Source organism: Anomaloglossus baeobatrachus, chromosome 3 (assembly GCF_048569485.1).
Source record: "Anomaloglossus baeobatrachus isolate aAnoBae1 chromosome 3, aAnoBae1.hap1, whole genome shotgun sequence".
Classification (NCBI taxonomy): Eukaryota; Metazoa; Chordata; class Amphibia; order Anura; family Aromobatidae; genus Anomaloglossus; species Anomaloglossus baeobatrachus.
The window spans coordinates 529,274,330-529,346,418 of NC_134355.1; the positions used below are offsets into that span (position 1 = coordinate 529,274,330).

Sequence of the window (72,089 nt, forward strand, 5' to 3'; positions counted from 1 at the left end):
CCCCCTACCGGCAGTTCCGGCGTCTCTGATTAGTTGTAGTCAGACTGCGCCCCCACCTGTGTGACTGCGTGTGTGACTGCATGGAATCACACACGCTTACTGCATCTCTATGGTTGTGTAAAACTAAATAAATAAATAAATAAAAAAATTGGCGTAGGGTCCCCCATATTGTGATACACAGCACAGATAAAGCATATGGCTACAGGATGCAGCCCCCACTTAGTCACAGCGCGTGCACAGAACATGTTTGCAAGCTGTGGTTTCAGGCAGACTGATTGAGCCTGCCTATGACCGGTGACATCACTCAGTTTATCTGCGGTCACATTTGGAGGTTCCCACAGTACTTCACCTCAGGTGACCTCATTGAACCCAGTGATCTCACCTCAGGTGAACGGTTTTCACAGACCTGTATGTCCTGTCAGAAAACTATGTTTTTTACCAAAAGATGCAGATTTGGTGCTGAAATTTGTACACCATATTCCTGCACCAAATCTGCATCTCCTGGCAGAAAAACACACCAAAACGGCGTCAAAACCATTTTTATGTGTTTTTTTTGCTAAGAGATGCATATCTGTTGCTGTCATTATTATACAATATTCCTGCACCAAATCTGCATCTCGTAGCAAAAATGCGCATAAAAACAGCATCGTATTTTGATGCGTCTTTTTGCCAGAAGATGATGCAGATTTGGTGCAGGAATATGGTGTATAAATTTCAGAACCAAATCTGCATCTCTTGGCAATAAAAATGTGCAATGAGATGCAAGCCTGTGAATTTAGTTCACCTGAGGTGAGGTCACTGAGTTCAATGAGGTCACCTGAGGTCAGTTTACCTCCAGTAACAGGTGACGTACTGTAGGAACCTCCAGCTGTGACCGCAGATAAACTGAGTCATGTCAAAACTCATAGCTGTGGCTCAGTCAGTCTCTGTCTGAAGCCACAGTGTGTGGACATGTTCTGTGGCCATGCACTGACTTAAGTATGTAGCAGAGCCAGAATTGTCTTGGGACCTTGTGTGGGTTACATCAGAACTGGGTGTTTGGTGTTAATAAATTGGAGAAGGGGGTGGTTGTATTTTACTTCAAATAAAGGATTTTTTTGGTGTTTGCGTGCATTTCTTTTCACTTACAGATAAGTAAAGGAGGGTATCATAGACACCTTTCATTGATAATTTAGGGCTTAGTGGCAGTTGTGAGCTGTCATTAACCCCTTATATTACCCCGACTGCCATCACACCAGAGAAATCGGGATGAGCCGGGTAAAGTACTGGGATTGTCGCATCTAATTGATGTGACAATTCTGGACAGCTTCAGGCTGCTATTTTTAGGCTGGGGGCCCCAATAACCATTGGTCTCCCAAGCCTGAAAATACCAGCCCCCAGCTGTCGGCTTTATCATAGCTGGATATCAAAATTGGGGGAACCACACAGTGTTTTTTAAAATGATTTATTTTAAAAAAAGTTGCATGTGGTTCCTCTTATTTTGATACACAACCAAGATAGGCACATGGCTGTGGGCTGCAACCTGTAGCTGTATGCTTTATCTGTGCTGGGTATCACAATATGGGGGACCCAAAGCCAATGTTTTAATTTATTTATTTTTACACCACTATAAAGTCGCAGACAGTGTGTGTGATTCCAAATAGTCACACTCGCTGTCACACAAGTTGGGGGCACGGTCTGACTGCAACCAATCAGAGACGCCGGGAATACCGGGGGTGGAGGAAGCAAAGGATATGTATGAGGGTAATGAGCAGCCCCAGAATGAGTGTTACCGCCATGTGGGAGACTCGGTAAGTATAACATGCTTGCTCTAATCCCCCTAGTCCTTTCTACCATCATTTTAAAGTACAATATTCTTGCCCCCATAGACCTATAAGGGGATCAGCGTCCAGGCAGATATCCGGGATGAATTCTGGTCCCAAACCGTTGTTTGTTTTTGTTTTTTTTATTTAAAAAAAAAATCTGGTTGTCCTCTTGGACCCACAGATCCCAAATATCTGCGGGTTCGTCCATCACTAGTTAGCCTCTTGCAAGCGCTATATTTACTACTGCTTTGGTATAGGCTGCTTAGACTCACATTTTCCATGATGTTCTGCATCAATCTGTGCTTGAAAAATCAACAGTAAGTGAATTTACACATGACAGTGATGAATATAAACTTTCACTAAGATAAAAGAAGTAATAGTACAATATAAAGCTAGATAAACCGTGTGCTCTTTTTCTGCTCTAATTCTTTGTTTATCTATGGGAGATACAGCTCAAAACCAAGTATGTACAACAAAGAGGAAAGAGGAAAAAAAAACACAATTCTTACAAGGTATTTGATAAAGAAGAGCACAATTTATAGCAATGCGTTTTTGTTTTTTTCAGTACTGGAGTGGTGCTTTAAATGTAATCACACTTACACTGGTATTATACTCACCTGCCACCGTCTTTATCCTTTTTCGGCGTCACTCCGGTCCTGCGGTGCCATCTTGTGTCTGTAACTTCTGACTGACCAGAAGTCAGAAGTTACGGCACAAGCGCTCGACGTAACTCTTCAAGTGCCAGAACGAGGCAAGAACAAGTCTCTGACCTCCGGCGCGTTCCATGAAACACTAGAACTGCTGGAAGGTCACAAATCACCAGAGACCAACGAAAGTGATGCTGGTAAAAGATGAAGATGACGGCAGGTGAGTATAAGACAGGGGTCATGGCAGAGGGGTCAGCACTGGCGTGGTGAATTAAACAAATTATGTTGTCTTTGAGGGAATATTGCTTAACCAAGACCATATAATAAGTCCACTGGGGCTACTTCAACCGGAAATGAGAATGGAGCAATTTCACAAGGGACATGTTGCTGGTTTTAGTCAATGCGATTTCCTAGATGAAACATGTTCTATATCCTGGGAATGAGAAAACAATCTACCTTTTATTGGACACCTGTGGCTCTGTTTCCAATTCCCTACAAGCCAAGGCAATAAATTAAAGTGTGTGCGTGTCACTTTGGCAATCTTCAGTTGATGTTTGTAACCATTTACTTAAGAAATAAAGGTAGGAATAAAGATTATTATTGTGATGGTTCCTCATAAGGTTGACCATGCACATTAGATACTGTTCCTGTTGGTTGAATACTCTTTTGGCTATACACTATCTCTACCAACACCCCATACACATGCATGCACAGCTGAATGTGTTATGTGATCTGTATAGGGTTATATGGGTAGAAAGAAACAAACAATTGCCAGGCATCTCTGGTACTAACAACCTATCTCCCATTAAAAAAAGTACATGTTAAATCTAACTGTCACTAGATGAAAGTCAGGAGATCCCATACATATTATAGGGTTGGCTGGTCCTTCTAAAATCAGTAGGTGCCGTTAAAGTTACCCTACAATTAATAGTTTTCACAAAAGTACAAATTTCCACATGTACAAAGAATCTTACTATGAGTGTCCCGTCTATGCATTTTGATCCCTCTTCTTTAGAGATGAGCAGCTGTCTATAAATTTGAAGTAGCCATCTTTGCTGAATTTTCCCCCAAAAATTTGCTGAATAAAAACAAGTGGATTCCAGTACTGGACAGGAAGAGGGAGGAATAGAAAGAGGAACGAGACATTTTGTATCAATATGATCTTTCTACTCTGTTGTATATAGTACCAATCCTGCACCTGACTGTACTCCACTGCATAAACCTGATTAATAAACTTGGATGTGATGTCATATCTGCTGGGCATTATGCTGAAGCCCACTAAACCGCACAATCCTACATTAGCCAGCTCACTGATGTGTGCGTTATCAATGTGTGAAATGGTGATGGGCATCTCAAAGTGTTTAGAATTCAAATGAAACCACAAGTTTCAAGAAATTGGAATCAGAGACATCTTTTGTGAATATGTATGCTAATCTATATCCTTCTATAAGGGTGAGCAGACCCATGGAAGTTCAAGTTAGCCGAGTTCGGCCGGACTTAACCTGAACTTGTCCCTGGCCCTAATATAAGTCAATGGAAACCCGAACTTCTGTGCTGTAAAATTGCTGTAAAATGGTTGTAGTAAGGAGTAAAATGAGGGCAATTGCCATGCAAACATACGGATATGGAATAAATGTAACAAAAATTACTTGGGTTTCTAATTTTGATAACCAATGCAGGTAAAACAGACAGCTGCGGGCTGCAACCCTCAACTATCAGCTTTACCTTGGCTTTTTATCGAATACAGAGGGGATTACACTTCGATTTTTAAATTATTTAAAGAAATAATTTAAAAAAAAAAAAGTGGGTTCTGCCTTATTTTTGATAACTAGATAAAGTATACAGCTGGGGGCTGATATTATCAGGGTGGGAAGGGCCATAGTTATTTGGCCCCTTCCAGCCTAAAAAGATGAAGCCACAGCCACCCCAGAAGTGGTGCATCCATTACAGTGCCTTGCGAAAGTATTCGGCCCCTTTGAATTTTTCAACCTTTTCCCACATTTCAGGCTTCAAACATAAAGATATAAAACTTAAATTTTATGGTGTAGAATCAACAACAAGTGGGACACAATTGTGAAGTTGAACGAAATGTATTGCTTATTTTAAACTTTTATAAAAAAATAATAAACTGAAAAGTGGGGCGTGCAATATTATTCGGCCCCTTTAAGTTAATACTTTGTAGTGCCACCTTTTGCTGTGATTACAGCTGCAAGTCACTTAGGGTATGTCTCTATCAGTTTTGCACATCGAGAGACTGAAATTCTTGCCCATTCTTCCTTTGCAAATAGCTCGAGCTGAGTGAGTTTGGATGTAGAGCGTTTGTGAACAGCAGTTTTCAGCTCTTTCCACAGATTCTAGATTGGATTCAGGTCTGGACTTTGACTTGGCCATTCTAACACCTGGATACGTTTGTTTGTGAACCATTCCATTGTAGATTTTGCTTTATGTTTTGGATCACGGTCTTGTTGAAAGACAAATCTCCGTCCCAGTCTCAGGTCTTTTGCAGAATCCAACAGATTTTCTTCAAGAATGGTCCTGTATTTGGCTCCATCCATCTTCCCATCAATTTTAACCATCTTCCTTGTCCCTGCTGAAGAAAAGCAGGCCCAGACCATGATGCTGCCACCACCATGTTTGACAGTGGGGATAGTGTGTTCAGGGTGATGAAATGTGTTGATTTTACGCCAAATATATCATTTGGAATTGTGCCCAAAAGTTCGATTTTGGTTTCATCTGACCAGAGCACCTTCTTCCACATGTTTGGTGTGTCTCCCAGGTGGCTTGTGGCAAAGTTTAAACGACACTTTTTATGGATATCTTTGAGAAATGGCTTTTTTGTTGCCACTCTTCCATAAAGACCAGATTTGTGCAGTGTACCACTGATTGTTGTCCTATGGACAGACTCTCCCACCTCAGCTGTAGATCACTGCAGTTCATCCAGAGTGATCATGGGCCTCTTGGCTTCATCTCTGATCAGTCTTCTCCTTGTTTGAGATAAAAGTTTGGATGGACGGCCGGGTCTTGGTTGATTTGCAGTGGTATGATACTCCTTCCATTTCAATATGATCGCTTGCACAGTGCTTCTTGAGATGTTTAAAGTTGTGGAAATCTTTTTGTAACCAAATCCGGTTTTAAACTTCTCCACAACAGTATCACAGACCTGCCTGTTGTGTTCCTTGGTCTTCATGATGCTCTCTGTGCTTTAAAAAGAACACTGAGACTATCACAGAGCAGGTGCATTTATACGGATACTTGATTACACACAGGTGGCTTATATTTATCATCATCAGTCATTGAGGACAACATCGAATCATTCAGAGATCCTCAATGAACTTTTGGAGTGAGTTTGCTGCACTGAAAGTAAAGAGGCCGAATAATATTGCACGCCCCAATCTTCAGTTTATTCTTTTTTTACAAAAGTTTAAAATAAGCAATAAATATCGTTCACCTTCACAATTGTGTCCCACTTGTTGTTGATTCTTCACCATAACATTAAAATTTGTATCTTTATGTTTGAAGCCTGAAATGTGGGAAAAGGTTGAAAAATTCAAGGGGGCTGAATACTTTTGCAATGCACTGTAGTTGCGCCAATTTTGGCACTTTGCCAAGCTCTTTCCTATTGCCTCGGTTTGGTAGAATTTGGGTTAATACTTTTGGGGTTGATGTCAGCTGTGAATTGACAGCTGACATCAAATCCAGTGGGTAGTAATGGATAGGCATCTATCAGACACCATCATTACCAACCCGGCAATAGAGTTAGAAAAGACACAGACACAGTGAAAAAAAAGTTTATTTGAATAAACACTCCCCCACATGCTTGTTCACCAATTTATTACTTTAAAATAAATCCTCAAAGTTCCCATGTAATCCAATTGTGAATAATGACTCCCCCACACTCTCTTGTACACCAATTTATTAATTCAAAATAAATTCTAGAAGTTCTCATGCAATCCAAAGCGTAATGTTCCACGACGCCCATCCATTCCTATGGAACATCGTTCTGAGAATTTTCTCAGAACGACACTTTATAGCTCACTGCCGGTCAGAGGCATGCTCAAAACTTCTCACGAGCTTGAGAAATTCCGTACAAACCACTGATTGGGAGTGATCTATGGAGCCTCGTTCTGAAAACATTCTCAGAATGGGGCTCCTTTAGTCACTGCCGATAAGCCTCAGGCTCGGAACTTCTCAATATTACTCTGAAGCGGGCTTTACACGCTGCGATATTGATACCGATATCACTAGCGTGCGTACCCGCCCCCATCGTTTGTGCGACACGGGCATATCGCTGCCCGTCGCGCACAAAATCGCTTACCCCCATCACACGCACTTACCTGTCCTGCGACGTCGCTCTGACCGGCGATCCGCCTCCTTTCTAAGGGGGCTAGACGTGTGGCGTCACAGCGACGTCACACGGCAGGCGTCCAATAGAAGCGAAGGGGCGGAGATGAGCGGGAAGTAACTTCCCGCCCACCTCCTTCCTTACGCATTGGCGGTGGAGGCAGGTAAGGAGATGTTCGTCGCTCCTGCGGTTTCACACATAGCAATGTGTGCTGCCGCAGGAACGAAGAACAAAATCGCTAATTAGAAAGAATGATTTTTTGTTTTAAGACGACCTCTCCGCGGCAAACGATTTTGGCCGCTTTTGCAATCGTTTTAGGTCGCACATAAGTGTCACACGCTGCGATATCGTTAATGACACCGGATGTGCGTCACTAAAGACGTGACCCCGACGATAAATCATTAACGATATCGTAGCGTGTAAAGCCTGCTTTAGTCAGCTATAGAGCATCATTCTGAGAAGGTTCTCACAACGATGCTCCATAGGAATGGATGGGTATCAATACTCTTTGGAATATGTGGGAACTTCCAGGGTTTATTTTGATTTAATAACAAAAGTGTGGGGGAGTCATTATTGAAATAAACTTTTTTTTCTGTGTCTTTTTTAACTCTAAACTTGCCGGGTTAGTAATGGGGGTGTCTATTAGATGCCTATCCATTGCTAACCCGCTGGGCTTGATATCAGCCGTCAATTAACAGCTGACATCAACCCCAAGAGTATTACCCCAATGGCCACTGCACCAAAGCAATTGGGAAGAGCTTGGTAAAGTACCAGAATTGGCACATCTAATAGATGTGCCACTGCTGGGGTGGCTTTAGGCTGCAATTTTTAGGCAGGGGGGACAAAATAACCAAGGCCCTACCCACCCTGAAAATATCATCCCGCAATTGTCTGCTTTATCCTTGTTTGGTTATCAAAACTAGGGAGGAGCCCACAACGTTTTTTTAAATTATTTATTTAAATAATTAAAACAAACGGTGTGGGATCCCCTCTATTTTTGATAACCAAACAAGGTAAAGCTGACAGCTGATTGTTGCAGATTATGGCTGCCTGTTTTACTTGAGCTGGCTATCAAAAAAAGCTGCAGTTCAAGCCAAGCCATTTTTTTTTAGTCTTTATTGTTCACAACAGTGTACAATCATCTGCCGCATGCAGTAAAGGTTGTTGATTGGCTGCAGCCTTTCAACAAATACTATTAACATATGAACAGCACCCAAACACCGAACTCGGACTTTTTGGCAAAGACAGTGTTCCAAGCCTGAGCCCCACACACCTGGTGTCTTGTATAAACCCTGAACTTTACAGTTCAGGTTCGCTCATCCCTACTCTTTTATGCTCCATGCATCTCCATTCACACAGCACACTAGGCGGTTCTGTTGTTTTTATGTGACTTACAATTTTAGCAGGGTACCACAGTTAATAAAAGTTCTCATGCGCGTGCAATTAATTTCATTAGTGGATCTTTGTATTTACTATGTGCCATTTGGCAGTTCCTAATATGTTTCTATACTGTGCATGCATATCTGTAACATACACAGTCAAGCAGGCCACAGAGAGAAGGAGAATTTGTACTGCCAGTACCAGTGCCGGTGTTGTGTGTTCTGAACAAAAAGCTGAACTCTTCACTGCAGAGACTCACCATGTATGTTGAATGGCGCTACTGCACATGCTTATGATTCCTGCACCGCTGGAGGCACAGTAAAGCATAAGGTGAGGACAAACTGCGCATGCTCCACCTTTCTACATGGAACTTGTTATAACTAGAAGTGAGAAACAAGGTAATATCTCAGGTAGGGGTATTTTAATGGTTAAAGATGGTAAACAATATTTATTTTAATTCCTTACAATTGAAAGAAATATTACATAGGTGAGTTTAATATCATAAACCATGAATGTGATTTTGAAATTACCCATTTATCATTAATCTAATGTGTATGGCCAGCATATCTATTCTTCATCCCTTGCAAATGTAAGACTGTTCGCTTAGTCAATAGAAAGCAACATTATCTATATAACTGTTGCACTTGGAGGCCTCTGGGGAGGGTGTAGGGGGGGGGGGGTTGTGTACTTACATGACGTGCTTTCTTTTGTAAATCTCAGTAGAAGATACAAGCTGAATCATAGTGAAGAGTGCAGCAATAAGGTTAACATGACGTAAACCTGCAGGCAACCTTTCTTCAGTTTCCCCACTACTGACACATAAATGTTACACATGTAATCCTAGCATGTTATACACAGGTAGCATATGATATAAACAATGTAAGAATACATACAATCTACTCATAACATTAACTTAGGCCGGCGTCACACGGGACGATCTATCGTGCGATTGCACGAGCGATCTTACCCGCCCCCGTCGTCTGTGCGTCACGGGCAATTAGTTGCCCGTGGCGCACAAAGTTGTTAACCCCCTGTCACACGCACTTACCTTCCGGACGACGTCGCTGTGGGCAGCGAACAACCTCTTCCTGAAGGGGGAGGGACGTTCGGCATCACAGCGACGTCACACAGCGGCCGCCCAACAGAAGCGGAGGGGCGGAGATGAGTGGGACGTAACATCCCGCCCACCTCCTTACTTCCGCATTGCCGGGGGGACGCAGGTAATCTGTGTTCATCGTTCCCGGGGTGTCACATGGAGCGATGTGTGGTGCCTCAGGAACGACGAACAACCAGAGCACAGAAGGAGGACCGACATTTTGAAAATGAACGACGTGTCAACGAGCAACGATAAGGTGAGTATTTTTGCTCGTTCACAGCCGTTCGTAGCTGTCACACGCTACGATATGTCTAACGATGCCGGATGTGCGTCTTGGAATCCGTGACCCCGACGACATATTACCCGATATATCGTAGCGTGTGACGCCGCCCATAAGGCCACTTCACACATAATGAGATCGCGAACGAGATCGTTGCTACATCAGTTTCTGTGACGCAACAACGTCTTTACTAGCAATCTCGTCATGTTTGACACGTAGCAATGATCCGCCCCTTGCTGTGAAATCGTTGGTCGATGCTGAACAGCCTGGGCCATTTTTGGCTCGTTGGAGTCCTGCTGGGCAGGATGGATCTGTATGTTTGACACCTACCTACGATTTCATTAACGACCTAGATTAGAACTTTAGTGTGGCACGTAGGTGTGTAGTTGCGTCCCCGTTTCCGCGCCCCCTCTGCACCGATTGGTTGGCGCTGATAAACACTTGGGAATGAAGGAGAGATGAATCCGGGTGCAGATGCAGCTTCGATCCGAAAAGCAAGCAAGCAACCGGGTACAAAGTACGAATGAATCAGGGTGGAGTCGCAGGTTCTATTCTCAAAGCAAAGCTCAAAAGAAGTGACAAAGGATAACGCGATACAAAAGTTACCTTTTAGGCCCGCCCACCCGCCCAATCAGAACGCAGTATTGGCCACCAATCGGAGCTGAGAGGTGTGGAAAAGGTGACACAAATGCACGCCTACGTGGCTCACTGCGTTTCACTATGCCCCTAATCGAGATCGTAATCGTTACCACAGCTGTTGTGTGACAGGGTCCCGACGATTTACAAGATCGTTATACGGGTCGCATGCTCGTTCCTAAAGTCGGTGTGTGTGACACTTCACATACGATTTCACCAACGACTCAGCAACGATCCGGGAACTGTGACGTAGTAGCGATCTCGTTCACGATCTCGTTATGTGTGACTGGACCTTTAATCTTCGAGGATGCCACAAATTCTAGTTTTCTTTGGTATGTGGAGTGAAAAAGGGCTCCTATATACCAGCCTGCGTGCATATATACTGCAGTTCGGTGGTAAGTCTCAGGTCACATATACATTTTGCAGTGTTTTAAAACAGTGCTAAACTAATAATAACTACCTGCATAAGTTTTGAAGCGATCACCTTATTGGCCAATAGAAAGCGGCCATGATACAGCGGACTGGGAAAGATCCACTTTTGAATGAGTTTGAGCCTTATAAAAATAGATACCGTTTAACTAAATTGCATGGGAAAACTAGGTCCACTATAGACTGACCCTATCCTGCATAGAGAGGGCATGCTAAATCTGGATCTACTTGACATCAATATTCCCTAATATTGGTTGCTTGTTGAGTTAGCACCTATAGTAGTGCGTTTGATACAAGTTGTACAAAAAGTTAGAGGAAAGAAATTGTGCTCAGAATCTTTACTTATGTGCTGGAATGGTGAGAAATTTATCGCTTAATCTATTACATTCCCTACCCCTAGCGCCAACTTTTTTTTAACCTTAAGAGCTTGTAATAGAATTTTCGTTGAAGTTCCATCACTGTTGACAATAATAATAGCAGATCATGCAGAGCTATGGAAACCTGAACAGGACCTTGACAGATCAAGTGAAAAATGAATCAAAATCAGGCAAGCCCTACATGTCCTGCTACAAAAACAGAAATGCCATTGACAGAGGCAAAATGATATTTTGACACTCACATAGTTAAAAGCCCAAAGGCCACTTTACACGCTATGACATCGCTCAAGCGATCTCGTTGGGATCACGAAATTTGTGATGCACATCCGGCCACTTTAGCGATGTCGTTGCGTGTGACACCTATGAGCGATTTTGCATCTTCGCAAAAATGTGTAAAATCGCTAATCGGTGACATGCCCCCCTATTCCCAATTATCGTTGCTGCTGCGTGTACGATGTAGTTTGTCCTTCCTGCGGCAGCACACATCGCTATGTGTGACACCGCAGGAACGAGGAACATCTCCTTACTTGCGTCCACCAGCAATGAGGAAGGAAGGAGGTGGGCGGGATGTTATGTCCTGCTCATCTCTGCCCCTCCGCTTCTATTGGGCGCCTGCTTAGTGACGTCGCTGTGACGCTGAACGAACCGCCCCCTTAGAAAGGAGGCGGTACGCCGGTCACAGCGACGTCGCTAGGCAGGTAAGTAGTGTGATGGGTCTGAGCGATGTTATGCGCCACAGGCAGCGATTTTCCCGTATCGCACCAACGACGGGGGCGGGTACGCACGCTAGCGATATCGGTAACGATATCGCAGTGTGTAAAGTGGCCTTTAGAGCTGACTAAATTACAGTTGAGTCCCAGTTCGGCTATCTCAGTAAAGGAAGATGTGGCGCTGATCAGTTGATTGCGGTGACATCCCTGGTAAGCAGTTGGGGGGAGTGGAGTCTGACCACACTTTAATTTTGTACATAGTGCCCATTCAGAGATATTAAAACATCCTGTTTAAACAGAAGTCAATTATAATTCAATGGAGGTCAGTTAACCCGGTTAGACTCTGGTAACATCTGCGTTGTGGCTTCTGATAAAAAAAAAACTAAGAATACAATGCAGTGCAATGCCTACACTGTACCATTGTTATACATGGGATCCCTATTTACAGTCCTTTTACAAGGACCTTCCATAAACAATATAGCATGTGGATCATACTGTGCAAAACTATACGGGGACAAATGATCAGCACCAAAATTGTTTAGTTTCATAGTTTCCATTATTGTATCCAACATATCCCTGTTTGGGAACAAGCTGACAACAATCAATGATTTTTATTACCACAGAAAAGCTGCGATTCATTGACAAGTGCATGTTTGCTGATCACTTGGCATGTTGAGAAACAGCATTCCTATAAGCATACATTCTGCTGATCATGTTAAAGGTCTTTACAGTGGGGTCTGTTGAGTTCGGACAACACTCATTGACGTCAGCATAACCTTAATAATTTGTCTCAATTTTTGACTGTTACGTTCTTACATATTTTTGTTTTTACCAAGGTCGCATGGTACAATTTTTCATTCATACTTTATCAATTCCAGAAGAAATCTACCCCTGCCTATACGTACTAAAATTTTGAATCAAAGAAATAAACACTCTGTTATTTTATCTAAGTAGCCACTAGTTAGAGAAACTTATCACCATGGTCATAAATGCAGAAAATAGCTGGAAGACAGGAGCGCAATAATAGGGTCTTATCAAATAGTACCGAGAGGGTGATCACCTGGGAGAGCTAACCTTGTAAGGTTGTGCAAGTCACAACTAACTATACACGCTTATATGTCACGGCTGCTTCAGCTTGATGTGGAATACAGGAACCGTTAGCTAGCTAGGGATGAATGCCGCGTTGCCATGAGGAAGAGACAGTCAATAGGTCATCAAAGTGATTTATTTCAACGTATTTCATAGAGAACCCCTCTCACTTGGGATTGGGCCTCAAGAAGGAGTGGGATTCTCTCTGAAACGCGTTAAAATAAATTACTTTGATGACCTATTGTTTGTCTCCTCCTCAGCAGCACAGCATGCATATATGTGCAGGTACATGGGAAAAAGCCTCCTCAGATACTTTCGGCAGTTGTATCTGGGCACTGCAAGGATTTCACAGGTAGTGAGGAAAGGAATTTATTTAATAACAATAAATTCAAGAGTTGGATTAACTCCTTCTTTCAGAGTTGATTCAACTCCAAACCACGTTCCCTTGGTAGCACTTGGACACCACCACCAATTATTTTACAAGTTTTAATAACATTTTTTTCCTCAATACCTGTGACATCCTTGGCAGCGCTCAGACACCACCCCCAATCCATCTCTAGGGTTTTAAATACATTTTTTTCTTCAACACCTGTGACATCTTTGGCAGCGCCCAGACATCACTGGCGATCCTTCTCCAATACCTTGCATTTCACTCTCCACTTGTGCTGGTGTGAGTGCAGTAGCCGAAGCAGCAGCATTCCAGTGCCACACACAACTCATCCAGGTTTTCACACAGGTCGCATCTCCATTGTTAGGTAGTGGAGAGAATCGTTCAGGGCTATCTAACATACCTTGATCTATTAATTACTAGGTGAACGTTCTCATAATTTTTGAATTCTGTATTTTTGTGGCATCCCATGGTCTTTCAATTTTATTAGTATGTTTATTGTTTTCACAGTGTGTGAATTTTTAAAGAATATAATAAAGATGTGGTTTAAATATATGTATTAAGGTAGCTTCTGGGTACCCATTTGAATTTACTACCTTACGGTAAAAAAGTTTTTTTTCTAATGATACAAATAGACAAAGACATTCTTGGTATAAATCTGCTGCCATCTACCAAAATGATGAAGATGAAATGAGGGTAGGCATTTCAGTAAGACAATGATCCCAAACACAAAGCCAATAAGTCTCTCATTTGGTTTCATAGAAAGAAAATAAAGCTACTAGACTAGAATCTAATAGAACATTTATAGAGGGAACTAAAGCTCAGAGTTCATAGAAGAAGAGAGTGTGTGTAAGAATGGGCCAAAATCACACCTAAGCAATATAGTAATTAATAAAGTATTAAATACATTTCAGTAAGCATGTTCAATACTTCTTCTTTGTGTCATTTCTTATTTTTGCACATGTCTTAATTTCTGGTTATCTATGGTTTGATTTCTTTGTCTGTGTGGATTGGATGGTTTGTTAACAACATCTGATGAGAAATTCATGTCAATAGCACCTGTATAAATATATTCACTTAGAAAAATGTTGACATATTCAATACTTATTTCACCAACTGTAATCTCATATACTTCAAAATTTTGATGAAAGAATGGGTTTAAAAGTAAGTCTAAACTCGCCAAGTTGTCATGGCGGCATCTGATGCTGTTCACACTGCAGAGTCTGACACTCCTCACTATGCCTCCTTTGCTGCTTCTGAGTTACACAGACAGGTTCGTGCGTCGACCAGCTGTGCTCTCATTAGTGATCGGACTTGCAGGAGATCCTTTCTGGTAGTCTGCTGGTTACCTCTTGAATCACATGTTGTGGTAGACCTATCACCGTCACTCCCTGCCCTTTTAAAATGGTGGAACCTGTCTTCTCATGCTAACTATAGCTTTTTGCTAAACTGGTCCATCTGCTGTTGTTTCCCAATACTGCTGGTGATTGTATCACTTTGTGCGTGGAGTTTTTGTGGAGTTCTCCCGTTGCCTTCTTGTTTTCCTCCCTTCTGTATTAGACCTCTGTGTGTGTGTGTGTATGTGTGTGTGTGTGTGTGTGTGTGTGTGTGTGTGTGTGTGTGTGTGTGTGTGTGAAGTGATAAATAGATTTGGTTTCCTCTTTTTGTCTATTTCTGTTGGTTTTATCACTCCTGCGCCAGGCCTCTTCTGGGTTGGGAGGAGGGGGTATAAGATCATGGCTGGCCAGGAGCAAGGCAAGAATGGCGGACCAGATATCCTCACCATCAGAGGTAACTCTGAGATAAGGGATAGCTAGGGACCCCTAGCCAGAGGGTAAGTGTAGGAGCCCATGTCCCCTGCTCTCTACCTACACCGTTACATCTATATAATAAGCAGGATTAGTACATTTAGCCCAGAGTTTCATATTTTATGATAATTACAGGACAACCACTGACTGTTATTACAATTCTAGAAGACATTAGTACCTCCTCTGTACTTTAGCATATGTGTTTTTGGATACAGTTTGATAATGTGTTTGCAGTTAAATTTTAATAAACAAGTTGATGTGTCATTATGTACCAAACTGAACTAATTTTTAGACCTATTTATTATGTGCTTTTGCGCCTCAATTGACAAGAGGGCATAGCTTAGAGGAAAGGTGCATTCGAAAACACGGGCAAATTACATTATTAATTAGACATAAAAAGTGGTACAAAGTAAGCCAACCAGGAGTTGTCAAAAAATGAAATAAAAGTGTACATTGATTAAAAAAGTATATCTCCTGATAACATTTATCACTTATCCACTGACGTTTTGAGCTACCCATACATCGAACAGCTGAGCTTGTGTCTGTGTATTGGGAAGTCTTATCTGACTCCACAACACCTGCACACATTCTTTTCAGCTGAGTGTTCAATTGTTTTTTTCATTTATTTTACTCATATATTCTGTAGCGCTTTACAGATATCATCATCACTGTCCCCATTGGTTCTCACAATCTCACAGGATAATGAGTGTGAATAAACCATAGTACCAGGAGGAAATTCAAGCAAACACAGGGAGAACATAAAAACTCCTTGCATATATTGTCTTCCATGGGATCTGAACCGAAGATCACAGTGCTGCAAAGCAACAATACTTACCACTTAGCCAGCGTGATGCTCATGTATTTTCAATGGAGAGAGGTAAAAATGCGTTACTAAAGAGCACTTAATGTGACTTATCTCCAAGGACACAAAAGCATCAGGCATCAGAATTCTACTGCCCTATCCTTATCTCTCCTGTCATCATCTATTGCGGGAAAAAATTGTGAGGCACTGTACACATTACATGATTCACCGGCCTTGGCAAAATTTGTCAGTTTGGTTGACTTTAATCTAATGTGTATGGGCACCTCTAGAGAGCTCAGCTGTTTCTATACTTCACATTGTGTAGAGCGACAGCGTGTACATTCAATTATCTCTCCCTCTAAACTTGTCACGGGTGTGTCATGGTTAACAGACAACCCTGTGGTGTTCGGCTGTAGAAGGTCGCTGCTTTTAGCTGCACAAACTGATCCTTGATATTCCATTGTTTCTTCCCCGTTGTGAATGGCGTTCCATGTATTTTGCCTGTTAGGGTTAACTCTCCCTTCTGGACTCTGTGGATATCTTGGCAATTTAGCTGCAAATCCTTATCCACACTCCCTGTGTCTATATATACCTGCATTTCCCCTTGGTTTGTTGCCGGTAATAGCGTTTTACTCTATACTATCCAGATTGCAAGCAGTTGACTTGAAATCTCTTATATCATGTTGTTGTATGTTGCTGTCATTTCTCCCAAAGTCATCTTGCAGATAGGTTGTCCGTTTGCATTCCCCTATTTGTTTTCCATATGTGTTCTTTAGTTCTTAGTGCGGGTGACTAGTGCTCATCACATATAGTCACTAACTAAGGCCTTTTTCAGGGTCAGCCAAGGCCTAGGTATCCTGCTCGACATATAGATGCGGAAACAAAAAAATCTGATTTTTATCCTCCCACGGTGCCAGGGAATTTGGTTGAATTGTATCAGGACACTGTCTTAAAAGATATTGAGGCTTTGGTTTACGATACCCCCACTCAGAATCTGAGTCAGGGGGAATTGGCTGCTGTTCGTACTATGCAGGGTTGGGAGGACACGGTGTTCCGTGAGGCGGACAAGGGGGGCAACGTGGTCCTCCTGACCCGGCAGAAGTACGTGCAGGAGTGCCTTAGGCAGTTGTCTGATAGAGCTACCTATACCCCCTTACCTAGTAATCCGATCCATGATTTCAAGAAATCTTTGGTGCGGCTTTTGGGCAAGTATGTAGGCCTGGGTTTCCTCACACAGGCACAGGTGGAGAAGTTAATTCCTCCCTACCCCACGAAACCGTGCTGGTATTGTATACCCAAGATTCATAAGTGCAGGATTGACCCCCCCGGCCGCCCGATAGTGGCTGGTATTGGCTCCTTAACGGAGCCTTTATCGCACTATCTAGATTGGCTACTGAGACCTTTGCTCAGTCACATTCCCTCATATGTTCGGGATAGTGGGGATTTCCTTGCGCTATTGAAGGGTATAACGTGGCAGCAGGGCTTTCAATTGACATCAATTGATGTGGAGAGCCTGTATACCCGTATCCCTCAGGACTTGGGTGTCCAAGCCATGAGGGAGATGGTGGCACAGAGTGGGAAGGATGCCTGTTATTGCAATTTTGTGGAGGAGGCCCTAGATTTTGTTCTTTCTAAGAACGCTTTTACTTTCTTGGACCGGTGGTACTTGCAGTGCGGGGGTACCGCCATGGGTACCCCTGTCTCATGTGCCATGGCCAATATATTCTTGGGCTCCTTCGAAAGCAAGTACGTGTTTTCGGACACCAATCCCTTTTTGAGATATATTCGCCACTATTTGAGGTATGTGGACGACATATTCATTGTGTGGGATGGCACGGAGGATTTATTCTCGGATTTTGTGTCACATCTTAACAACTTCAACACAATGAATATGTCTTTCACTTCCTCTTTTGGTGCCGACAACCTCAATTTTTTGGATATTGAGGTTTCCATCAGGGATGGTACTATTCACACTCAATTGTTCAGGAAACCTACGGCATCCAACTCACTCTTGCATTTTCAGAGCGCACATCCTCTCCATAACAAAATGGCTTTACCTTATGGTCAATTTTTACGGGTACGTAGGGCTAATAGTTCTGAGGGGACTTTTCTCCGGCAGTCATGTGAGTTAAAGGAGAGGCTGCAGCAGAGGGGGTATCCGAATAAATTGATTGATTCTGCTTTTGAGAAGGTGAGATCTTGTGCTTGTTCCCCTGATCTTGAAAGTCCCTCTGTGAAGAGGGTTAGTGATTTGAACAGGTTTGTCTTCAGTTTTCGTTTTGGACCATTGGAACATGTCATACGGAGAACTTTATGTAGGCATTGGCACATCCTGGAGAGGGATCCTACCTTGTGTGAAATGACCAAAGCTAATCCTTTGGTAACTTTCAGGCGATGTAGCAACCTGCGGGATAAACTGGTAAAGAATAGACTTACTAGCCCTGGGATGTGGCTTGATAGATGTTGCCCCCCGGGCAATTACCGATGTGGTAGTTGCAGGTTTTGTAATGTACACCTCACGGGCCAATCCTTGCAAGTTGGCCCATATTTTCATTCTGTGCGCCAGTTTATCTCTTGCAAGACTAAATTCGTTGTCTATGTGATTCTCTGCCCGTGTGGCAGGTTTTACATAGGCAAGACGATTAGGTGTCTATACATCAGATTTAGGGAGCATTATAACTCTGTTACGTCAGGAAAAGGTTCTCCCAGGCTGATCACCCATATCCGCGAACACCATGATGGTAACCCTGATGTCTTGCGCTTCGCCGGCCTGAAAAGGGTTGTTCTCCCTCCTAAGGGGGGCAACCTTCAGCGACTTTTGTAACAGGTAGAGGCTAGGTTTATTATTGATTATGGAGCGCAAGGTCCCATGGGGTTAAATCATCGCGTTGATATGTCAGTGTTTTTGTAGATTTCCCTTTTATTTATACCTCTGTGTCTTTCAGTTTCATTTTTATTTGTATATGTGTATGTATTTTTTGGCTTGGATAAAAATACTTTGTACTGTTGATGTTTATCATGTTACACTGTTGCATGGTATGTTCCATGCATTTAAATTGTATTACATTCTCCATGATTGTTTTTATGTGGCTAGCGACGCACCTGTGAGCTCTCCTTTATAAGGGACGGTGGTGTAGCTCCACACATGGACCCGTGGAAGCCTGATTAGACGAAACGGCCGTCGTCCGTTGCTTGGGAGCCAGCTCACAGTGCGTCCCCGGCTTTTTACCCTGCACGTTTAAATATATCCTATTCCTGCACAGTGGATGGGGTGCGGTCCTTCATTCTTTTCTTCAGTTCATCGACATATAGATGCGGAACCTATCTAGAAACGCCAGTGGCCAGCGGTAAGTTTGACCAAGGGCCACCATCTTCCCCCTTCCCTAGAGACAGGATTTTCTTTTCCCCCTGCCGCCTTTTGCCCAAACCTAGCGTGGCAAAACTCCTTCACATAGCTGTAGTGCTGGATATGAGGACTAATGGACCCCATCATGGTAATCGGTATAGATCATAGTAGTGGAGGTAAGTGATAAATAATATCAGCTGGATTACCCCATTAAACTTTAGGTTTATGCAACTGGATAACCTCTCAACCAACCCACATTCTTACCCTTTTAACGCCAACACTATAATCTATTTCTCAGAACTGATGTTCTGTATAACAAGCACTGAATATTTGTATAACCTCTAGGCTGTGGGTCATTCTTTACTAAGGCACAGTGAAGCTTTGCACTAGCTAGTATTGATCTGTTTTCTGCAGTCTGCACACATTTGGAGGTCAGCAGAAATCTGCCTCAGTGCCGGCTGTAATATAAGCTGCCGTTCCTTCAGAATAAAAGCATGCAGCGAGCCCGTGTGCTATACTGTACAGTACAGGCACTGCAGTGCTGAGAATACTCCATCATTTTAGCTGCAGTTCTAGAATGACAAGCGTGCGCGCGGTCAGTACCAGCCCAGCTCCCACGCTGTGAGCTTAACAATTGACGTTGCAGGGTACTGCCAAAATCCCTGTTAATAACCCAGTGTCCTAAAATGCCTTTTAATCTATTGGTTGTCTATTTTTTCACCGTATGGCACTGACACTGTCAGTAAACTGCACATATCCATGGATATGTAGACTATGCATGCAATGTGGGAACTAATTCTGTTCGTTCAAGTAAAAGGGCAAACTAGATCACTGATCTGTTGTAGGCATAAGAGATATATTCACATGTAGCTTTTTTTATCTGCTGCAGTAATTTGTCACAGTGTTCGGGATTTTTAGTAATCCTGTTTACAATGCAGTTGGAAGCTGTAGAATTCTGAAGGCACACTGACGTTCTTAAAAACTGTAGCATGCCCTACTTATCACAGATTTGCCCTAACAGGAAAACAATTAGGCCATGTGCGCACTAGAAATTGACTTTTTCTTAGGGAAAATCCGGACCCTCTGAAAGAATCCCGCACCTGCGGCAAAAAAACGCACCAAAACCGCAACAAAATCTGCATGCGGTTTTGCCGCGATTTGGTGCAGATTTGCTCTAGTTTTTCCGCAGGTTGGTACCTGCGGATTTTTACCATTATCTATGACAAAAACCGCAGATACCTACGGAAAAGAAGTGACATGCTCATTAATTCCGCAGCAGAAATTCCGCGGGTAAATCCGCATTTATAAAAAAACACAGTTTGCGCACAGCATTTTTTTATACCCATAGGTTTTGCTGGGGAATGACTACAGAAATGTTAGAAACATTTTCTGCAGCAAATCCATGGTAAAATCCGCAGTACATCTGCTGCGTGTGCACATGGCCATAGGGTATGTGCACATGTTCAGTATTTGTAAAAAAAAAAAATAATAAATAAATAATGCTGCAAATACTGAAGTTTCAGCAGGAAAAACACTGTGTTAGGCCTGCAACACACATCCGTGCCGCCGGCACGTGTTTGTCATGTTTTACACATACCGACGGCACGGGGACACGTACAGCAATGCTACCCTATTGTAGCAGGCACACACACGTAAAACCACACGGAACGTGTGTCCGTGTGCGTTTGTACGTGTGTGCGTTTTTCAAAGCGCTGACATGTCCGTTTTTTCTCCCGCAGCACGGGTGTCACACGGCCCACACCTGTACTACACGGGTGTAGTGTGGATGCGGTCCCAAGTGACACGCGCCGGAGAAAACACACGTGTCAGTGAAAAAAAAAAAAAACATTTACTCACCTTCTCCAGCCCTCCTGTCTCTGTCGCTGCTGCCTCTTGCTGCCGACCGCCGCTCATTAATCTCATAGAATATTCACTTCACTGCCTGGCAGCAGCAGCAGCGGGGAGACGGGAGGGCTGGAGACCGAGGATCAGCACCACGGACAGCAGCGCGGACAGCAGGAAGGACCAGGTGAGTATGATAATTACCGGTTCTACGTGTGCTATCGCGGATAGCACACGTAGAACACACGTGTCCCGCACGTACCAGAGACACGTACTTACCTGCACGCAACACGCAGGTGAAATACGTGTCTCTCGGCACGTGCGTGAATTTCACGTGAGTGTGGCAGAGGCCTAAGGCCCCTTTCACACGTCAGTGATTCTGATACGTTTGTGCTTTTTTTTAAACGTACCAGAATCACTGACATACGCAGACCCATTATAATGAATGGGTCTGCTCACAAGTCAGTGATTTTTCACTGCACGTGTCTCCGTGCAGCGTACCCGCGTGTGCGTGATTGCTGCACGGAGACATGTCCATTTTTTTCTGGCATCACTGATGTTCCACGGACCACGCATATTCATTATGCGCGACACAGCCGACCCGGAAGCAACTGCTGCGGGGGTCAGCGCCGGCCGGATGCTGCGTCGTGGGAGCGATCAGCACCATGGACAGCGGGAGCGGGCGCAGGTGAGTGAATCTCTAAGTGCAATCACGGGCCACGGATAACGGAGCCCGGATTGCACTTAGACAACCCACGTGTGCCGTGATTCACGGCACACGCAGGGACATGTGCGTGTTTTACACGCCAGTGAAAAACGTCACTGTTTTTCACTGACGTGTGAAACGGGCCTAAGGCCCGATGAATAATGAATATGCGCGACAGTAATCAGCCGGCTTAGAAGCAGCAGGGAGAACGGGCTGCAGAGGACATCGCTGGACGCCGGGTGAGTTAAAATGTTTTTTATTTTAAAAGCACGTTTTTTTCTGGCACGTGTTTCACGGACCACACCACTGCGTGGTCCGTGGAACATCAGTGATGCCAGAAAAAAATGGACATGTCTCCGTGCAGCAATCACGCACACGCGGGTACGCTGCACGGAGACACGTGCAGTGAAAAATCACTGACGTGTGAGCAGACCCATTCATTATAATGGGTCTGCGTATGTCAGTGATTCTGCTACGTTTAAAAAAAAGCACAAACGTCCCAGAATCACTGACGTGTGAAAGGGGCCTAAAATACGTATGTTTTTCGTGCATTTTTTCCCTTTCATTTGAGTGAGTGAAAAACACTGCAAAACCACTGAAAGAATTGACATGCTTCAGATATGAAACTGCTTCAGATCTACAAGGAAAAAGTATCTGCATGAGATTTCAGGAATTTCATTGACTTTACTGGTGCAGAAAAAATGCACGTAAAAATGGAATGTGTGAACATGGGTAAATAAGACTGTACAAAGTATAGAAGACTAAAACAAAGGGCATTTAAAATATTGAAGGCTGTGAACACAGAAATAGCTACTCAGGAGTATAAAAATCTCAATAGGAAATGAAAAATGAAATCAAGCTACCAAAATTATACAAATATTCGGACTATAAGATGCACAGGACCATAAGACGCATCCAGGTTTTAGAAGTGTAAAATAGGAAAAAAACATTTTGCAGCAAAAAATGCGGTAAAATATTTAATAACCTAAATAACATACTGTAATATTTCACCAATGTAACTGTAAACAACTCAACAGCGGCAAACAAGGGAAATGAGATGAACTTGGACAACCCCTTTAAGGAGAACTATAAGGCTAGGGCCCCACTTTGCGTTTCCACCTGCGTTTCTGGTGCTTTTTTGGTCCGTTTTGAGAAGCACCTTTTTCCTGCCAAAATGCTTGCGTTTCCAATTCCCATTAAAATCTATCGCAAATGTGATTTTTCCGACCCCACTTTGCGTTTGTAAACGCATTTGCAAAAACCATGCGTTCAGAGAAGCAACATGTCAATTGTTTTTGACATTTTCGGTCAGTTTTGATAACATTGAAGTCAATGAGAAATGGCAAAAACTAAGAATCATCCAAATTCCTGCGTTTAACCTGCTTTTTTGGTGCAGAAAACATGCGTTTTGGACTTCAAAAACGCATGTTTTTTGGACATCAAAATAATGATTTCATATGTCTCTTTACATACACACATAGTCCGACCAATGAAATTAAAAAAAATTATTAATTTATTGCTAATTTTTCGTTAAATATCGAATTAACGCAAAAAATTAATGATATAAATATATTTCCATTATTTTACTTTAAATTATAGATTTGTTTAACTTTTTTCCTTTTTTTTATTCTGTTTGACTGCTTAAACTTTATTTAGCTGTCTTGATGTTCAAAACGCATCTTTCAAAATGCAAGTGGAAAAGCATGTAAAAAGCGCTGAAAACGCAGCTAAAACGCGGGAAATACGCATGCGTTTTAAGCGCTAAATTTCAGAAAAAGGCAACTTTGGATAAATCAATTAAGGCAAAAACGTGCGTTCTAAACTGCGAGTAGGAGAACGCAAAGTGGGGCCCTAGCCTAACTCCAAGCATGTCCTGTATGGCATGCTTGGAGTTCTAGTTCAACACAGTAATGTGATTTTTCCTCTAAGGTACGGTACTATATTTTATTAGGGGGGAGGGGGAGACTTATAGTTTATTGTATTGTAACTTCTTACTTCTACTTCTTACCGGAGCAGACTCTAGCTATGATAATGATGTACGGTAAGCCTGGCCCTGCCACCGTGTTAGAAACCAGGAAGTATGGTATTACAGTGATGTAATGAAGAGGCAGTGCCAGTGGGGGGTGGGAGGGCTGTGCTGTCCTGTGCCCTGGCTTTTCAATTACGGCAGCACTTCATCTGGAGGGGCAGACTGTCCACTTCATGGTCCCAAGCGCGTGGCCGGGCAAGGCTGACATGCTGCGGTAACTGTACTGAGCGCAGGTTAACATGTGGCACTGATACACTAGCCGCCGCCAGCACACTGTTCCTGCTCCCGCCGGCACTCTGCTCCTGTAATAGCAGGTAGACGATGTCCCCTGCAGCTGCAGAAAGCCGGCGGCTGCGAAGAGACCATGTGTGCCGGCTATTACAGGAACTAAGTAACGCAGTATCTGCTCCCCATGTCCTCTCTCAGCGCACACTGGCTTTAGTGCTGAGAGGTAGGTGTGGGGAAGCAGTGCATATTGATGAAGTTAATTAGCCGGCTCATGTGGTTGCTCCAGCGGGGGATTCTACAGGGGAGACCCTAACCTGTCATTGTAAAGTCCAATCCAGCACCGTCCCTTTGCCCCTCAAGCCAGCAAGCCCCATATAATCATATATTCAGACTATAAGACGCACCCCCCACTTTCCTCCAAAATTTGGGAAAAAAAAAGTGCGTCTTATAATCCAAAAAATACGGTAGCTACTGAAACACAAATCAACAACTACATTAACATAAATGAAAATAAAATTAGAAATACATCAATTTCAAACAGAGCACAATGGATAGTGTTAGCCCCATAAAAGATAATACCAGGATAATTATAGAGTACAAAGAAAAGGCTGAGATATTAAACAGGCACTTTTTAACCGAGTTCACCAAAAAGCTGACTGTTCCAAGGATCATTTAACAAGGCAAAAAACAAAATTTGCCACTTGATATAATTAATTTAAACACAATAAGGATATGCATATGAGCAAATTAAATATTGACAAGTCCACTGGGCCAGATGGCATTCATCTACAGATATTGAGGGAATTGAGCTCAGTAATTGACAGAATGCTGTATGTCATCTTTTTAGACTCTCTTGTAACAGGGTTGGTGCTACTGGTCTGGATTATGGCTGATGTGGTTCCGATATTAAAGAAAGGTAAAAAGGTGGATCCATTCAACTACCGTCTAGTAAGTCAGACATCACTGGTGTGCAAAGCTTTTCAGGGCATTTTAAGAGATGACATGCAAAAAAATATTGCAGAGAATATAATAACTGACAAGCAGCATTTGATACTATACAATATAACAGCCCCATTCACACATTCGTGTCTCTGGTATGTGTGGTGTCCGTTTTGACACACATCGGAGACACGTTCACATGAATATTAATTAAAATCAATGGGAATCTTCACACCTCCGTGTTTTCACACGGACTGTGTATCCATGTGAAACACCTGCATGTTCGTGTGATCTACACGGAGACAAGTCTATATTTTGTCTGGCAGCACAGATAAAATATGGACAGCACACGAATAGCTTCCTTGTGACATTAGTGTGACACATACCGGATAATACTGAAATGAATGTTTTTTTTATGTGTAAAAAGATGTGCAAAGATAGATAGATAGATAGATAGATAGATAGATAGATAGATAGATGTTAGGTAGATAGATACATAGCCTGTACAGCTATTTTGTTGATTAAATAGATAACTAAAGGGTGAAAATGACGTGGGCTTAAGCCAATTTTTCATAACCAGCACAGGTAAAGCAGCAGCTGTAGGTTGCAACCCTCAGCTATCTGCTGTACCTAGGCTGGTTATGAAATAAAGTTCTATTTTCAAAATTATCAATTCATGGGTAAAAGCTGTCTTCAGAGAATACAAACTTTCTTATTACTGAGAGAGGAGATGGCAGTTGGTGCTCATAAAGTTATATGGAAAACTGTATTTGTCATTTTGTCAAGAACTTGTCTCTAACGCCTCCCTCCTCCATATTGTTTTTGAAGCTCCAACTGTCATCTTACCCAGTGATCTTTTCTACACTTTTTCACATTACACTCAAACGTAAATGTATTTGATTGGGACTTCATGTGATATACCAACAATAAGTAGGAAGTATTTGTAGTGTAAAGTAAATGATACATGGTTTTCTAAATATTATAAAAAAGATAAATCTTTAACTTGTGACGTGCATTTGTATTCAGCCCCCTGTATTCTGATAAATCAAATTCTGAGTGACCAATAGCCTCCAAGAGTCATATAATTAGTCAATTGAGTCCACCTGTTTATAATTTATTCTCAGTACAACTACATCTGTTCTGTGGCGGTCTCAGAGGCTTGGTTGATAATATTAGAAATCAAACAGATCATGAAAACCAGGAAACACATCAGACAGATCATTGATAAAGTAGCTGAGAAAAGTTAAGCAGGGTTAAGTTACAGCCTAAGAAAAACCAATAGTCCAAGTTCTAAACATCACACAGAACACTGTTCAATCCATCATGCAAAAATTGAAGGAGTATAGCACGACAAACTTACCAAAACATGGTTCTCCACCTAAACTGACATCCCAAGCAAGGAGAACACTCATTAGAGAAGCAGACAATAGGCCCATGGTCACTGAGGAGGAGCTGCAGAGATCCACAGCTCAGGTGGGAAAATCTGTTCACTTTACAATTATTAATCGGATACTCCACAAATATGGCCTTTATAGAAGAACTAACTGTAGTACCCGGCGTTTCCTGGGATAGTAACTGTCTCTCTGTATCTTTCCCAGTCTCTGTCTGTGTGTGTCCCTCTCTATCTGTCTGTGTCTGTCTCTCTCTATCTCTTTGTCTGTCTGTCGCTTTCTCCGTATGTTTGTCTCTTTCCCTGTCTGTCTCTGTCTCTTTCCCTTTTGGAGTTTGAAAAAAGCTACGTAAGACACACACCTAGCATGTGGAAGAAGGTGCTTTGGTTAGATGAGACCAAAGTACAACTTTTAGGGCTAAATGCAAAACACTATTTGTGGCAGAAAACTAACACTGCACAATGCCCTAAAAACACAATCTCCACAGTCAAACATGGTGGTGACAGCACCATGTGGATGCTTTTCTTCAGCAGGGACAGGGAAGCTGGTCAGAATTGATGGGAAGATGGATGGAGCTAAATACAGGGAAATCCTGGAGAAAAACCTGGTATAGGCTGCACAAGACTCACAGGTTCCAGCAGGTCATCTTCCAGCAGGACAATGATCCTAAACATACTGTCAGAGCTACAATGGAATGGTTTAGATCATGAGCATCAAACTCATTTTTCCAAGGGCCACATTAGCATTATGGTTGCCTTCAAAGGGTCTCCTAACTTGTAATTGTAAGGGCTCATGCAGATCTCCATGCAAAATGGGCTGCAATGCACAAACTGATCAGAGGCTAAAAGGGAGATGTCCCTGAACCGCTATATGTCAGGTGTCTGAGTTGTAGAGCTGTATGAGAGCTGTCTCTCGGTTGTAGGACTAAAGGTACCGTCACACTAAACAACTTACCAGCAATCCCAACAACGATACAACCTGATAGGGATCGCTGGTAAGTTGCTAGGAGGTTGCTGGTGAGATGTCACACTGCGACGCTCCAGCGATTCCACCAGCAACCTGACCTGGCAAGGATCGCTGGAGCATCGCTACACGGGTTGCTGGTGAGCTGTCACCAGCAACCAGTGACCAGCCCCCAGCCAGCAGCGACGCACTGAAGCGATGCTGCGCTTGGTAACTAAGGTAAATATCGGGTAACCAACCCGATATTTACCTTGGTTACCAGCACACGCAACTACACGTGCAGAGAGCAGGGAGCAGCGCACACCGCTTAGCTCTCCTAGTTACAGCACACATTTGGTTAATTACCCGATGTGTGCTGCAGCTACATGTGCACAGAGCAGGGAGCCGCGCACACTGCTTAGCGCTGGCTCCCTGCACTCCTAGCTACAGTACACATCGGGTTAATTACCCGATGTGTGCTGTAGCTACACGTGCAAGGAGCAGGAGCCGGCACTGACAGTGAGAGCGGCGGAGGCTGGTAACGAAGGTAAATATCGGGTAACCAAGGACAGGGCTTCTTGGTTACCCGATGTTTACCGTGGTTACCAGTGTCCGCAGAAGCCGGCTCCTGCTGCCTGCACATTTAGTTGTTGCTGTCTCGCTGTCACACACAGCGATCTGTGCTGCACAGCGGGAGAGCAACAACTAAAAAATGGCCCAGGACATTCAGCAACAACCAACGACCTCACAGCAGGGGCCAGGTTGTTGCTGGATGTCACACACAGCGACATCACTAGCAACATCGCTGCTACGTCACAAAAGTTGTCCATCAGCAGCGATGTTGCTAGCGATGTGACGGGGCCCTAAGGGTGCTGTCCCTGGGTTGTAGGGCTAAGGGTGCTGTTCCTGGGGTGTAAATCCCACCAAAAGCTTCCTCACCCAGCATTGCACACCCCAAGCCCCCAAATCCATCCAGGCATCTGGACAGCATCGCACACCCCCAAACTCCCACCACAGGCATATCCCAGCATTATAGACTTCCAAATCCCACTACATGTATCCCACCAGCATTGTACCCCTCCCAAAACTCCCCCCCCCCATAAATCCCATCGTACTAGTCCTGCCAGCATTGTATACCACCAAATCCTATGACAGACATTCCCATAGCATTGCACACGCATGACAAATCCTAACACAGGTATCCCCACAGCAATATAGACCCTTAAAGTCCCACCAGTCATCCCCCAGTATCATATACCACCCAAAATCCACCACAGGCATACCCCACATTTTAGACCCTCAAATCACACCAAATGTATCCCCCTTTATTATAACTCCCCCAAATCCTACCATAGGCATCCCACCCGTCATTATAGACCCCCCAAATCCCACCACCCTTTGTCCTTTTTCACATGCAGCTTCTCATTGATGCAGTGAACAGGAGCTAAAAATAAGAAGCGCGTGTCAAATCAGAGTCGCAGCCACTTTGTTGAATGTCGTGTGGCGCTTCAGACCGGAGGTGACACTGACAACACATGACATAAATTACGTCACAACTATCAGGAGCCCATACATTCTAGCATCTACCGTTTGTACTGCGCATGTAGCCTCTTTAGCGCATGCACATTACAAACAGACAGTAATTTTTTAAAAAATCACGGATGGTGCTTTTCTCTGCAGCTCAGTATGGATAGCAGAGAAAAATACACAGTTTTTACCAACAACCCAACTCGCGGGCCACATTAAATGATGTGGCTGGTTGCATTTGGCCCGTGGGCCTTAAGTTTGACACCCCTGATTTAGATCAAAGAATATTCATGTGTTTGATAGCTCCAGACCTAAATCCCATTGAGAATCTGTGGCAAGAATTAAAAATTGCTGATCACAGACGCCTCCGTCCAGTCTCACTGAGCTACAGCTATTTTGCAAATAAAAATGGGCAAAAATTTGTTGAGACATACTGTACTCTAAAAAACTTGCAGCAGTAATTTCAGTGAAAAGTGGTCCTATAAAGCATTTACTCAGCGGGCTGAATACAAACGCACGTCACAATTATCAGATTTATATATTTAAAATATTTATAAAACCATATATCACTTCCTGTTTACTTCACAAATACTTGCTCCTTAGTGTTGGTATATCATATAAAATCCAATGAAATACAGTTTGTGGGTGTAATGTAATAAGACTTTGGATCGAAAACATCAAGGTCTTATCTTACTCAACTTGCTATGACACAAATACCCATATAAACAGCTTTAGAGGGTTGATCCTATTGAAAAATGCCCTTTAAATTTGTATATCCACCTAAGGCGGGCTTTGCACACTACGATATCGCAGGTGCGATGGCAGTGGGGTCAAATCGAAAGTGACGCACATCTGGCGTCGCTGTCGACATCATAGTGTATAAAGCCTTTTACATACGATTAATGAGCGCCAAAGCATCGTTATCGTATGATCGGTGTAGGGTCCGACATTTCCATAATGCCGCTGCTGCGACGGTACAAGGTGTTCCTCGTTCCAGCAGGCAGCACACATCGCTGTGTGTTAAGTCGCTGGAGCGAGGAACATCTCCTACCTGCGTCCCGGCCGGCTATGCGGAAGGAAGGAGGTGGGCGGGATGTTTACGTCCCGCTCATCTCCGCCCCTCCGCTTCTATTGGCTGCCTGCCGTGTGACGTCGCTATGACGCCGCACGACCTGCCCCCTTAGTAAGGAGGCGGTTCGCCGGCCAGAGCGACGTCGCAGGGCAGGTAAACGGGTGTGAAGCTGGCATAGCGATTATGTTCGCTACGGCAGCAATCACAAGATATCGTACCTGCGATGGGGGCGGGGACTATCGCTGCAGCGTCGGTAACACATTGTTACCGATATCGCAACGTGCAAAGCCCGCCTAAGACTACACAGCAAATCATAACTATGTCATAAATATCTCATAGCTCCCCATGTCTACTGCATCCAGGCAGGAAATGAAAGATAACTGCACATATGTGCAACTCTCTCCATTCAGTTCTCTAGGGGCCATGGAAACAGCCCTAGATGCTTTTTCAGCTGTTTTCTTAAAAGGGTTCGCTAAGAATGCCTCTCTCTCATAATTCAAACCACAGCACTTCCTAGTCAAGTGTCAGGACAGGCAACAGTCAGAAGAAACACTGCTCCCAAGATCTGTGACTCAACTGACAGAGGAGTTGTATTATAATCACACAAACCTCAATGTGCCGAGATGACATGCTGTGACAGGAAAATAAATCTTTAGCCAAGGAGAAGATTTATTTCTTCTGCTATCACACACTTTACTTTGATTTACTGAGGTATGTGTGCTTACAATACAGCTCTTCCGTCTGCTGAGACGCAGGTTTCGGGAGCTATGTTTCCTCAGATTGCAGTCTGTCCTGAGATGGGACTAGGCCATTCTGCAGTTTGAATTACGTGACAGAGGCCATTCTTGGGGAAATCATTTGACTCCCTAAGAAATGAATGATGAAAGCAACACACTTGTGTGACCATCTGCACATTCACGCCTTGGTGCACATGTGGCCACCTCGGGATGCAGGTAAGGAGACATCTTTTATCTAGGTAGTGGTACATGCCTCTATCACACATTTAATGGATACCATAATACTCAAATCTCCTGCAGGGCTTCTGAAGCTTGTTATACAGTACACAAAAAAGAACAATCAGCTCTACTTGCTGCTGCCAGCGGGATAGGCTGACTTTGGTTAAATATATATGGGGCCTCTAAACTTTAAAGGGAACCTCCCCTCTGCCTCCAGCGTTCTGCGCAAGTGCTGGCCAGATGACCCGACATTGGAACGTTCTGCGCAGAACGCTGGAGGCAGAGGGGAAAGGGCGGGCACGAGATGATGGGCGGGCACTTGCGATGCAATCACAGCGCCGCCCATAGTCTTGTGCCTGCGACACACGTGACCAGCAGTCCCCGCGTGCACGGGACCTCGGGCGCAGTGGGCGGCGTCCTGAAGTATGGAATGGAGCGATGGGGGACAGCCTAAAGCGACAGAAGGCAGACTAACGGCCACCAGAGAGCCCGCCCCCGTGTACCATTATCAAGATCTGAATACAAAAAGGTACCCCTTTACAAAGTCTTTATTTTGGTCAGCAAGGGGGCACATAAACAACAGGAACATTTCTAGAATGCAGCCCAGGAGCTGCAGAGGGGGAATCTTTTAGGTTTCAAGCTAAATTTCTGATGACAGGTTCCCTTTAACATAACTGCAGATGTCAGAGGAAATGGAGATCGGATGTGTTTAATTATCACATGCCCAAATCATTCTTCTCATTTGAAATTTCTCCTTCACCAATGTAATAAAATGACACACTTGGGGGTTCTGAGCTCGTACGCTGATAGTGGAGTCAGCACAAATAGTTGTTTTGAGATCATCATTCTACTATATAAAGACTAAGGTCACTGCGGGTTCAACAGAACTGTGAGAGGTGCAGGCAATGCAACAATAAAACAGGCAGTAACGTGTGCCGTATTATGGCCTTAGGTGTCAAACTGGTGTAGTTATTTCAGGGCCTGTGTTACAGTGAATACACTCAGCTCTGATACTGTTCTACCGAACTAAACTTAGATCACAAACTGGTTTCATGGTGATCTGCATTCAACTCATAAGAGGGGCAGGTGCTACATTGAAAAACACAAATGTAACCACCTGAAATGGCTGTTCGGCCAGCAGCTATTTCAGCTGTAAGGCCAGGGTCACACGGGGCACTAATGCGATCCTCGCATGACATTCGGCTCACGCTGGCAGTACAGCAGAGCCGAGTGTCATGCTAGTATCCCTGCGACTGTGGTCCGACTGTACGAGCAGACCTCAGCTGCGGGGGGGGGGGGCGGCACTGAGGGGGGGGAGGAGGGATTTCTCTTCCTCTCTCCTCCGTAGCCAGCTATTGCGATTCTCGCACTGCACGCGCGGTACACCGGTATACCGCGAGCGCAGTGCGATTTTTTTCTTGCCCCATTCACTTGAATGGGTGAGAGAAAAGAGTCTCGCTTTACAATAGCAGCATGCTGCGATTGTTTTCTCGGTCCGATTAGGGCTGATAAAATAATTGCTCATGTGTGCTGACACACCGGCTAATATTGGTCCGAGTGGAATGCGATGTTTTATCGCACTCCACTCGCACCGATTTTCTCGCCGTGTGGCTTAGGCCTATCTCCTATACACAGCAGTGCTCACTCGGCTAAGTGCTCCTGTGTACTCTATGAGGGAGCCGCTATCTGAATTTACCAGTATTGCTGATGAGAGCAGGCGGTCATATATGCAATTTGCAATACGTTCAGCCACATTCCACCTAGTCATGTCTGACTTATCTCAAGACAAGTGAATTTAGAGAAGCCCAGCCTGTCTAGTCAGCATGTGACCACACGTATATGTGGCGCCCCTGACCTGGTCAGGCACCACTGAGTACTGCACCCATGCTGGGGACAGTACAATACAGGTAATCCAGAAGGCTGACAGGGGTGTGGTACACAGGCGCATAGTGATCAGGTCTCACACATGTACCCATGAGAGGACCCCTGGGGATCCCAGGAGGGGGAAAAGCCTTGACCTTCACTGGAATAGTGGAGGGGGCCAAAAGCCTCCATCTCCTCTCAAGGGGTGTGGTAAGAGAGTCTGGTTGCTAGGTGGCGTAGGCAAGAACAGGAGAGGAGGGGCAGTGAGTCAGTTAGAGCAGAACTCCATAGGGCTCAGTGAGGAGCATACCTGTGGGGCTGTTGCTGTCTAACAGCGCCCGCGCAGTGGCTACCGACGGGGGAGAACGGTCAACTAGGAGTGCTACCCGAAATCCATCTTCAGCTAGAGAGAGAGCAACGGAGTGGGAAGTAAGGAGACTGCTAGAGAGTACCAGGCCCAAACGGGCGGCAGATCCCGAAGCGGAGATAGATCCAGCTTTCTTTTGCTAAACCTGCCGGTGTGGGGCTCTCAAAGCCCACGCCACAACACCACAAAAGCCGCAGCCACGTAGCCACAGTTAGGGCCCATAGCTCACAGGAGGCAAGAAGCTGGAGTGATCTGGCCCAGGCAACAAGCACACGGCAAACGAAGGGGAGTGAGGCTTCAGCAACTTCCCTGGGTGACCCCCATAGGGACTAAAAGTCGGGGTCACCCCAAACCAAAAAGGGCTAAGGAAGGCGAGTTAGTAGTCACCCTCACAAGTCAGCCTGAAGGACACCTGGTTCCCGCCTGGTTCATCCCAGCTACGCCCGGGTTACTCACCCTGCCACCTGAAGTGAGTAAAAACCCTGAAAGACATTCTGCGTGTGTGGAGTTATTCTGCGCCTTGTGGTACTACGCACCTACATCGGGCCCTGGGGCTTGCCTCACTCTCAGGAGGCTATTCCAACTAACTGCACATACCATCAGCCCCAGGCGACCCTCAACCTGCAGTGGCGGTCCCTACTGGCCGCAATACTGAGAGTGGCGTCACGACAAGAAGAAGATCTCCTACCTGTGACCAGATCCAGCCGAGTGGAGTCCCTGAAGGTAATGCACCGACACTACACCTGTGGGGCTTCACATCTGGCGTCACGAACAGGATAAGGACTAGACCTGTTCAGACAGGTGACCATGTGCCTGGGCGGTCCGCTTGAAAAATTGGAAGCGCCGCCATATTGCCACCATGAAAAGCGCGCTGAAAAACAACAGCAGCCCGCGCTGGGAGAAGTTACCGCCCACGAAGAGGTGTGGCTACCCAGAGATCCCCTGCAGAGTTCTGACCTCGCTTGTAAAGAGAGCGGAAGCGTCCAGAGACGTCGGGACAGAAAGGGAGCCAGAAGCCTGCTGCTGGGAGAGGAGCTGCTGAAAGAGGCAGAGCAGAAACTGAACAGCTTGCTATTAGAGGCAACGGCGAGTCCACAGCTGGAGAGTCGTGCAGAAGAGGGCGCAGAAGAAATGGCGTCTGACCGCAGAAATCCAGAACCGGGCTCCGCTGCCTGGTGGTATCGGGAGCTGGCCCAGTTCTGCGACCGACTGGAGACCCGGGTTGTGGAGCAGATCCGGGAAGAACGAATGGAAATGCTGGAGATGACCGCGGCGGTTCGGGCCTATGAAAGGAGAGCCGCGCGCCGAGTGCCAGACAGGACGGCGATGACGCAGACCCCGATGCTGCCACCGGTGGGTGAGTCGAGTGATGCCCCGGCCAGCGCAAGTGCCCCGACCCCTGCTGCCACGCCCGCGGTCCCCGAAGAGGCGTCCGGTGCGGCGACGCTGAAGCAGGCCGCAGCCACGCCAGGTGCGGCCTTCCAAGCCCCAGCGGCCGCAGCGATGCCCTGCTCGGCCCACCAAGACCCGGTCCCTGCAGCAACGCCCAGTCCGGCCCGCAAAGAACCGGCTGCCACCGCGACCCTCATCCGCGCCGCAGGCGTAACGCTGACCCAGGCCGCCGCCCTGCTAGGCCCGGCCCGCCGAGACCCCACCGCCGCAGCAACGCTCGTCCGCGCCGCAAGTGAGGTGCTGAACCAGGCCGCAGCCACGCCAGGCGCGGCCCGTCAAGCCCCGGCCGCCGCAGCGATGCCCTGCTCGGCCCACCAAGACCCGGTCCCTGCAGCGACGCCCAGCCCAGCCTGCACAGATCCCATCACAGCTGCGACGCCGATCCAGGCCGCCGCCATACAGGGCGCGGCCCGCCAAGACCAGGCCGCCGCCATCCAGGGCGCGGCCCGCCAAGACCAGGCCGCCGCCATGCCAGGCGCGGCCCGCCAAGAAGAGATTACCTCATCATTTACCCCGGCCTGCAAGGCCAGAGCAGACACCGCTCCCCAGTCCAAAGAGGTCCCTGCTAGGAAGACCCTGATAGGAGAGGACCCCGAATACTGGAAGCTGAAGGCTGACCTAGAGGCCCAGTTCCCACAAGAGATGGTGGATCGGTATCTGCTCCCTCCGCATACCCCCAAGGAGATTCAGGCAACCCCTGCAGCCGCGCCAGAGAGTCCACCGCCCAGACCAGCTGAGGACCACTCATCTCCAGCGCTACCACAACCAGAGTGCAGCGAAGAACTAAGGGGGAGAGGAGGCCAGGAAGCTGAGGAGCTGACTCCGGAGCCACCGGCAGTGGAGCAATACTCAGAGCCGGAGATGTTACCCTATTCACGTTGGGATGAGGAGGACTTGACACCGTCTGCTGACGAAGATCAGCCCAGAAACCTCACCTGGGGCCCTGCAGGCATTGAAGTAACAGCCCGGCAAAACCCAGCCCGCAAGACAAGGCGTCGCAACAGAACAACGCTGTCCCCTGCACCACAGTCTCCAGAGCAGAGAGAAGTCACGGCCAGAGATCTACAGGAGAAAAGGTTCCTGAGAAGAGCCAAAGCCCAGGCCAGAGGACCCCTTTGCAGAGGAGTAGTGGAGGATTTCAATTTGAGAAGTGGATATGGATTCATTGTAGCACCGGGTATGAAAGAGGGCATTTTCGTTAATAGGAGGGATGTGAGAGCCCACTTGCCCAGAGGACACCCTGGCAGAAACTTAAAAATGGGAGACACAGTGCAGTTCACCATGCACCAAGGAGAAAGAGGCTGGTATGCCTTAGATGTAGCACCATGTCCCAAAGAAGAAAGAAAAGACAGAGATAAAGAAACAGATGCAGCAAAGGAAACAGATGAAGATCAAGAAAGAAAAGACAAGGAACCTACAGATGAGACTACCTCAGACGACGACAAAGAGCAAGAAAGCAACAGGTGCCGCAGCCCTACAGGCCCAAGCCCTGGTGAAATGGAGGAGTAAAAGTAAAGTAAAGAAAGAAGTTACCAGTTAAAGTTTTGAAAAAGTTTGTTTTGCAACATTCTCAAGTTCAAGTAATGTGCCCACAAAAACTATTGTGAGAAATAAACCTTAAGGCTATGAACTGGCTATAGCCACAAACTCTCGCAGTGTAAATAGTTACACCAGAGGGCACCACCACCACCAGAGTCAGCCTGTTTAGGGGCTTGGCTCGTCTGCAACCAGGAGGAGCCCGTCCGTATATAGGGCCTTGGCTCACCTGCGACCAGAGAGCATGCCTGTTTATGGGGCCTGGCTCTCCACCACAAAGAGGGTACCTGGTCAGCACCAACTGTGGAGGCCGCCTCTGCATCCTGCCAGAAGAGGCTGAAGGCGCGGATCCACCAGGCCAGGTATACCCTGAAGACCACCAGCCCGTGAAAGCCGCCTCTACATCCTGCCAGAAGTGGCTGAAGCCGCGGCCAACGTGAAAGGGTTTTGGGTGGGTTAACGGACTTGTGGGTGGAGGGTGGTGATGTATGGTACCTGGTGCTTTTAAAAATGTTTTACATGTTTTAATGTTTTATGCATGCATTTTAAAATGTTGTCTTGCAGCCCGAGGACGTGCTGGTGATAACTAAGGGGGAATGTGGCGCCCCTGACCTGGTCAGGCACCACTGAGTACTGCACCCATGCTGGGGACAGTACAATACAGGTAATCCAGAAGGCTGACAGGGGTGTGGTACACAGGCGCATAGTGATCAGGTCTCACACATGTACCCATGAGAGGACCCCTGGGGATCCCAGGAGGGGGAAAAGCCTTGACCTTCACTGGAATAGTGGAGGGGGCCAAAAGCCTCCATCTCCTCTCAAGGGGTGTGGTAAGAGAGTCTGGTTGCTAGGTGGCGTAGGCAAGAACAGGAGAGGAGGGGCAGTGAGTCAGTTAGAGCAGAACTCCATAGGGCTCAGTGAGGAGCATACCTGTGGGGCTGTTGCTGTCTAACAGCGCCCGCGCAGTGGCTACCGACGGGGGAGAACGGTCAACTAGGAGTGCTACCCGAAATCCATCTTCAGCTAGAGAGAGAGCAACGGAGTGGGAAGTAAGGAGACTGCTAGAGAGTACCAGGCCCAAACGGGCGGCAGATCCCGAAGCGGAGATAGATCCAGCTTTCTTTTGCTAAACCTGCCGGTGTGGGGCTCTCAAAGCCCACGCCACAACACCACAAAAGCCGCAGCCACGTAGCCACAGTTAGGGCCCATAGCTCACAGGAGGCAAGAAGCTGGAGTGATCTGGCCCAGGCAACAAGCACACGGCAAACGAAGGGGAGTGAGGCTTCAGCAACTTCCCTGGGTGACCCCCATAGGGACTAAAAGTCGGGGTCACCCCAAACCAAAAAGGGCTAAGGAAGGCGAGTTAGTAGTCACCCTCACAAGTCAGCCTGAAGGACACCTGGTTCCCGCCTGGTTCATCCCAGCTACGCCCGGGTTACTCACCCTGCCACCTGAAGTGAGTAAAAACCCTGAAAGACATTCTGCGTGTGTGGAGTTATTCTGCGCCTTGTGGTACTACGCACCTACATCGGGCCCTGGGGCTTGCCTCACTCTCAGGAGGCTATTCCAACTAACTGCACATACCATCAGCCCCAGGCGACCCTCAACCTGCAGTGGCGGTCCCTACTGGCCGCAATACTGAGAGTGGCGTCACGACAAGAAGAAGATCTCCTACCTGTGACCAGATCCAGCCGAGTGGAGTCCCTGAAGGTAATGCACCGACACTACACCTGTGGGGCTTCACATCTACATCTCGCACACTTGTGGTTACGTAAATGCCCACTCTCACCAGCAATATCAGTGAATCCTGATAGCAAGAGCACTGATTCACATAGAATGACTGCAGACCTGTACCACAAGATCGGACTTCCCCTATTACTCCCCTGAAAATCATCTGCCCAAGACCCAATGCAGTTAAACCCATCAATTTCTCTGGGTTACACCATCGTTAGTCCAATGTGTTTAGGTGGCTTGAAGGTGCAGCTGGCAGCTATCTCTCCCAATTCTCTGGTGTATACAGTTTATCACAAAAGTGAGTACATCCCTCACATTTTTGTAAGTATGTTATTATATCTTTTCATGGTACAACACTGGAGATATCACACTTTTATACAATGTAAAGTAGTCAGTGTACAGCTTTGTATAACAGTGTAAATTTGGTGTGCTCTCTAAATAACTCAATACACAGCCATTCATTTCAAAACCTCTGGCAACAAAACTGAGTACACCTCTAGGTCCAAATGGCCAAATTGTGTCCAGAGTGTCAATATTTTGTGTGGCCACCATTATTTTCAAGTACTGCCTTAACTCTCTTGTGTATGGAGTTCACTAGCGCTTCACAGGAGCCACTGGATCCTCTTCAACATCTACCAGTTCAATAGTGTTTAGGTGTGGAGACATGCTTGGCCAGTCCAGCATCTTTACCCTTAGTTTCTTTAGCAAGGCAGTGGTCATCTTGGAGTTGAGTTAGGGTTCATTATTTTGGAATACTGCCTGCGGCCTAGTTTCTAAAGGGAGGGGATCATGCTCTGCTTCATTATGTCACAGTACATGTTGGCATTCATGGTTCCCTCAATGAACTGTGGCTCCCCACAGCCAGCAGCACTCATGCAGCCCCAAACCATGACAATCCGACCACCATGCTTCACTGTAGGCAAGACACACTTGTCTTTGTACTCCTCACCTAGTTGCCACCACACACGCTGGCACCATCTTAAACACAATAAGTTTATCTTTGTCTCATCAGATCACAGGGCATGGTTCTAGTAATCCATGTCCTTAGTTGTTTGTCTTCAGTAAACCAAAGGCTTTCTTGTGCATCATCTTCCATCTGAGATGACAATCATGCAGACCAATTAGATGCAGTGTGCGGCATAAGGTCTGAGCACTGACAGCATGACCCCCCCCCACCCCTGTAACCTCCGCAGCAATGTTAGCAGCACTCATATGTCTATTTTGAAAATACAACCTCTGGATATGATGCTGAGCACATGCACTCAACTTCTTCAGTCAACCATGGCGAGGCCTGTTCTGAGTGGAACCTGTTTTGTTATACCGCTGTATGGTCTTGGCCACCATGCTGCAGCTCAGTTTCTGGGTATTGGCAATCTTCTTCTAGCCTAGGCCATCTTTATATAGAGCTCCAATTATTTTCAGAACCTCAGAAAATTCTTTGCCATGAGGTGCCATGTTGAACTTCCAGTGACCAGTATGAAAGAGTGTGTGACAGATAACACCAAATTAACATACCAGGTCCCTATTCACACCTGAGAACTTTTAAAACTAATGAGTCACATGACACCGGGAAGTGAAAATGGCTAATTGGGCACATTTTCACTTGGGGTTTACTCATTTGTTGCCATAAGGTTTAAACTTTAATGGCTGGGTGTTGAGTTGTTTAGCAGGCACACCAAATTTACACAGTTATACAAGCCGGACACTGACTACTTTATATTATATCAAAGTCTCACATCTTCAGTGTTGTGCCATGAAAAGATATAATAAAATATTTATAAAACTGTGAAGGGTGTATTGTATTCACTGTATGTATGCTCAAATGAGCATGCATGTGCTTTTAATATGGAGAGCTCAATAATGCGCTGCAACACACCTCCTACATGTAGTCTTTTCCACTACATTTAAAGAGAATCTGTCAGCAGTTTTTTGCTATGTAATCTGGGGACAGAATGCTGTAAAAGTTAAAATTCACATTACAGCCCTGTGTCTCTTATCTCAAAGTGTGTTTAGTGTCCTGGCTTTATGATTAGTCTGACTGAGGAGCACATGAGCTGGAGTCCGGACTCCGTGCCCCTTCTGTTATTAGCAGCTTCTGTCTATGGCAATGTACACTGAAAGCCTAGTGTGGGCAGGGGCAGCTTGTTAAGCTCTGCTACATACAAAAAAATAAAATCTTTGATATCAGAAGGGCAGCACCCAGTAAACTAAGGGGTACTTTACACGTTGCGACATCACATCCAAGTCGGGGTCATGTCGTTAGTGACGCACATCCGGCGCCGGTAACGACATTGCAACGTGTAAATCCTAGGTGCGACGATAAACGATCGCAAATGTGTCGAAAATCGGTGATCTGTGTAGCGTCGGTCATTTTCATAATGTCGGGTCGACCGCGGGTACGATGTTGTTTGTCGTTCCTGCAGGTCCACACATCGCTGTGTGTAAACCCACAGGAGCGACAAACATCTCCTTACCTGCGTCCCAACGGCAATGCGGAAGGGAGAAAGTGGGCGGGATGTTATGTCCCCCTCATCTCCGCCCCTCCGCTTTTACTGGCCGGCCGATTAGTGACATCGCGGTGACGTCGCTGTGATGCCGAACGCACCTCCCCCTTCAAGGAGGGATAGTTCGGCAGTCACAGCGACGTCGCTGACCAGGTATGTGCGTGTGAAGCTGCCGTAGCGATAATGTTCGCTACGGCAGCAATCACCACATATCGCATGTGCGATGGGGGCGGGGGCTATCGCGCTCGGCATCACTAGCCGATGCTAGAGATGTCGCAACGTGTAAAGTACCCCTACGTGATACATCATTAGATTCAGGATATCTTTGCCTACATCATGCTGCTCTCAGATGAGGTAGCAAAAACCTGCTGACAGATTCTCTTTAAATGCACCCTATGGCAGTGACCTGAAATCTGTAGTAACACCTGCTGGTGAAATACGTTGCAGAAGATGCTGATAGGAAGATTTTGCACCAGATTTCACCATTTTCATGCTCCTGAAACAATCAGAACAGATAAATGGTGCCAATTTAAAGATTTGTGACCTACCCTCAAATCCTGATTATTTTTTTTTGGGGATGATATGGTGGCAGGATTGGATTCAAGAGCGTGTTGAATATCTTCAGCACCGTGTGTGGACATGGATATATAATTTTTCTCCCTTAGGTCTTGTGCGCACGCTGCTCTTTTTGCTGCATTTTTGTTGCTTTTTTGGTGTATTTTTGGGTGCAGTTTGTGGTCCTAAACTGTATGTATGACCTTCCCCAGCAAAGTTTATGAGAAATCCAAAAGGCTGTGCGCACGTTGCTTCTTTTTTGCCTGAAGTTTTGGTTGCAGAAAAAAGCAGCAGCATGTCACTTCTTTTCTGTGTTTTTCCCTGCATTTTGCCATTGACAATGTTAAAAAAATGCAGGGGCAAAAACCCGGCAAAAACGCATGCGTTTTTTATCCTTTTTTTCTGCCAGAGGTGTGTTTTTCTGCCAGAGGGTGCATTTTTGCTGGAGAAACAAGACTGCAGTGTGCGTACATAGCCTAAAATTGGTTATCCAGTGCTTTTCACTTCTGCATCAGGAGGTAAGAGAAGCTACTGATCAAAGGTACCGTGCATGCGCCCTACTCTAATTAATGGGACAGGTGACCCCTGTTGATACCTGCTGGCAGAGCACAAGACATGGCAAACAATCGACATGGATACTATGGCAGAAGCTCTTCTTACCTCCGGATGTGAGAGGCGCTGGATAACACCGCTAAAGGGAACCAATCACCAGGATTTTGGCATATAACCTAAAGCCAGTGCTATACTGGCACTATCAGGCTGATTCCATACATACCTGTAGTGGTCAGCTCAGATATATAGGTTTGGAATCCAAGAAAGTAAAGTTTATGAAATCATCAGCTTCTTGAGTGACAGCAGCTGAGGGTCAGATAATATCTGGGAGGTATTCAAAGTTATCCCCTCCCCCTCTTAGAATTAGCATAGGCATTATACAAACGACTCACATTGTCTAGCAGGACCTGTGTGAGGTCATACCCATGTGACCTGGTATCAGCTTTGTTGTCTGAGGCCCCTCCCCTTCTGGTCACATGGGTATGACCTCACCACAGGTCCTGCAAGTAAAAGTAAATCGATGGTATAATACTTATGCTAATTCTAACAAGGGGAGGGGATAACTATGAATTCCCCCCAGATATTATCTGCTCCTCAGCTGCTGTCAGTCAAGAAGCTGCCGATTTTATAAACTTTACTTTTTTGGATTTTAAAACCTAAATATCCGAGCTGACCACTACAGGTATGTATAGAATCTGCCTGATAGTGCCAGTATAGCACTGGCTTTAGCTTATATACGAAAATCTGGTGATTGGTTCCCTTTAACACTAGAAGTCCCAGAAATTTCGAGCTCCCCCCTGAAGTCCCGAAAGAGGGTCAAATGACACTATACAATAAACTGAATAGAACTAACTAGAAACTAAATGGCTAAACTCAATGGAAAACAACAACCTCCTGTGGTGCGACAGTAATGGCCTTAATTACAGAACAAAAGACGGTGATTATAGGATGTTAGCTAAAATCCTTCAGGTCATTCGAACCGTCTCTGGGTTCCAAAGGTAGAAATGTTATATTACCCCTCTCTGGGACTTCTAGTGTTAAGGATTTGTTAACTGCAGCAAAATAGCATTATGTAACAGGTCTTTGTCAAATACTGCATCGCTCTATTCTCTGTGTGAACAAGGCTTACGGGCAATGCCAATATTTTACCTGTCTTCTAATCGGCAAACATCTCCCATCCCAGTTGTTTAGAAGAAAGGTGACGATGTAACATAGTAGTAAAGAAAGAACAACATTAAAAATTAATCAACTTATTATTATTTCAAGTCAGGTGCTTGCAAATTAGTTACACTACATGGTCTATTTTCTCAATATGCTCATGCATTGCAAAAAGATGGCTTGTTTAACTCTTGATGTGCTGGCTGGATTTATAGTATTCTGTAAATCCACCCTTGAAAAAACCCAACTCCAATTCCTGTCTCATAGCTTGGAGGAACATAATGTACATATGAAATAAATACCAAGTTCGCACAAATACAGGCAGGCACAGCCAAGCGGGTGAGATCATGAGATAAAAAGGATGACAGCTGACCCCTGCACTGCAATGGAGGCAGCGAAAGCAATGCACTGTATTGTGGAGCCCAGCCCTTTGGTGCTGAAAGTGTTAAGTGCATGTAGACCTGTGCAGATCTGCCTGTGGTCTAGAGTGATACACAGCAATCTGTCCAGCGCTGCAGTGGTTAATCAGTAAGTTCACATTGTGCGTTAGCAGCTGGGCCTAGGAAGGATCATCCATTTATGAATGAGAACAAGAGGCCTGGCGTAATTGAAGATTCGTCTTGTTCCTGCCCATGCCGCTTCTCTGGATCTGGCATCTTGTGTGCATAGTGCACAGTACAGAGAACATTAGCAGCTGCCAAACAGTTTACACTGAAAAGCTAATCCCAGAGCAGATGACCCCAAAAAGACAAAGCTCATTACACAAGCAGCAGGAAAGAAAAGCAAATCAATAAATAAATAAGTTACTGGTTTGCGTCCCGTTATTTCATTGCAATATCCTAATAAAACTATTAATGCCCCTTAGGGATTGCACATAGGAATGGAAGATGCATTCACTCTTCTGGAAGTAAAGGCCTTCGCACAGCACTTATTAGAGTCATTCCGCTTGTGGCTGTCTGAGGAGTCTACCATGAAGGGGATTCTCATAATAGGTCTGAGAGCTGGGGGTCATGGAGCTGGGAGGTTTACATAACCACCAGTGATTTCAGTGGAGAGGAGGCCACACATAGGCTCTGTCTATCCACTGTGTGGGGATCTAGACATTAGTGAAGGTATACTCATCCATCTCCGTAAGGGGATTCTCATAACAGTTCCGAGTGCTGGAGGTCAAGGAGCTGAGAGATTTACAAAACCACCAGTGATTTCAGTGGAGAGGTGGCCACACATAGGCAGCTGTCTATCCAGTGAAAGACTAGTGTGGGGACCTATTCCCTTTAGACATTAGTGAAGGTATACTCATCCATCTCCGTAAGGGGATTCCCATAACAGTTCCGAGTGCTGGAGGTCAAGGAGCTGAGAGATTTACATAATCACCAGTGATTTCAGTGGAGAGGAGGCCACACATAGGCAGCTGTCTATCCACTGTGTGGGGATCTATTTCCTTTAGACATTAGTGAAGGTATACTCATCCCTCTCCGTAAGGGGATTCTCATAACAGTTCCGAGTGCTGGAGGTCAAGGAGCTGAGAGATTTACATAATCACCAGTGATTTCAGTGGAGAGGAGGCCACACATAGGCTCTGTCTATCCACTGTGTGGGGATCTAGACATTAGTGAAGGTATACTCATCCATCTCCGTAAGGGGATTCTCATAACAGTTCCGAGTGCTGGAGGTCAAGGAGCTGAGAGATTTACATAATCACCAGTGATTTCAGTGGAGAGGAGGCCACACATAGGCTCCGTCTATCCACTGTGTGGGGATCTAGACATTAGTGAAGGTATACTCATCCATATCCGTAAGGGGATTCTCATAACAGTTCCGAGTGCTGGAGGTCAAGGAGCTGAGAGATTTACAAAACCACCAGTGATTTCAGTGGAGAGGTGGCCACACATAGGCAGCTGTCTATCCAGTGAAAAACTAGTGTGGGGACCTAGTCTCTATAGACATTAATGAAGGTATAAGCCTCAGTAAGGTTCTTATCATAATGGGTCAGAGTGCTGGAGGTCCAGGAGCTAGGAGGTTTCCCTAACCACCTGTGATTTAAGGGGAGATGTGGCCACACACAGGCAGCTGTCTATCCACTAAAAATCTAGTGTGGAGACCTATTCCCTTTAGACATTAGTGAAGGTATAAGCCTCAGTAAGGGGATTCTCATAATAGGTCTGAGTGCTGGAGGTCCAGGAGCTGGGCAAGTTTACATAATCACCAGTGATTTCAGTGGAGAGGTGGCCACACATAGGCAGCTGTCTATCCAGTGAAAAACAAGTGTGGAGACCTATTCCCTTTAGACATTAGTGATACTCATCCACCTCAGTAAGGGGATTCTCATAATAGGTCTGAAAGCTGGGGGTCATGGAGCAGGGAGGTTTATACAACCACCAATGATTTAGTGGAGAGGTGGCCACACATAGGCAGCTGTCTATCCAGTGAAAAACTAGTGTGGGGACCTAGTCTCTATAGACATTAATGAAGGTATAAGCCCCAGTGAGGTTATTATCATAGTGGGTCAGCGTGCTGGAGGTCCAGGAGCTAGGAGGTTTCCCTAACCACCTGTGATTTCAGGGGAGATGTGGCCACACACAGGCAGCTGTCTATGCACTAAAAAACTAGTGTGGAGACCTATTCCCCTTAGACATTAGTGAAGGTACATGCTCATCCATCGCAATAAGGTCACTTCTCACTAACTCCACAGAAGATCCCATCACAGATATACCCTGAGAACCCAACTATACATCTTTTTTTTACAATTTTTCTCTATGTACCCCCTATTAACATGACATCAATGTACCCTTATTAGTATGATCATAACCTGAGCTGCCTATTAGAAGCAGATTAGAGGACAGCACAAGGAGCCCTAGGGTACCATAGGTGGAGGTCCTGAGAGATGGACATTTCAGGTAGTCTGTTGGTGTTACCTGGTTAGTGGTAGAGTTAGCAGTGTGATATATTCATATAATGGACTGGGGCACATTATAGGAACAGACAGGAATGTTAGCAGCGTTATTTGTCATGTTCCAGCACTCCGACAGTGACAATGAGACTACATGAGATGTGGAGGGGACCAGCAACACTGGCAAGGCGTCATCCACTGTGTGTGCTGTGTGCATGGCAGGGAAGAGTGAAGGCATCTTCTAGTGGTTCAATGTTATCATCTCTGCCTGGCTGCAACCATGGCTGGTGGGCACTGGAAATAAAAGGAGGGGGAGGGGAGCTGCTGTAACTGCTGCTCATATAGCTAGGCACAGACATGCAGAGAAATAAAACGGTCATGAAATGAGTGACCACTGCTATAATATGTCCATCTGCTGGAAATGTTACAAAGATTTTTTGGAATTATTCATGTGTCTCATCACAAGTTTCAACTATTGGTCAAGAATCTTCCAAACAATTGGTATATTCTCCTTTCTAATTCTATCTAGATTACTTTACTACTTTATGTTTTGCTGTAAGGTTGGCCAGGAATCCAGTGCCATCCATTAAAGCTCACAGTATGCCCGAAGGTGACACATTTAAGGCGCATTCCCTACACACGATGACGCTGCGTTGGGAGGTGACAGTATTAGGATGACCCCAGACAGCAGATCTGGGATGGGGGATGATGACCCCAGACAGCAGATCTGGGAAGGGGGGATGATGACCCCAGACAGCAGATCTGGGAAGGGGGGATGATGACCCCAGACAGCAGATCTGGGAAGGGGGGATGATGACCCCAGACAGCAGATCTGGGAAGGGGGGATGATGACGCCAGACAGCAGATCTGGGAAGGGGGGATGATGACCCCAGACAGCAGATCTGGGAAGGGGGGATGATGACGCCAGACAGCAGATCTGGGATGGGGGGGGGGGGGGGTGATGCTGCCAGCATGGTTGCACCCAGGCAGCATCTAGCTCTCATCAGTCCTGCTTGTGGCTGGATAGTCCCTTTAGATAGGTCCTTATTACCATGGCCAGGCAGAAGATGAGCAGCACCAAGTACCCTACTGTCCCCTGGAAGGTGGGGGAGGTGTGAGGAGCCTTGAGGAAATGCTCCAGCCCCTGCTCCACATAGTGCATCTGGTCATAAATGCTGAGGAAGGTGAAGATGTGGAAGAGCTGGTGGCTGTGCCCAATGATGTCAAACAGTCCGGGCTGGATCCTCTCCGGGATCTTACTGACATTGAAGAAGGCGGCCACCAGCAGCCAGAAGTACCTCCTGTAGAAATGCACGAACAGAGTGGGGTTCTTCCTGCCCAGGTCAAACAGCAGGCTCTCGATCATCACCGGGCATGCCATGCTGAGGGGCATGGCGAAGACAAAAGTGCGGATGGCAAAGGGGTAGGAGCAGTCCTCGGATCTGCTCTTGCAGCATGCCACCGTACAAGTCACTGCCAGCACGAAGGCTACCGGCAGCACCAGCTCGCTGTACAGCCCCATCAGCATGCCATAGTCCACCCAGTGCCAGCCCAGGCTCTGCAGGTACGGGGTCATCACGGCCGGGTCCAGCAGGCTCAGCCGGGGCAGCAGATAGTAGGAGTATGCCAAGGTGCTGGCAAAGCCATAGTAGCTGATGGAGGCATAGTCCAGGAAGAAGAAGGCGGCACGCAGGCGCAGGGAGCGGCAGCTGAACACATGGGCAGTGCAGCTCATGGCAAATGTCAGCAGCACCCCCGAGGCGTAGCACCACAGGGGCAGCAGCGCAGGGTGGTGCCAGGGCAGCTCTCCGGACAGGAAGATCACCTGGTAGAAGCGGCTGGCGAACAGCACCAGCGGGATGAAGTGCGTCCAGAAGTTCAGGGTCTCATTGGTGGGCTGGAAGATGGATGCCAGGCACTCCTGCGCGGTCAGGTGCAGCCGCCGGTACCCGGACAGGATGAAGCACTCCACGAAGTCATCCGGCACCTCGTCCCAGCGCAGCAGGGAGGCCGTGTCCCGGGGCATGGTGCCCGCAGGGTGGGCGCCCAGCACAGGCTGCAGTGACAGCCGCCGCTCAGCCCTCCAGCGACTGCTCCTTCAGCATGAATGCGGCAGCTCAGCTGTAGACATCACAGCAGCCTGCACCACTCAGCATCGCAGCCCCGAGCATCTGATCCTGTGCAGCCCCCATAGGTGTGAGCTAGCCCCCTGCCTGCAGAGTGGGTGTTCCTGACCTTGACAGATACACGGGTGACACTGTACTGTGTCCGCGGGTGGGCAGGGGCAGTGCACTGACTCCACTGCATAGTCATCCCCAGAGATGCCGAGCCCCCCTGCCCAGATGGGGCGGGTACACTTACCTGCGGGATGTCACCTGGGCTCCGGACTGGTGTTATATCCTGCATGCAGCCCATAGATACATTGCATGGTGTTATATTCTGCATGCAGCCCATAGATACATTGCATGGTGGTATATCCTGCATGCAGCCCATAGATACATTGCATGGTGTTATATCCTGCATGCAGCCCATAGATACATTGCATGGTGGTATATCCTGCATGCAGCCCATAGATACATTGCATGGTGTTATATTCTGCATGCAGCCCATAGATACATTGCATGGTGGTATATCCTGCATGCAGCCCATAGATACATTGCATGGTGGTATATCCTGCATGCAGCCCATAGATACATTGCATGGTGGTATATCCTGCATGCAGCCCATAGATACATTGCATGGTGGTATATCCTGCATGCAGCCCATAGATACATTGCATGGTGTTATAGCCTGCATGCAGCCCATAGATACATTGCATGGTGTTATATCCTGCATGCAGCCCATAGATACATTGCATGGTGGTATATCCTGCATGCAGCCCATAGATACATTGCATGGTGTTATATCCTGCATGCAGCCCATAGATACATTGCATGGTGTTATATCCTGCATGCAGCCCATAGATACATTGCATGGTGGTATATACTGCATGCAGCCCATAGATACATTGCATGGTGGTATATCCTGCATGCAGCCCATAGATACATTGCATGGTGTTATATCCTGCATGCAGCCCATAGATACATCGCATGGTGTTATATCCTGCATGCAGCCCATAGATACATTGCATGGTGGTATAGCCTGCATGCAGCCCATAGATACATTGCATGGTGTTATATCCTGCATGCAGCCCATAGATACATTGCATGGTGTTATATCCTGCATGCAGCCCATAGATACATTGCATGGTGTTATATCCTGCATGCAGCCCATAGATACATTGCATGGTGGTATATCCTGCATGCAGCCCATAGATACATTGCATGGTGGTATATCCTGCATGCAGCCCATAGATACATTGCCTGGTGTTATATCCTGCATGCAGCCCATAGATACATTGCATGGTGTTATATCCTGCATGCAGCCCATAGATACATTGCATGGTGGTATATCCTGCATGCAGCCCATAGATACATTGCCTGGTGTTATATCCTGCATGCAGCCCATAGATACATTGCATGGTGTTATATCCTGCATGCAGCCCATAGATACATTGCATGGTGTTATATCCTGCATGCAGCCCATAGATACATTGCATGGTGTTATATCCTGCATGCAGCCCATAGATACATTGCATGGTGGTATATCCTGCATGCAGCCCATAGATACATTGCATGGTGTTATATCCTGCATGCAGCCCATAGATACATTGCATGGTGTTATATCCTGCATGCAGCCCATAGATACATTGCATGGTGGTATATCCTGCATGCAGCCCATAGATACATTGCATGGTGGTATATCCTGCATGCAGCCCATAGATACATTGCCTGGTGTTATATCCTGCATGCAGCCCATAGATACATTGCATGGTGTTATATCCTGCATGCAGCCCATAGATACATTGCCTGGTGTTATATCCTGCATGCAGCCCATAGATACATTGCATGGTGTTATATCCTGCATGCAGCCCATAGATACATTGCATGGTGGTATATCCTGCATGCAGCCCATAGATACATTGCATGGTGGTATAGCCTGCATGCAGCCCATAGATACATTGCCTGGTGTTATATCCTGCATGCAGCCCATAGATACATTGCATGGTGTTATATCCTGCATGCAGCCCATTAATATACATTGCATGGTGGTATATCCTGCATGCAGCCCATAGATACATTGCATGGTGTTATATCCTGCATGCAGCCCATAGATACATTGCCTGGTGTTATATCCTGCATGCAGCCCATAGATACATTGCCTGGTGTTATATCCTGCATGCAGCCCATAGATACATTGCATGGTGTTATATCCTGCATGCAGCCCATTAATATACATTGCATGGTGGTATATCCTGCATGCAGCCCATAGATACATTGCATGGTGTTATATCCTGCATGCAGCCCATAGATACATTGCATGGTGGTATATCCTGCATGCAGCCCATAGATACATTGCATGGTGGTATAGCCTGCATGCAGCCCATAGATACATTGCCTGGTGTTATATCCTGCATGCAGCCCATAGATACATTGCATGGTGTTATATCCTGCATGCAGCCCATTAATATACATTGCATGGTGGTATATCCTGCATGCAGCCCATAGATACATTGCATGGTGTTATATCCTGCATGCAGCCCATAGATACATTGCATGGTGTTATATCCTGCATGCAGCCCATAGATACATTGCCTGGTGTTATATCCTGCATGCAGCCCATAGATACATTGCATAGTGGCATGGTGTTATATCCTGCATGCAGCCCATAGATACATTGCATAGTGGCATGGTGTTATATCCTGCATGCAGCCCATTATGTACCTAATGTATCTTGCTGCAGAATATGATTTTATAGAAATGTTAAAAAGGCGACAAAGCACAGATAACACTGTGCCTGACCCATTGTACACTAGACCCCAATGACAATGGATGGATGGAAGCCACTGCCTTATATTGTGCCCTTTTCGGGGGTCAGTTGTAGGGTCCATCAGTTATCATTGTGTTGCCATCAAAATTAATAAAATTGCCTACTGGTTTCTATTGATGCAAACAAATACAAAAATAAAACCCCAAGCCACCATTCTGTGTATATGGGGGGTGCACAGCGATCTTCAGATAGACCTTGCACCGTCTAAAGGGGGCCGCCATCCTTTAATAGGGCACAGGCTGTCCGACGCACATTTTCCTAAAAATGTAACAGATAAGGCTACATTCACACCTGCGTCTTTTTGTATCAGTCACAATCAGTTTTGTGACTGATGCAACGGTTGCGTTGCAGATAGTGGCACAATTGATGTGACTGATGCAAAAAAACCGGATCTGTTGTTTTTGTTTACTGTTTGAAAGGGTATCAGCTGATCATTCACAAAAGCCGGCCGATCAGCTGATCATTCACAAAAGGCGGCCGCCGGCCGATTAGCTGATCGTTTACAAAAGCCGGCCGCCGGCCTATCAGTTGATCATTCACAAAAGCCGGCCGCCGGCCTATCAGCTGATCATTCAGAAAAGCCAGCCGCTAGACTATCAGCTGATCATTCACAAAAGCCGGCCTATCAGCTGATCATTTAAAGAAGCCGGCCGCCAGCCTATCAGTTGATCATTCACAAAAGCCGGCCGCCGGCCTATCAACTGATCATTTACAGAAGCCGGCCACCAGCCTATCAGCTGATCATTCAGAAAAGAAAGCCGCTGGACTATCAGCTGATCATTCACAAAAGCCGGCCTATCAGCTGATCATTCACAGAAGCCGGCCGCCGGCCTATCAGCTGATCATTCACAAAAGCGGGCCGCCGGCCTATCAGCTGATCATTCACAAAAGCTGGCCGCCGGCCGATCAACTGATCATTCACAAAAGCTGGCCGCCGGCCTATCAGCTGATCATTCACAAAAGCTGGCCGCCGGCCGATCAACTGATCATTCCGGCCGCTGAATCTGGAACTGAATTTACAGGCGATCATGTTTTTTTACTGTGGGCATGCTCATAGTAAAAAAAAACGATCCGCCGCACACAAAAAATGTTGCATTGTGTGTTGCTCCTGCTCGACGGTCAGTAACTCCACGACGGATCCATGGCGGGACGGATGCAACGAAATGCCGTCAGTCGCAATCCGTCGGTAATAAAAGTCTATGGGGGAAAAACGGATTCCTGCAAATTATATATTGCAGGATACCGTATTTCATCAAGGCGACGGATTGCAACTGATGCAAAAAGATGGAAGTGTGAATGTAGCATAAGAAGAATAAATAAAGTGTGAATGTGCCCCTACATGACACAATGCAGAGAAGCCCCTCGCCGGGGACTGGAGACCTAGAATCTTCTCCCCAGAATATGCAGACAGCGATCCCCCTGATATTAGGGCATTGCTGGAATTGCGGTTCACTGTTCATCTATGAAGGGTGATCCTAAACACCCAGCTGCACAGAACAGCGCCAATTCCCAAATCATCACATTTTCTAATGTCTGCCTCTAGCGATGGGGGATTGGGCACCATTGTGTTTTCTCAGCCATTTCAGACTGTAATTCAGTCACTGGCAGGAGGTCCAGGAACATCTCCCTATGCTGCCATATCTCTGCTTCTCACATCTTGCACACGTTGTTGGATATCCGCAGTTTTTTATATAAACTGTATTTTTTATCATGTGTGAATTTAATCCCTGAGACTTCCACGGCCACTTTTCAATCCAATAGTGAAATCATTTCCATCATGCTGATCCACTCGATCCCTTTCTTCTGTTGGTTCTGATCCGTTCCTACCAGTGACCCCACTAGACACATTTACCATAATGACACTGTGCCAAGGTAGAGCCGACCCGTAGTAAGTTCAATGTAGCCATCATTAATGGGGGATCCAGACTTAGGCCGGGGTCACACAGGTGGAAAAAAAATGGGTCTGACTTTCATCCAGAAAAGGGGACAGTTTTTTTCTCACTTGTTAGCTCTGTGCAATCCCTTTTTTTACTCCGCAACTATTAATCTACAGTTTCCTATGCTACAATATTGTAATGTATCCATAAAAGTCGCATGCTATATATACCGTGTCCGATTTTTTTTCTCACACCCATCCGATTTCAGAGTGAAATCGCAGCATTTTCCTCACCGATTCTGTCAGTGATAATAATGGGTCATCAGCACTGCCCCATTCCTAGTGCTGTCCTCTAAATATCAGATAGCATGCGTCCGACCTATATGGGGGTGTGAGCGAGCCCTAAAAGAGGCGCACGTGGTGTGTTAATCTGATAATTCAGAGTTTGCTGTGTAAGAGAAACTATCTGTGCTCAGTGAATAGTCTATGACACAGACAGGAAGAAACAAGATGGCTCCAATCACTGTGTAAACTGGGCCGAAACCTCTGAACCATGAATATCTAGAGAACATGTGTGGCATAGGGGTGGAGGGTTGTATACTCAAAAGCTGCCTTACTAAAGTGAAAGGGTCGTTCACTGCTGGACACCCCTTATTTATGGCCTCCGTGCAGTATAAAATATTATACGTCCTCCTCTAGGAGTAAAGCTAAGGCCACACAAGTGTATGGCATCTGATAGGTAGCTCCCACTCTGCTGTGAGTGTGAGCCGAGTGTCATGTCACTGTGGTGTGAGTGTGAGCCGAGTGTCATGTCACTGTGCTGCAATCTTGTGATCAGATCACAGCTGCGGAGGAGAGGGAGGGATTAATGTCTCTATCGCCTCCATTATCAGTTGATGCAATTATCACACTGTACTCTGGTGCCATCCGATTGCAGTGCAATGTTCCACTCGCACTCATAGACATGTATGGGTGTGAGTGAATACGGATCGGATTCCACCCAAAGCATACTGCGACTGTTTTATGTTTACGATTAGGGCTGAGAAAAAAATCACTCATGATAGCGGGCCCATAGAATAATATGGGTGCGGGTGGAATGCGATTTTTACTCACCATGAGTCCTTAACCTAAAGCTGCTTCTCCAGTATCAGCACTGTGCCCACTGCCGGTCACCTGACAGACAACATCACATAAAGCCGCTGATTGGCCATAGTCTTTACTATTCCTTCAGGGCGAAAGAAACATTATTCTTACTGCTCTAACGAAATAGTGAGTGCTGCAGCAGATCAGAGACTGATGACTGGCTGCAGCAGATTAGAGGCTGATGATTGGCTGCAACAGTCACATGACATTGTAATTCTCAGGTGATTGTCGAGGGACACTACACTGATGGAGGAGCTACTGACTCGCCCGCCCCAGGTCCTTAGGTGACTCGGTGTCAGGCCGGACTAGTCCGGGGTAGTCAGCAGTGGCGGGGCCCGACTCCGTGACCCTGGCGGAGTCAATTAATGTGGCTGATGGGGGAGATGATGATGGGAGTTTGTATAATATTCGTGACGCCACCTGTGGATTTGTGTGGCTATGGGGCTGCAGCTGCTGGGAGGGACCTCCGGGGCTGATGTTGTGGCAGCTGAGGTGTTTCTTGCTCCCCACAGGTGGAGCTGGTACCCCGGGGCAACCGTTTGGAAAGTCTATGGTGTTTGTTGATGAGGTGCAGGACAAAACAGACGACACAAGGCTTGCAGTCAAGATGTTTTACTCACTGTTCATTTATGTCCGCAGAGTGCCAGTCTCCACCATGATGGGCTCCAGGCGATCCCGAACTCCTCGGTTCTCAGTGGCGGTTGTGACCCGGTGAATGCTGCTCTCGTGCACCTCTTTGTTACAAGTGGGTCCCCGTAGCCTGTAGCTTTAGAGGGCCCCTGTTTGACTTTTTGGATAGAAAGTTCCGGTCCGTTCGCAGGCAGCGCGAACCTTTCAATGGGCTGTACCTCTATACCAATACCTAGGCTCTGTGTCTGCTGCTGCGCTTCGGACACTATGGTGGGCTGAGAAACGTGCAATCTTCTCTCCCTGTAGATTTATTAGGCGAGCCTGAAGTGTCCCCTAATCCAGGGCTCTACACCCTCTCTGTGCTCGGTCCTGGTAGTAATCACGCTTTACTCCCCAGCGACCACACTCCTCCTTTCACCAAAGCCACTAGTCAGCTCTGACTGGAACAGAATGGGGGTTGTCAGCTGTCCCCCTACTTCTCCTCAGACCGACTGCTCTCCACACCTGACTGGATCTCTCTCTCCTGACTAGACTGGTCTCAACTAGTTCTTCTCAACTGTCCCTTCTCTGACAGGCTGACTCCTCCCACTCTTTCTACTGACTCCTCCCACATTCCCTCTTGCCAGGCTCCACCCCTTCAGGCCAGTGAATGGGACTTAAGGCTCCATCACCAGGTATACTGGTCCATTCTCAGCATTAATGGAGTACCTGCCTTAAACCCTGACCGATGTGTGACCTAACAATTGGTGTGTGTTGAGAATTGATGTTGTGTAGAACTGACACTGCTCACCCAGGAATTCACGATGAACACAGCACCTAAAATCAGGTTCTGTGCCCTGTGGCGTCTGAAGCCTCAGGGACGCCACACTACTTTGGGAGGTTAGTGGTTTTGCCACTTTATGCTGAACTCTGGGGCTATTACTAAGGGTTCATCCAGCAGGAGACAACCATTGTAATGCTGCACGACCGCTTATTCCTCCTGAGAGAAGAAAGTTGATGCCAGACACCTCGGGAGGCAGCTAATCTCCCATGGAAACAATTTCAGAGCATATTGAAATTGAAAATGCCCGACCCTCCTTAGAGTAGATTATTTCTCATTAGATTATTTCCCAGATCCTCGGAAATCGATGGGTTCAGGTGACATTCATAACGTCTATGGCCACCTCAGGTTTAATATAATTCCCGAGCAACTACTACATCCCAGCGATGGTTTCTTCATGTAGCCAGAAGCAGTTTCTAATGCACCAGGTCTGTCTGACCTGCACAATGGCAGATACAGTTAGGTCCAGAAATATTTGGACAGTGACACAATTTTCGCGAGTTGGGCTCTGCATGCCACCACATTGGATTTGAAATGAAACCTCTACAACAGAATTCAAGTGCAGATTGTAACGTTTAATTTGAAGGTTTGAACAAAAATATCTGATAGATATTGTAGGAATTGTACACATTTCTTTACAAACACTCCACATTTTAGGAGGTCAAAAGTAATTGGACAAATAAACCAAACCCAAAAAAAAAAATTTATTTTCAATATTTTGTTGCGAATCCTTTGGAGGCAATCACTGCCTTAAGTCTGGAAGCCATGGACATCACCAAACGCTGGGTTTCCTCCTTCTTAATGCTTTGCCAGGCCTTTACAGCCGCAGCCTTCAGGTCTTGCTTGTTTGTGGGTATTTCCGTCTTAAGTCTGGATTTCAGCAAGTGAAATGCATGCTCAATTGGGTTAAGATCTGGTGATTGACTTGGCCATTGCAGAATGTTCCACTTTTTTGCACTCATGAACTCCTGGGTAGCTTTGGCTGTATGCTTGGGGTCATTGTCCATCTGTACTATGAAGCGCCGTCCGATCAACTTTGCGGCATTTGGCTGAATCTGGGCTGAAAGTATATCCCGGTACACTTCAGAATTCATCCGGCTACTCTTGTCTGCTGTTATGTCATCAATAAACACAAGTGACCCAGTGCCATTGAAAGCCATGCATGCCCATGCCATCACGTTGCCTCCACCATGTTTTACAGAGGATGTGGTGTGCCTTGGATCATGTGCCGTTCCCTTTCTTCTCCAAACTTTTTTCTTCCCATCATTCTGGTACAGGTTGATCTTGGTCTCATCTGTCCATAGAATACTTTTCCAGAACTGAGCTGGCTTCATGAGGTGTTTTTCAGCAAATTTAACTCTGGCCTGTCTATTTTTGGAATTGATGAATGGTTTGCATCTAGATGTGAACTCTTTGTATTTACTTTCATGGAGTCTTCTCTTTACTGTTGACTTAGAGACAGATACACCTACTTCACTGAGAGTGTTCTGGACTTCAGTTGATGTTGTGAACGGGTTCTTCTTCACCAAAGAAAGTATGCGGCGGTCATCCACCACTGTTGTCATCCGTGGACGCCCAGGCCTTTTTGAGTTCCCAAGCTCACCAGTCAATTCCTTTTTTCTCAGAATGTACCCGACTGTTGATTTTGCTACTCCAAGCATGTCTGCTATCTCTCTGATGGATTTTTTCTTTTTTTTCAGCCTCAGGATGTTCTGCTTCACCTCAATTGAGAGTTCCTTAGACCGCATGTTGTCTGGTCACAGCAACAGCTTCCAAATGCAAAACCACACACCTGTAATCAACCCCAGACCTTTTAACTACTTCATTGATTACAGGTTAACGAGGGAGACGCCTTCAGAGTTAATTGCATCCTTTAGAGTCCCTTGTCCAATTACTTTTGGTCCCTTTAAAAAGAGGAGGCTATGCATTACAGAGCTATGATTCCTAAACCCTTTCTCCGATTTGGATGTGAAAACTCTCATATTGCAGCTGGGAGTGTGCACTTTCAGCCCATATTATATATATAATTGTATTTCTGAACATGTTTTTGTAAACAGCTAAAATAACAAAACTTGTGTCACTGTCCAAATATTTCTGGACCTAACTGTATCTTATCACCACCTGTGTACAAGAGCGTCCAGGTAGTGAGACTGAGCATGTATGACCACCAGCACAGGACGTGTAGAGGAAAGGAAAGAGGACCAGGGAGTACATACAAGTACAACAAGTACATAACAGAAAGATGTATCAGTTGTACCATGAATCCTGCTGCAGTCACTGATTGGCTGCAGTGGTCACATAGCATCTCTGTCAGAAGTACAGAGACCCAGAACTGAAGGCGTGGCGGCTGCAAGTTGGTGGGCATTTGTTTTTTTTAATATTCTGTGTGCATTTTTGACCCAAAAATTGGAATAGACAAACCCTTCAGTACGCAGAAGCATTAGCTTTGCTATTTTATTTGAAAAATGATGTTTTGATTGATCCAACAGGGACAATCACTTTAAAGGGAACCTGTCACCAGGTTTTGCCACCTAATCTGAGAGCAGCATAATATAGGGACAGAGGACCTGATTCCAGTGATGTGTCATTTACTGAGCTGCTTAATGTAGTTTTGATATAATCACAGTTTAATCAGCAGGAGATTATCATTAGAGGACTACCTGCTGCCATGTAGTCCAGCATATGAATGAGCTCTGTATAACTGCTAGATCTGTAGCAGAGGAAACATTGATTTTCTCAAAATGACAGTAAATGACACATCACTGGAATCAGGGTCTCTGTATCTACATTATTTTGTTCTCAGATGGGGGAGCAAAAACCTGGTGACAGATTCCCTTTAACATCTTCATCCATTTTTCAATTCTTCTTTTTCATTTATATAATTAGTTAATAGTAATTGTGACAATATAAATGATTTTTGTAAATGAGAGAATGTCCGATATTACATAGTAAACTGATTGCACTCATTTGTATAGTGATATCTCTAGGGCTGAGGCTTCAATCTCACAGACATCTGGAATATATTCTAGGGTCATTGAGGCATCAGTGTGAAGAGAAATGGTGTCAGGATAGGAAAAGTGATTTTTCCCATCATCTGCTCATAAGGAGACCCCCTGACGGACTGTTATAGAGGTCTCCAACCTGTGGCTCTCAGGTTGTAAGATAACAACTCCCATCATGCATACTACTCCCAACGTTCTACATACATGACTCAGTGGTGACTTTCTTATTCACGCTGTGTATGGATTTTCTTCCGGTACTGGTCATTGTTCAGGTATTTGGCGCACATTAGAGGACCCCTTGCACCGGGCTCGTCACTCTCGTCTTCTGAGCAATGGATTAGGTTTCATCGCTCAAGGTCATGCTTAGGACAGATTGGCAGACATTTTGGTTATGTCAGAGCCCTCTGCTAATACAATGTAACCTTGTAGCCTGGTGTGCATGCATTTATCATAGCAAATGGAAGGATTTGTAGCAGATGCATGCTGTTAACCCTTCGGCAACCAGCCTGTTACAGTTCTTGGATTACAGCTAGTGTGACCTAAATATCCAAATAATCTGGAGACTGCACAGAGGATTGGTACCGTGAGGCTCATGTGCAGCACGTGTGGCCACAGGGAACCGTCAGAGGCATCAAGCATTTTCACCATATGCAGCAAATGACAACATTTTGTGCTATTCCAGCACAGACGACAGCAAATATGTAAGTGGCCTCATATGACATAGTCTAAATTTACCAATGCACAGCTGGTATGGAGATCACATGATTAACGTCTAGGGCATGTCACTCAGACATCCCATAAAAGATAGAGGGGGAGTCTGTATGAGACTGTACAGACCACTGACATACGTCATTATATCAGGCAGCAATTACTTCCACAAAACTCTCTAATCTCCCATTTTCTAATATTCTTATTTGTGTCAAATCTAATTGAAGAGCTTTTCTCATAAAGACAGTCCCTGCAGACACTCAGCCATGGCCTCCGCAATATATAAGAAAGGGTGAGATTAAATATTCTGTTTGTATATATTCTATATGTTTTCTTTATAAATATGGTGTTTTCTCTTTTTTTTTGCTTAAAGGCAATCTGTCACCAAGTTTTTGCCATGTAATCTGAGAGTAGCAGAGATCCTGATTCCAGTGATGTGTCACTTACTGGGCTGCTCAGTATAGTTGTGATAAAATCTCTGTTTAACCAGCAGGAGATTATCATTACAGGACTACTTGGCATGCTGCATATTAATGAGCTGTGCATAACTCAGGGTCGGGAACCTATGGCTCGCCAACCAGAAGTGTCTCTTTTGATGGCTGCATCTGGCGCGCAGACAAATCTTCCGGTTTGTAAGATGCACTTTTTTGCCCCAAAACTGGGGGGAAAATGGGGTTGCATCTTACAAACCGCATATGGCTTACCGGGGTGGTTGGCAATATTGCAGGCTCGTGGGGTGTCGCGGCGTCGGGCGCCATTGATCTGTGGGCTGCTTTGAATCTTCTGCAGTTGACAAGATCGACTTCAAGAAAATGGCGGAGGAGGCGGTGCGTGCGCAGATAGAACTTTGCAGCCATTTTCTTGAAGTCCATTGCGTCGATGTGCACACGCGACACGGCCATTTTCTTGAAGTCGATCTTGTCAACTGCGGGAGAGTCAAAGCAGCCCATTGGCAGATCAATGGCGCCCGTCGCCGTGACACCCCACGAGCCTGTAGTAGCATCACCGACCCTCTGGAGCCGCGACACTCCCTCCTCCGTGCCCGCAGCATCACCTACTCTGCTTCCTGGGACCTTCTGAGCCGCTCCTCCACCGCTGCTCCCCCCTGGTGAGTATAGCTCTCACCGAATTACATTATAAAATCTGTGGAGTTCATGGCTCTCTCAGCCAAAAAGATTCCCGACCCCTGGTATAAAGCCTGCTTTACACGTTGCAATTTTGCATACGATCTCGTATGCAATTTGCAACGCCCCCATCGTATGTGCGGCACGTTCAATTTGTTCAACGTGCCACACAAACGATTAACCCCCCCGTCACACGTACTTACCCGTCCATACGACCTCGATGTGGGCGGTGAACGTCCACTTCCTGGAGTGGGAGGGACGTTCGGCGTCACATCGACGTCACGCGGCAGCCGGCCAATAGAAGCGGAAGAGCGGAGCTGAGCGGGACGTAAACATCCCACCCACCTCCTTCCTTCCACATTTCTGGCCGGGAGTCGCAGGACGCAGGTAAGATCTGTTCATCGTTCCCGGGGTGTCACACACTGCGATGTGCGCTACCCCGGGAACGATGAACAATCTGACGTGCAATTCTAGAGACAGGTACGATGTGTATGTGATGAACGTTTTACCGTTCAATCGCATGTACCTGTCACACACTGCAATGTACCTTACAATGCCGGATGTGCGTCACTTACGACGTGACCCCGCCGACACATTGTAAGATATATTGCAGCGTGTAAAGCGGGCTTAACTGCTAGATCTGCAGCAGAGAAAACATTGATTTCATCAAAATGACAATAAACAGCTCAGTAAGTGACATAACGCGGGAATCAGGGTCTCTGTCCCTACTCTCAGATGGGGAGCAAAAACCTGGTGACAGATTCCCTTTAAATCACCTTAAATACAGCCATCTGTGATCTCATATTATTTCCAAAGCATCTTAATGTACTTCTGAACATCACGGCATGTTATTATTTGCTAAATTATTGTGTACGACACATGTCATGGTTTCCAAAAAATCACATCAAACGACATAAGGAATTTCGTAATATGGGAAAATGACAGGTAATTTGCTTGGCATCCATTATTTTCTGAGTATAAATTTGAAGAATACGGTATAGATTTTGAACATGGATCTTCTTAGTTGGCTTTTACTTTATACTTTCATTTAAAGCGTAACTATCATTTTAATTTTTATCTCATAAATAAATAGTACACATGAAAATAAGTAACTTTGTAATATATCTGATCAGGGAAATCTGCTTCTTTCTCTGCCAGAACTGATCAGTCATTATCAAAATTCTCAATTCTGAGGTAAAATCTGTATTCAGTGAAGACTTTCTCATTACTGAGACAGGAGATGAGAGCTGCTACTGATAAGATTTTATGTAGATAAAAGAGGGAGGAGCTAGAGGCAGAGGGAGGAGCTAAAGGCAGAGGGAGGAGCTACAAGCAGAGGGTGGAGCTAGAGGCAAAAGAAAGAGCTAAAGGCAGAGGGAGTAGCTATAGGCAGAGGGAGGAGCTAAAGGCAGAGGGAGGAGCTAGAGGCAAAAGGAGGAGCTACAGGCAGAGGGTGGAGCTACAGGCAGAGGGAGGAGCTAAAAGCAGAGCTCCGCCCCATCCTCCCTTTGCCATTTACATACACTCTCATCAGTACAGCTCTCATCTCCTATCTCAGTAATGGGAAAGTCTTCACTGAATACAGATTTTACCTCAGAATTGAGAATTTTAATAATGACTGATCAATTCTGGCAGAGAAAAAAACTGATTTCCCTGATAAGATATATTACAAAGTTACTTATTTTTATATGTACTATTGATTTATCAAATAAAAATTAAAACGACGGTAAAGGCCGCTTTACACGCTGCGATATCGGTACCGATATCGCTAGCGTGGGTACCCGCCCCCATCGGTTGTGCGACACGGGCAAATCGCTGCCTGTGGCACAAAACATCGCCCAGACCCGTCACACACTTACCTGCCCTGCGACGTTGCTGTGACCGGCGAACCGCCTCCTTTCTAAGGGGGAGGTTCGTTCAGCATCACAGCGACGTCACTGAACCGCCGCCCTATAGAAGCGGAGGGGCGGAGATGAGCGGGACGTAACATCCCGCCCACCTCCTTCCTTCCTCATTGCAACCGGGAGGCAGGTAAGGGGAGCTTCCTCGTTCCTGCGGTGTCACACATAGCGATGTGTGCTGCCGCAGGGACGAGGAACAACTTCGTTACTGCTGCAGTAACGATATTTGAGAATGGACCCCCATGTCACCGATGAGCGATTTTGCACGTTTTTGCAACGATCCAAAATCGCTCATAGGTGTCACACGCAACGGCATCGCTAATGCGGCCGGATGTGCGTCACAAATTCCGTGACCCCAACGAGATCACTTGATCGATGTCGCAGCGTGTAAAGCTCGCTTAACCCTTTAAGCTTTAGGTTAAAGCACCACTCCAGCATTTTTCTTTATTTCACCCCTACATGCTGAAGAATACTTCCCAGCTGCCATCTCTATCGCTTTGGTTGTCTTCTGCTGATTGTGTAATAGCTGATGCCTCCAGTATTTGCTGAGCGAGCCGGCGGTCACTTCTCAACGTACAATAAATCTATGAGACTCAGAGCAAAGCTGTCATAGACTTACATTGAGAGCTTGTGACTCTAAGTTCTGACAGCCGGATGGTCAGAACCTGCGGTCACAAGATGGCAGAACGGGACCAGAGTGGCATCAGGAAGAGCAGAAGATGGCGACTGGAAAATATTTTACTAGGGGCAGGGAACAGACATTAGAGACAACACTCTGGTTTTGAAACAAACAAAAATCAACAAAACAAAATGTGTGGATAATAAAAAATGATATTGTGGTAGGGTCTTAGCCAGGAAAATGTATGAAAATACTTTCATGCTCCAAAAAGACAAAAGTATTCTAAGCGTAAGGCTATGTGCGCACACTGCCTTTTTTTGTGACCACAAAGATGCAGCGTTTTTGGCTGCAAAAAACGCACAAAAACGCACCCGCAGCAAAAACGCAGCGGTAAAAACACCTTCGTTTTAGGCTGTGTTTTACTGCGTGTTTGGTCACTGCGTTTTGCTGAGTTTTTCCAATGCATTGCATGGGTGTAAAAACGCAGAAAAACGCAGAAAAGAATTGACAAATTGCGCTTTTTTTTCCACCTCAAAAACGCAGCTAAAAAAAAAGCACTGTGCGGACAGCAAAAATGAAAACTTATAGACTTTGCTGGGGAAGGAAAGTCATGCATTTTCTGACCAAAACGCACCTGAAAAACGCCGCAAAAATGCTGCAAAAAACGCACTGTGCGCACATAGCCTTAAGGTATCCCTGTAAGAATACGTTTGTCTTTTTTGGGCATAAAAGTATTTATATTGATTTCTAAAGTGAAAGTGTTCTTTCTAGAAAAATATTAAAACTTCAGAATCCTTAAAGGGAACCTGTCACCTAGAATATGCGTTCTGACCTATCAGCAGATGCATGTGTGCCCTAATTACACCTCCCTACCCATCCCTGTGCTGTAAAATTGTATAATATGAAAGTAATAAAAAAGGTTTTATTACCTTCATAATGCGTATGTAAATAGCAGGGTATTTGGTCACAGGGGCGACGCCTTGCCCTATGAACGTCTGCATATTTCCGTGGTATCACGCCCCTGTGGGTGTGATACCATGTAGCGAAGTCACCGTCGCTCATTCTATCCTGCGCGCATTTATACTTACCATTGCGGCAGGCTTCTCTTCCGGGTTCTCCTTGTCCAGTTTCAGACGCGCACTGCGCATGCGCAGTGCGTGTCTGAAGCCGGCGATTGAACGCCCGGAAGAGAAGCCTACTGCAATGCGCGCAGGATAGGATGAGCGACGGGGACTTCACTCCATGGTATCACGCCCACAGGGGCGTGATACCACGGAAATATGCAGACGTCCATAGGGCAAGGCGCTGCCCCTGTGACCACATTCCCTGCTATTAACATACGAAATATGAAGGTAATAAAACGTTTTTCATTACTTTCATATTATACAATTTTACAGCACAAGGATGGGTAGGGAGGTGTAATTAGGGCACACATGCGTCTGCTGATAGGTCAGAACGCATATTCTAGGTGACAGGTTCGCTTTAATGCGTAACTGAAAAGATGGTAACAGATAACAGGATTTTTAGGCTATGTGCGCACGTTGCGTCGGAGTACCTGCAGTTTATTCTGCACGTTTTCCTTCCCTTGGTTTTTGACCAAATGGCTTTTGACCATTTTTTAGCGCTAAAAACGCATGCGTTTTTACTGCGTTTTTAGTGCGCTTTTAGCGCTTTTTACCTGCGTTTTCACCTGCGTTTCTGCAGATGCGTTTTTTAGATCAAGACACTGAGAAATAAAGTTGAATTAGTCAAAAAGAATGAAAAAAGAGAAAAAAAAGTATAAAATTAACTTTTAATAAAACTATATGGGAAATTATCAATTTTTATGAAAATATAGTGGTTATGCACATTTTATCAGAAAAATAGGTGAAGTTTATAATTTTTTAACATTTAAATTTTCGGTTATTGTGTGTGTGTAAAGGAATATTAGAACCCATTAATTTTTGTCCAGAAAAGCATGTGTTTTTGGAGCCAAAAACGCAGTGGAAAAGCAGGTAAAAAGCATGAAAAACGCAGGAATTGTGATTTTGGTTGCGTTTTGCCATTTCTCATTGACTCCAATGTTAAGGAAACGCTGCAGAAATGGCAAAAACAACTGACATGCTGCTTCTTTTTCAGCATGGTTTTTGACCACAAATATGCAAATTAAACGCTGCAGAAAAAAAAGCAAAGTGCAGACAGGATTTCTGCTTTTCCCATAGACTTTGCTGGCAATCAAAAACGCATGCGTTTTAGCGCAAAAACGCTGCTGCTAAAAACGCTGCAGAAATGCGGAAAAAAACGCAACGTGCGAACATAGCCTAAGACTACTCAGGTCTCTCCATCTGGCATAATATAGTATATTCGTACTGTGCCTGAGAAACAGAACCGTGTAGTCTCGAAAATCATATTTACAGTTAGCCATGAAAAGGTATCAATGATGGAGGACTCTCAAATTTAAAGATTTTTCCATCTCATGGCATTTTTTTCAGTGTTCTTTCTATACATCAGTGATGTGGTGACACCTAGTGGACAAATGACAAGTGGAAAAAGCACAACTAATTAGGTTTTTTTAACTGTGTATATTGCAGTTTTTATTAAGTTTCACGATAAGAACTTTATGCATAATGTCAAGGCTTCATGGGCGTAATCAGCCTCTTCACTCTTATATAGGATTCTGGTAACAGTTTCCTTACAAGACTAGAATTCTGATAACTGCTTACCTGCATTGCCAATTGGGGAAAGTAGTCCGAGACTAGCCATGTAGACTGTGCTAAGGCCTGTTGTTTGAAGCTTAAGGGAGTCAATGCATAAGAAAATATTAGAATGCTGGACATACAACACTCGATGTTTTTTATTTTTTCTGTATTGAATTATGAAGAAAAAGAAAACTTTGTAGGAACAAAACAAGTCTGCAGCATTTTATAGTACAAGAAAAAATAGAGGACCACACCTGGGAAGAATTTAGGTTATTTACATATAGCATTGAATATTTGGGGGATTTTCTGCCAAATAATGAAAATGTAGAGAAAAAAGGAAAAGAACTCCAGAACTGAAATAACGTACGTGTCATGGTCGTCTCTCTGTTCCAGAGATTAGTGACTGGTCCTGGGTCAGACTCTCACTTTACCTTGTGAGCCTCTAAGGCGGGCTTTGCACGCTGCGACATCGGTAACAATGTGTTACCGATGCTGCAGCGATAGTCCCGCCCCCGTCGCACGTGCAATATCTAGTGAAAGCTGCCGTAGCGATTATTATCGCTATGGCAGCTTCACACGCACTTACCTGCCGTCCGACGTCCCTCTGGCCGGTGACCCGCCTCTTTCCTTAGGGGGCGGGTCGTGCGGCGTCACAGTGACGTCACACGGCAGGCGGCCAATTGAAGCGGAGGGGCGGAGATGAGCAGGATGTAAACATCCTGCCCACCTCCGTCCTTCTCATTGCAGCCGGCGGCAGGTAAGGTGAAGTTCCTCGCTCCTGCGGCTTCATACACAGCGATGTGTGCTGCCGCAGGAATGAGGAACAACATCGCACCTGTCGCTTCACCGGCATTATGGAAATGTCAGAGGCTGCAGCGATGATACGATAACGACGCTTTTGCGCTCGTTCATCGTATCAAAAAAGATTTGCACGTTGCGATATCGACTGCGACGCCGGATGTGCGTCACTTTCGATTTGACCCCATCGACATCGCACGTGCAATGTCGCAACGTGCAAAGCCGCCCTAAGTGCCAAGAACAGATGATATCCCCCCAACTGACCAAATTTTGGAAATTACACCCCTCTGGGAATTAATCTATGGGTGTAGTGACGATTTAGTCTCTGGAAAACACCCATGCTGTCAAACGCAGTGAATGTTGCAGAATTAAAAATTGTGAATAATGAGGACACCCACATCTCTGTAAGCATAAATTGACAGGATGGAAAGCTGCTCTGCATGTCAGTTTACGCAGCAGAGAAAAAAAACACAGTGAGCATGGAATTTTTATAAATCCCATCCACTGTGCTTGTACTGTTTAATGCAGCGTTTTGGACCCTTAGGCGGGCTTTGCACACTACGACATCGCAGGTGCGATGTCGATGGGGTCAAATTGAAAGTGACGCACATCCGGCATCGCATGCGATATCGTACTGTGTAAAGCCTAGATGATACGATTAACGAGCGCAAAATCGTCGTAATCGTATCATCGTTGCAGCGTCGGCGTAATCCATAATTACGCTGACGCGACGGTCCGATGTTGTTCCTCGTTCCTGCGGCAGCACACATCGCCCCAGCGCCCCAGCCCCAGCGTCAGCCTCTCTCCTCCCAGCCTCACCCAGCATCAGCCTTCCCCTCCCAGCCTTCCCCAGGATCAGCCTCTCTACTCCCAGCCTCCCTCCTCCCAGCCTCCCCCAGCATCAGCCTCTCTCCTCCCAGCCTCCCCCAGCATCAGCCTCTCTCCTCTCAGCCTCCCCCAGCATCAGCCTACACCCTCCCAGCCTCCCCCAGCATCAGCCTACCCCAGCATCAGCCTACACCCTCCCAGCCTCCCCCAGCATCAGCCTACCCCAGCATCAGCCTACCCCAGCATCAGCCTCTCTCCTCCTAGCCTCCCCCAGCATCAGCCTCCCCCTCCCAGCCTTCCCCAGGATCAGCCTCTCTACTCCCAGGCTCCCTCCTCCCAGCCTCCCCCAGCATCAGCCTCCCCCTCCCAGCCTCCACCAGCATCAGCCTCTCTCCTCCGAGCCTCCCCCAGCATCAGCCTCTCTCCTCTCAGCCTCCCCCAGCATCAGCCTACACCCTCCCAGCCTCCCCCAGCATCAGCCTACCCCAGCATCAGCCTACACCCTCCCAGCCTCCCCCAGCACGCCGTGCTCCTCTGCCGACACTCACAGATCCGATCGCATACACTCACACACACACACACTCACACATCAGAACACACTCACACACATCCGATCGCATACACTCACACACACACTGACGATATCGCACATACGCGCTCACACAACATCCGGAGATACCACATGATTCTGGCCATGTGATCCTCTGGCAGGTCCTGGAAGGTCACTCCACAGTATCGCCGCCGAGAAGCAAGCGATATCCCAGGATGTTGTGAGTGTGTGGATGCGATGTGATGTGTGTGTGAGAGTGAGTGTGATCTGATGTGTGTGTGTGTTGTTATGTGTGTGCGTGTGTATGTTCCGCCGCTGCAGGACCTTGATGCGCTGGTAACTATGCTACCATGGTTACCAGCGTATCCCGTCCCCCGCTCGCACGGGAGCCCACACCAGCATACGGCGGCAACCCCAGCAATGCGAGGGTATGTGTCGGCTGGGTTGGCGGCGTACGCTGATGTGGGCTCCCGGGGGTACAATACTCACCTGGGAGTCGTGGCTCCGTGTTGGTTCGGGTAATGCATGCGGGGGGCAGGGCCAGAGCGAGCGTGCATTGCGTGAGGGGGGCGGGGCGTGGCCGAGTTGCCAATGCGTGCAGGGTGCCGGGGCGAGAGGCAAATCCGTGTGGGGGGCGGAGCCTGGGCGAGCGGCCGGCCAATCCGTGTGGGGGCGGAGCCTGGGCGAGCGGCCAATCCGTGCGGGGGGCGGGGCCATGGCGAGCCCATCGGCCAATCAGCTTTGTGTCACCGTAAGGACACAATTTTGGAGCAAGACAGACAGACAGAATAAGGCAATTATATATAGATATATATATATATACAGTACGGACCAAAGGTTTGGACACACCTCATTTAAAGACGTTTTTTTTTCATGACTCTGAAAATTGTAGATTCATATTGAAGGCATCAAAACTATGAATTAACACATGTGGAATGAAATACTTAACTTAACAACTGAAAATATGTCTTATATTCTAGGTTTTTCAAATTAGCCACCTTTTGCTTTGATTACTGCTTTGCACACTCTTGGCATTCTCTTGATGAGCTTCAAGAGGTAGTCACTGGAAATGGTTTTCACTTCACAGGTGTGCCCTGTCAGGTTTAATAAGTGGGATTTATTGCCTTATAAATGGGGTTGGAACCATCAGTTGTGTTGTGCAGAAGTGTGGTGAATACACAGCTGATAGTCCTACTGAATAGACTGTTAGAATTTGTATTATGGCAAGAAAAAAGCAGCTAAGTAAAGAAATACGAGTGGACATCATTACTTTAAGAAATGAAGGTCAGTCAGTCCGAAAAATTGGGAAAACTTTGAAAGTATCTCCAAGTGCAGTGGCAAAAACCATCAAACGTTACAGAGAAACTGGCTCACATGAGGACTGCCCCAGAAAAGGAAGACCAATAGTCACCTCTGCTGCGGAGGATAAGTTTATCCGAGTCACCAGCCTCAGAAATCGCAGGTTAACAGCAGCTCAGATTAGAGACCAGGTCAATGCCACACAGAGTTCTAGCAGCAGACACATCTCTAGAACAACTGTTAAGAGGAGATTTTGTGCAGCAGGCCTTCATGGTAAAATAGCTGCTAGGAAACCACTGCTAAGGACAGGCAACAAGCAGAAGAGACTTGTTTGGGCTAAAGAACACAAGGAATGGACATTAGACCAGTGGAAATCTGTGCTTTGGTCTGATGAGTCCAAATTTGAGATCTTTGGATCCAACCACCGTCTCTTTGTGCGACGCAGAAAAGGTGAACGGATGCGCTCTACATGCCTGGTTCCCACCGTGAAGCATGGAGGAGGAGGTGTGATGGTGTGGGGGTGCTTTCCTGGTGACACTGTTGGGGATTTATTCAAAATTGAAGGCATACTGAACCAACATGGCTACCACAGCATCTTGACGAAGTATGCTATTCCATCCGGTTTGCGTTTAGTTGGACCATCATTTATTTTTCAACAGGACAATGACCCCAAACACACCTCCAGGCTGTGTAAGGGCTATTTGACTAAGAAGGAGAGTGATGGAGTGCTGCGCCAGATGACCTGGCCTCCACACCAGACCTGAACCCAATCGAGATGGTTTGGGGTGAGCTGGACTGCAGAGTGAAGGCAAAACGGCCAACAAGTGCTAAGCATCTCTGGGAACTCCTTCATGACTGTTGGAAGACCATTTCCGGTGACTACCTCTTGAAGCTCATCAAGAGATTGCCAAGAGTGTGCAAAGCAGTAATGAAAGCAAAAGGCGGCTACTTAGTTTTTTGTTCTTTTTTTTTTTAACGCCGTTCACCATGCCATAAAAGTGATAATACAGCTTTATTCTTTGGGTCACAATGATTACAGCAATACCCCATTTATGTAGTTTTTATGTTTTGCTGCTTTTACACTATAAAAACAATTTTATAGAAAAAAATGTTTTTTGCATTGCTGTATTCTGAGAACTATAACTTTTTTATTTTTCTGCTGATGGAGCTATATGGCAGCTCGTTTTTTGCGGGACAAGATGGCATTTTCAGCTGTACTATTTTATTCTACAGTGCCTTGCGAAAGTATTCGGCCCCCTTGAATTTTTCAACCTTTTGCCACATTTCAGGCTTCAAACATAAAGATAAAAATTTAAAATTTTATGGTGAAGAATCAACAACAAGTGGGACACAATTATGAAGGTGAACGATATTTTTTGCTTACTTTAAATTTTTGTAAAAAAATAAAAAACTGAAAAGTGGGGCGTGCAATATTATTCGGCCTCTTTACTTTCAGTGCAGCAAACTCACTCCAGAAATTCATTGAGGATCTCTGAATGATCAAATGTTGTCCTAAATGACTTATGATGATAAATATAATCCACCTGTGTGTAATCTAGTCTCTGTATAAATGCGCCTGCTCTGTGATAGTCTCAGTGTTCTGTTTAAAGCGCAGAGAGCATCGTGAAGACCAAGGAACACAACAGGCAGGTCCGTGATACAAAAAGATTTCCAAAACCTTAAACATCCCAAGGAGCACTGTGCAAGTGATCATATTGAAATGGAAGGAGTATCATACCACTGCAAATCTACCAAGACCCACAAATCTGGCCTTTATGGAAGAGTGGCAAGAAGAAAGTCATTTCTCAAAGATATTCATAAAAAGTGTTGTTTAAAGTTTGCCAGAAGCCACCTGGGAGACACACCAAACATGTGGAAGAAGGTGCTCTGGTCAGATGAAACCAAAATTGAACTATTTGGGCACAATGCCAAACGATATGTTGGCGTAAAAGCAACACAGCTCATCACCCCGAACACACCATCTCCAGTGTCAAACATGGTGGTGGCAGCATCATGGTTTGGGCCTGCTTTTCTTCAGCAGGGACATGGAAGATGGTTAAAATTGATGGGAAGATGAATGGAGCCAAATACAGGACCATTCTTGAAGAAAACCTGTTTGAGTCTGCAAAAGACCTGAGACTGGGACGGAGATTTGTCTTCCAACAAGACAATGATCCCAAACAATAAGCAAAATCTATAATGGAATGGTTCATAAATAAACGTATCCAGGTGTTAGAATGGCCAAGTCACAGTCCAGACCTGAATCTGTAGAAAGAGCTGAAAACTGCTGTTCACAAACGCTCTCCATCCAACCTCACTCAGCTCCAGCTATTTGCAAAGGAAGAGTGGGCAAGAATTTCAGTCTCTCGATGTGCAAAACTGATAGAGATATACCCCAAGCAACTTGCAGCTGTAATCGCAGCAAAAGGTGGCGCTACAAAGTATTAACTTAAAAGGGATGAATAATATTGCACGCCCCACTTTTCAGTTATTTATTTTTTACAAAAATTTAAAATAAGCAATAAATTTCGTTCAACTTCACAATTGTGTCTCACTTGTTGTTGATTCTTTTTGATCGCGTTTTATTCCACTTTTTTGTCAGCTGTATGATGAAAAGAAAGTTTTTGCAACATTTTTTTTTCTTTACCGTGTTTACAGAAAGGGTTAACTAGTGTAACAGTTTTAAAGATCGGGTTGTTACAGACATGGCAATACCATATATGTGTACTTTTTTTGTGTGTGTTTTTTTTACATATTTATTGTACTTTTTTTTGTTTTTTATTTTCAAGTTTTTTTAATAGTTTTGATAATTTATAAAACTTTTTTTACTTTTTTACTTAGTCCCTTTATGGGACACTAACTTTCAGTTTTCTGATCACTGATCTAATTCACTGCATACTCGATCACTGCAGTGGATTAGATCTGTTTATGCTGCACTCGCAGCACTGACAGTTTGCCTCACACACCGTGCATCTGGCATGGTCTGTGAGGCTTTCTGTAGCTCAGTAACCCGAGGTCATCATGGTTAACACGGCAGCAATCGGCTCCCCCTGATAACATTACAGGGACTCGATCGTGTAGGAAGGTAAGAGATTCCTCTCCCTGCCGCCTGAAGGCTGTGATTGCACTAATTGCTGCATTTAAGGGGTTAATCTGCGGTGCAGGCACTACTCTGGCAGTGAAAGCCAGTTTCCAGCTGTAACATCAGCCGGAGACCCAGCGGCAATGGCGGTGGCACAGTGCAGGAACCCCCGCGATCACCATGACGTAATTGTACTTCATAGGTCAGGAATGCACCGATTTACATGACATACAGTTACGTCAAGGGTATGGAAGGGGTTAAAAGGAATACTCACTATCAAGGATAAGTGAGGAGAGCAGAAAGATCCTGGTTACTTCTCCCTGTAAGACTGGGGTCAAATGACTGTAGTTTCTCTCTTCCACAAGATTCGGACTGATTATGGTAATGACATTCCGATTAATCTCTGATCAGAATGTTAGCTTAGTGTCATCCGAGTCTCTCACATGTGAGAATCGGAGCACAATATCAAAAGAAGATGGACAACAGAATTACTCCATCTTTTCCATTGTGTGAGTTTGCAGAATTCAGACTGCATTCAGATGTCATTCAAGTGCAGTTGATGATTTCCATGCACCTATAGTCTTAAATGAGTACGTGGCATCAAATATACACTACCATTCACAACATGCTGCAATTTTTATTTCATGACGAATCAGGATAAGAAGAAAAATGTTGCCCCATAGTATAACATTTGAAAGAATGCTATACGATAATACATGGTACT

General features: G+C 45.7%; 1 protein-coding gene across 1 annotated transcript; it reads right to left on the bottom strand.

The window, feature by feature from the left end:
- Positions 1-42,564: 42,564 nt before the first annotated feature.
- Positions 42,565-47,677, bottom strand: PAQR9 (progestin and adipoQ receptor family member 9). The gene has a single exon (XM_075340785.1). The coding sequence runs from the start codon at positions 47,402-47,404 to the stop codon at positions 46,382-46,384; it is 1,023 nt and encodes a 340-aa protein (XP_075196900.1). The 5' UTR covers positions 47,405-47,677; the 3' UTR covers positions 42,565-46,381.
- Between the last annotated feature and the right edge of the window lie 24,412 nt (positions 47,678-72,089).

Coding starts and splice junctions, on each gene's coding strand:
- PAQR9 (XM_075340785.1), bottom strand. CDS start 47,404: ATGCCCCGGGACACGGCCTCCCTGCTGCGCTGGGACGAGGTGCCGGAT.